Genomic DNA, 72,089 nt, shown 5'->3' with positions numbered 1-72,089 from the left:
TAGAATCCTTGAGACATCTCAGGCTGCTCCTGCCGAGGAGGGGGAACTGGCTCCTAAGGTGGTGCTCGGCCAAGCTCCTTGGCATACTTCATACCCCTCTGAGTGATCGGCCTCTCAATGTCAATAGGGGTATCTCCATCAAAGCAAACTAGGGCGGCCTCACAGAAGCGGAAGATGAGGTGGGGGAAGGCTAATCTAGCAGAGGTAGAGGCCTTCGCAACTATGCTATATAACTCCTGAAGAATCACCTGATGTAACTCCACCTCATTACTGAGCATGATGCAGTGAATCATCACGACTCGGTCAATGGTAACCTCAAAACGGTTACTTTTAAGGATGATGGAGCGCTAAATAAACTCTAGCCATCCCTGAGAAACTAGCCTCAGGTCATGCCTGCCCAACTGGTATGGCTGTTCTCTAGCATCTCGCCTCCACTGTGCTCTGGAGAGGCATATATCTGTGAGGAGCTGGTCCAGTCTCTGATTAGTATTGACCCTTTGAGTGTAAGAGTGAAGGTCGCCTCTGGATGGTGGCCACTACAGTACATCCCTCACCCTCTCTGGATCGAACTCCAAGATCCTCCCTCGGACCATAGTGCGCCAGTTATTCGGGTCTAGGTTCACGCCCTTGACATGTTTGTAAGTCACCCGAGCATTGGCATAGAACTCTCTGACCATCAGTACACCCACATCAGTCATGGGGTTGCATAGAACTTGATGCCCTCCCTGGCTTAATGCCAGCTTCTACTTGCCAACTTAGGCGCTAAACACCTAGCTTGGTATTTAGTGCCCCAATCGACATAAACCCATGAAATCATGTGCTTTCTGGTGCTAAATGCCCAACCTGGCATTTAACGCCAGAGCAGTCGAGTGGACTGTGCTCTAGGGTGTTCTATTTCTCCTCTAGAGTCCTCTGTTCCTGTTCTAAATACATTGAATGATCACAAACACTATTAAACCAAGGAAAACTATAAGTAAAAATAAAAAATAAATGAAAATCAAATTGAAAAAAAAATCAAAGGATACTCAGGGTCGGGTTGCCTCCCAGTAGGCGCTTCTTTACCGTCACTAGCTTGACGGTCAGCTCTGCTAAAGAGAGGGATGGTCATAGGCCCTTAGCTCCTCACCTCTCATCGTGAATCTTTTTCCTGTGCTCTCATGGATTAACTCAATATGCTCAAGAGATAGGATTTTATTCACCGTATGAGGCAAGATTGGACTTTTGGTAAGCACCACCTTCATTCCTGGTGAGAAATCATCAATGGGAATCTTCTTATTCCTCCAACCCTTAGGCACCTTCTTCTTGGGACCTCTCTCCTTGGTGGATGATGCACACCCAATACCAAACTTCAGTTTGATGTCAGGGAGAATTGTATTAGTTCTAACCAAAGGAGGTTTGAGCTGTGACCTCTGCTTTGCTTCAGTCAGGGATCCTTGGAGACTCGGATTAGTGAGCTCACTCTTCTTGCAACTGCCTCCTTCACCAGAGTGATGTAAGGGTTTAAAAACCTTGAATACCAAGTAATCTCCATGCATCCGTAGAACCAATTCACCTTTTTCACATCAATCAGAACTCTCCCTGTAGCCAGGAATAGTCTTCCGATGATTATAGAGTCATTTTCACCCTCTCCTATGTCAAGGATCACAAAATCTGTAGGGAGAAAGAATTCTCCAACCTTGACTAATACATTCTCCACTATTTCATGTGCCTATTTCAGAGATTTGTCTGTCATTTGTAGTGCTATCCTTGTTGGTTGTGCCTCTTGGATTTGTAGCTTTTTCCTCACAGACAAGGGCATTAGATTAATAATTTCACCAAGATCACATACGAATTTGTCAAAAGTTATGTTCCCAATAGTACAGGAAAGCTAAAAGCTCCCTGGACCAAGCATCTTCCTTGGCAACTTGCTCTGAATTATTGCACTGCATTCCTTAGTCAGAATCACTATCTCATCTCCCTTTAAGGTCTTCTTCTTAGAAAGTAAGCTTTTCATGAACTTATAGGGAGGCATTTGCTCCAGAATCTCAACAAAAAGAATATTGATTTACAACTTTCTAAAAACTCCAAGAACTATGAGAATTGCTCCTACTTGGTTCCCTTTTAGAGCTTCTGGGCGTGGACTTTGGTGCCCTCAGTCTCTTCTAGTTTTTTTGATCCTTCAGCAACTTATACTTCCTTCTCTGCCACTGGTTCACTGACCAATGTGATAGTCTTGCACTCTTCTCTTGGATTAGGCACTATGTCACTAGAAAGAGTGTTAGGAGGTCTCTCAGGTATTTGCTTATTCAACTGACCCACTTGTATCTCTAAATTCTGAAGTAAAACTCTGGTCTCCTGCTTAAAACTGTGAGTGTTCTTGGAGAGTTCTGCAATTATAGAGGCCAAGTCAGGAGTACCCTAAGACTGAGTGGATGCCTGTTGTGGCTGAGAGGCTTGAAACTGACGGTTGTTGAAATTATTCTGATTAAAACTGCCCTGAGAATTATTAAAATTTGGTTGCCTCTGAGATTGGTCTCTCCACCCAAAATTAGGGTGATTCCTCCATCCCTGATTGAATGTCTTAAAATAGGGATCATTATTGGGATTTTTGGAGGAGTTGCCCATGAAATTAACCTGCTCAGGAGTAAATTGGCTATAGTCATAAGTCTAACTTTGAGGGAAGCCACCACGCACATCATAAGAGGCGTCTTGAGTACTGAGGGCTAAGACCTGCATTCCACTTAAGTGTTGTGTAATAGCATTGATTTGCTAAGACATAGCCTTATTTTGGGTAAGAATAGCATCCAATGTATCCAACTCCATGACTCCCTTCTTCTCAGAGGTCCTCTTAGAAGAGTATATATATTGGTTATTAGCAACCACTTCGATCAGCTCCATGGCCTCATCAGGGGTCTTTTTCATGTGGAGTTACCCTCCTGCAGAATTATCTAGAGACATCTTGGCGGTCTGAGAGACTCTATCATAGAATATCTGCACTTAAATCTAATTTGAGAACATATCAGGAGGACACTTCCTAAGCATCTGCTTGTACCTTTTCCAAGCTTTATAAAAATGAGATAGTAATAAGGAGAAATAGAGAGGCACAACAAAGGAGTACGAAGGCAACAACGACTATGATGGCATAGGTATAAGTGTTAAGAAAGGAGGGAGAGGCAGAGGTAGAGGTGGAGGAGAATCTAGAGTAGAAAGGCAAGAGTGAAGCAAGTAGCAAAACAAAATAGAATGACAATGCGAAGTAGATTCCAGTGAATAGAAAGAAAGGACAGGGGTGTGTGGTTCGAAAAATTATAAATAATTCTTAAAAATTTTAAGATGAAAATATCATATTATCATATTTAGTTTAAAGTTTGAAAATTTATTTTTAAACAAGTTTAATTTCAGGAAACTAAAATACCATTATTTTAATTTTCATCTTTTTCTTGAGTATATTTAATTTCTATGAAAATGAAATCTGAATAACAAAATAATACTAAAACTACAGAAGTAATGATAAAGATAGATAAGTGGCAGAGCAAGGTGGTAGTTTAAAAAGTGAAAATAGACAATACCAAAGCGAAATAGAACATATGCAAGGTGGCAATGCAGCAGCAGCGACCTTAAGTCCACCAAGACTACCTAAAGTTTTTGTTTTAAAAAATAAGAGCAGTTACTTCAATTATTCAAATGAACTAAGATTATATTTGTATATTGAAAATTATGGATAACCACTTTTTGTATATGTCATTGAAGGACGGTATTATACGAAACACAAGAAGGAATCAAATAGGCATATTATACACTTGTGCACCAAAATACATAAGAAAAACACAAACATGAAATTTACAAACCTGAGGATACTACTGCCAAAAACAAAAGATCCATAATTGTATAATCCATTACCGTTATCTTTGGAAGTTAATAATCGCAAAAATGACAGAATTTGGATGGTTAAAATTAAAAAAGAAAATAATGTGTTTAGAAGAAGTAATTTAAAAACTGGAGTTGATAAGTAAGTTTTGAAAAAGGTTTGAGATATATTTATTGAAAAAAGTTAAACGATTTCTCGAGTTTCCTGTGGTTGAAGTTGCAAAAATAATGTATCATAATGAATTTGGATCCTCTAAAGTTTGAATTCGTTTCGTTTTAAACTTTTAATAGATCAGGTCATAATTTAAAATAAAAAAAAAATTTTAATTATTATTATTATTTTATTCATGAAAGACAATTAATTTTTTGAGATCATAGGATTCAAACGAAATCTACCTCTAAAAGATTTCTGTGTAAACATAATATATAATAGAGTTTAATAATATCGTTTTATCATGTAACTGATCTCATCTAGTGATAGAACTAAGGCTCTAGTCATCGGAGAACTAAGACTGTAGCATTAGGATTGGACTAGGATATACGCGACTGTCCCAACGCTAGAGGTTTGCCCTAGAACTGATAAACGAACTAACTGCTTTCCTTTTGTTAGTACTTTGTTGAGAACCGTTGGTTCTTACCCCTTCCCTTCAATATTCCTACAGATGGAGTCAACAGTGACGTTCGTTGATCGATGAAGCTGCTTTCTGCGGTGATCTAGACTTGGGAGTATGTTCGACTGGTTGAGCTGTGTATCCCTGTATATTCTACCTGACCGCCTTATCTTTCTCTACTTTTTGTTCGTTCTTTAACCTAAAAACTCCTTACGAAACTCCGCTTTCTGAGTTTTGTTCTGATGATCCTTTCCAGCCATCCAGCACTAGCCATGAGTATCCACAACCACATGTGATCAACGACAGAGCTCAGAAATACGTTTTGCATTTTGAAGATACCGGACGTCTTGTGATGTTTTAGAGATTAGAGTGCTTTTCCGTCTCTTTTGTTAGTATTTTTCTTTAGAGGTAGGACTTTATTGTTTTTCTTGTTAGTTTGAGTACCAAACTAGGGGTTATCTAAATAGGCCATGACTAATATATGTATATGTCGACTATGTACTACTTAACTGGGATAATTGTATCTGGGTTGGTATGACTGTTGTAGTGTCTCTTCTAACGTTTATATGAAAGCCCTCACGGCATTGTGGGATACATCTGTTTACACACGCACAAAAAAAGTATCAAATGAATCTTTGAAAAGTTGCAACATTGAACACATTTCATCTTTTTGTTTGCAAGTTTTCCATGCTATTATTCAAGGACTTATAAGTACAAGCCTAAAATTCTCGAGGGATATAGAATATAATAAAATTTAGTTGTGAAACAAAATGTTTGATGTAAAATTCTCTGAGTGTCTGATTGAGTATATCTTCTTATTAGTGGAAGTGTGGAACTCGTTAAAATTGCAAATATTTTCTTGTCTCCTTTTTTTTTTTTAGTCATGATTAAGTAGGCAGTATAGAAATCTGTTTATGAAACAAATATTTCATATAGTCTTACAAATTCAAGCCCTTGTAGTATATGGATCCTTCTAATATTGAAGGGGCATTTCACCCCATTCAACAAGGTTTCACCTATTTTGACTCAGCAAAAGCCAAACAAGGCAAGAATTATAGTGTCTCTCAGGTTGCATGAATAGTAACTTAAAAATACACTGGACTCTATTTATAGGGACATACAAGATAAGTCAACTATGATGCATAAAACATGCAAAACAACTGTCTTTTATTGGTTATCTTTATGATAGGGGAGGGAAGAGAATGATACGAATACCTGTTTTACATGTAGTAACATAGATGTACAAAAATTACACCTGCCACATTTGCCGAAGCCACAATCTTGGAAGATATAAAAAAATGAACAATTATTTCTTCATTCAATGCCCTCCTGGGTTTCTATTCCATGACAAATATGAAGGGTCTCCAAGTTGCCTACACATACAGATATAGAAGGTTAGAGCCTAAAACTGCCTTGTTATTTATGAGAAAATTTAGTGATTCATTAAAAAATCATATGAAATAGAACCACAAAGCATGACATTTTTTTCCTTCTCTTATACAACTTCTAATCAAGCTACTAATCACCATCATCACAAGAGGATTTTCTCGTAGCACAAGATTTCATAAGTACAATACACTAAACATACGAGTCATAAAAATAATGCAGTTTCTAATTGGATTAATGAATAGAACCAATACTAATTCCAAGATTAAAAAGGGTGTAAAAAGTTTAAGCTAAATTCTTAGATTTGACTAATAGCAAGATTTGCTTAATGTGTCACAAGTCTTAAAGAAAGGCCAGCCAGTGCACAAGCATCTCCTGTTTCACACCCAAATAGTGTAATGTAAGCCGTCTAACTTAATAAAATGCATCAGTGGCTATTTATACGATTTAAACTCCTGACCTTAAGGTTACACGGAGACAACTCAACTATTACTTCAAGACTCCCCTTATATATATCATAAGTCATAGAACTAAGAATTTAGGTTCCGCGTGCTATTGCAGAGAATGAATAATTGCATGCAAAATTTTTCAATATGGTAAAGCTGAAAATACTTGGAAAAAAATACAGCAACAAAATAAGAAAGCATATTTAAGCTACCAAAAGAATGACCCTGCATCTAATCAAATTTTAAACTCAGCTGAAAATTTTAGTGTACCTTGGCTTAACAAAATATACAATGGTAAAAGCCAAAGCCAAAAAGAAGCACAATCCTCCAACAGTAAGGTAGGCGATTCCAAGGAAGTCATTCTTCCCACCAAGCCAGGTAGTAGTCGACAACACAAGCTTCTTCTTGCCATTGAAACTGTATGTGTTATAGTTGTTGTTCAATGTTACATTTATGAGTTCACCTTCTTTCAGATCCTCCTCTATTTTTCCGTACAACTTCCTAAAAGTTGGTAGTGCAGCAGTTCGCATCCAGACAATAAGATCCTCCTGCTCTCTCAGCTGATCAATAAATAAAAAACACAAAAAAAGTGAGCAATGCACCTCATTGGTAGACGTATTTAGTGAGAATAGCAAAGTAATCTAATACGAACAGTATAGTATGTTGGAAGTAATTGAAATGAAAAAGAAGTTTGTTGAACAGACTAGAAGAATACAAATATATAGCAGTACAATAGATTCTCTTTCCAAGCATTATTCTACCAGATTATACATTTATACCATAGTATCTAGTCGTAGACAATGTTTATAGACGATTGATTAAAATCCTTTTTTCTTAATGATTTTACCAATAATTTTTCATGGCATCTCCATAGTGACAGGAAATATGCTAATAATAAGAATAATGGTAATAGTAATAAGTAAAGCAAATGATGCAAGCTTAACAAAATAGCACATGAACGGGTGAACAGCAAAACTTACATTGCAGTCAAAGATAAAGCTTCCAATTACATTGACAATTAAACATAAAATTAGATGGTTAATTCAATCAAAATACATGTCCATGTAAATACTTACTGGTATGGATTCATTCAGATGTGCACCACCTATAATAGAACTATTCTGGAAGTTTTTAGGGAAAACATCTTTTCCAAATTTGTGATTCCTATCACTCTTCCAAGAAATGCCTTTCTTGTTCACCGTCAAATTCCTTTTGTTGACAGAGAAGCTGTATGTGTCATTGAATAGACTCCAAGCTATAAGACCACAAGGTACAATTGCCCTTCCATTGACCATATCTTCAGGCTTACAAGTACTTGTTTCGTTCTCTTCACCACGCTTCCTCAACTGCTCATCACTTCGGCTTTTTACATACCTAAATTATAGAAAATTATCTAATTATTAGAGTACAAACACTCATACAGAACGAATTATATGCATCTAAACCATGGCAATACTTGATTGTAAAAATAATTAAGGCACTGCTGCAGAACAAAAACATCAACTTTTAGGAAGATTGAAAAAATAATAATTATATATGAAAGTAACGAAAAACAGACCACAAAGAACCTTGTTTCTTACAATTTTCTGCTCGCTTAGTACATCTTAAAAATAAAATTGAAATAGATGAAAAGAATGTGTAATGCTTGAGAAAAAAAAGGGCTACTACATACCGGCGATGATTCTGGTAGAAGTTGTCAAGCTGATAGTAAATGTAAACAGGTGACTTCATATGCTTGGTCACCTTCACAAGAGTAAAGTTTAGGAAGAGAAAAGTTAAGAGAATTTCAACCAAAACTATTAAATATCAAACATAATTACTGAAAACTGAGAAAAATTACCAATAACCAATATTCAGCAAACTAAATAATGTGGCACCAAGAGGACTTACATTGAGTGTTATGCTACATGCTTTATCAGCAGAACTTTGAATATAAGCTACCTTGTTCGTAACATTCTTTGGTATGCACTTTGAATCATACCTATAAACAATTTCAACAACCTGATATATCCAAGAAAAAATAAATAAAGCTAAGAAATAAAAAAGATAAAACTTTGGCATACACTCCAACACATTATATCTCTCAAGCAGACCTTTCGTGAAGCGAGTAATGAAGCAACACCAACTGGGACGAATACAACACTAACAAGCAAGAATGCCGAAATAACCTGCAAGGAAGACATTAAATTAAGTTCAAGTTCTACATAAACAACAACTTGAACACGAATGCTATGTTAAAAATAGTTACAAACAACTTCTTCAAACAGGCAATGTTACCGCTCGTGGCGTAAGAATTGGCTTGCACGCTGGAAGTTCTTGCTGTGTAAACTTTGAATCTGAATGTCATTAAGTTATTAAACAGAACTATTATCAAATTAAAAATATACAAAAATAAATGACACAAAGGCAATTGTTGATATAAATTAAATCACGCTATCATCTCCTTGGACCTTGGATCAAATTCTTTTCTCAACCAAACACAGTGAATTTGTCATATGATATCTTCATGAAATAAAAATATAGCAACATAAACCTCTGCAGAGTAAAATATCAACCTGTACCCGAAATATTTCCACGCCTATAAAAACTAATAGTCAAATAGTACCGAGCCTTTTCGGTTTAACATAACGGAACTATTGACAGTTGGTTACTTTTGCCGTTTAAGAATAACAGATCACTGAAAAGAAAATTGATGAAAGGAAAAAGAGTGTTATTACACTTAGGCCGCTTGGTGTTTCTTCTTGCAGCTGTGGAATCGGTTGATCCAGCACCAGCAGCACCAGAAGATGACATTTCCCGAATCAGAATCTATCGAAGACTTCGTCTTTGAAGGGGATTCAATGGGAACTGAAACCGCCGAACAGAAATTGAAGGAAAAAGCGTGTGATCGCGGAAGAAACAGAGGAATTTTGAGAGAAAAAAACACAGATAAGAAGAAGGGGGAGGAGGAGGCGGAAAGTGAAACTAGCAAAGACGAAGAATGAAAGTCAAAAGAAATGCAAATTTAACAAAGACGTTATGATGGTACTAATTATACTAGGAGAGTCAAACAAATACAAAAAGCTCAGCCTGCAACTTTCTTTTAGGGTAAAAAACACAAATAAACCAATGGAGGATAATTATTACATGAATAAGTAAAATTGAAGATTGATTTACGAATGAGCCAAAACATACTTATATGTAATCGAACCTATTTGGTTCGAACTAGACACACATAATTCGAACCTAATTGGTTTGAATTACACACAAATTGAGCTATCACATAATTCGAACCTAATTGGTTCGAATTACTAAAGAATAAATGTGAATATGTTACGTATATGAGATTGTAATTGAAATGAAACAAATTTAAAATGTTGTATAACTGAAAATTGGAATTAAATTAAAAATACACTTTATATATGCAACTTGAGGATTATTTAATTTTATTCTTAAATTTTATTTTATTTAACTTTATTTTATTTTAATTTTATTTTATTAGGATTTAATTTTCTTTAATTAAATTGAAATAAGGATAAAATTAACACAAAATAAAATGTTGAAAGTAAATCTAAACGAAATAAAATTTAACATTAAAAAATTAAGACAATTAAAGATATAAAGTATATTTTTCTCTTACAAAATTTGTAAACCAATTATTAAAAAAAAGTTAAAAAGGATTTGATTTTAGAAACATTTTTTAACAACGCAGAAAATTAAAACTAAACAGAGACTAATATATTTAAAAAAAAGCCTAATTTTTTATTACAATAAGTGATAAATAAAGTACAAGTTATATTAGAAATTAGAAGAGTACATTAACTATAATATAGAGAAGTTTAGAATTGGTCTTAAAGATATTTTTTATAAACTTTATATAATAAATAATTTTTTCATATATATTACACCATTTTAAATTTGTTCCATTTCAATGAATATATAATTTATTACAAATATTTTTTAATGTCAATAAAAAATTTGATTTTTATCTTTTACGTGTATATTTCTTTAGCTCATCGCTGTTTCTAGAGATTATACAGTTAAATATTGGAATTAAATTAAAAATACACTTTATATATGCAATTTGAAGATTATTTTAATTTTATTCTTAAATTTTATTTTATTTAACTTTATTTAATTTTAATTTTATTTTATTAGGATTTAATGTTCTTTAATTAAATTGAAGTAAGGATAAAATTAACACAAAATAAAATGTAAAAGTAAATTGAAATGAAATGAAATTTAAGATTAAAAAACTAAGATAATTAAAGATATAAAGTATATTTTTTTCTTAAAAAATTTGTAATCAAATTATTAAAAAAAAATAAAAAGGATTTGATTTTAGAAGCATTTTTTAACGACGCATACAATTAAACCCAAGCAGATATTAATATATTAAAAAAAAACTTATTTTTTTATAATAAATAATAAGTAAAATATAAGTAATCTTAGAAATTAAAAGAGTACATTAATTATAATTTAAAAAAATTTAGAATTAATTTTAAAGATATTTTTTATAAACTTTATATAATAAATAATTTTTCTGTATATGTTACAACATTTTAAATTTGTTTCGTTTCAATTACAACATTTTAAAAGAGTACATATTCACACTTATTCCTTAGTAATTCGAACCAATTAGGTTCGAATTATGTGATAGCCCAATTCGTGTGTAATTTAAATCAATTAGATTCGAATTATGTGTGTCTAGTTCGAACCAAATAGGTTCGATTTATATGCAATTGGAGTTCGAACCAAATAGATTCGAATTACATATAAGTATGTTTTGGCTCGTTCGTGAATCAATCTTCAATTTGGCTTATTCATGTAATAACTATCCTCCATTGGTTTATTTGTGTTTTTTACCCTTTCTTTTATTTTTGGGACAATTTTGTTTGAAAAATAAAAATAATTAAATATTTAAATTGGTTTAAAAAAATTGTAGACTGAATAATTCAATAGGTTAAATTTTCAATAAATTTTTATTATCCTGAAATTTTCTAATACAAATTGGTCTTTTAAGAGGACTAATTTTTTTATATAAAAATATTTTTTAAACACTTATATTTTAATAAAATTTGTTTACTATATTTATCTAATACAAATTAAAAATGAGAAATTCTCCCCATCCAAACAATTTTGGCATTCAAACTCATCCAAGTAATTTTAGTTCTATGCGTTTTTTTAGTTCTTCTTCTTCTTCTTCTTCTTCTTCTTCTTCTTCTTCTTCTTCTTTTCACGCTCGTTTACGCAAGGAGCGTCTTCTTCGTCTTTGCCTTCTTCTTCGCATTTTTCCTCCTCCTCATTCTCCTCATTTTTTTTGTATTTCTTCTTCTTCATGTGTTTTCTCCTTATCGTCATTCTTTTGTTGTTGTTGCTGCTGTAATTTGGGGCTTTTTCCTCCTTCTCTCCTTGGTGAAGAAGCAATAGAAGGTGAGGAGAAAGAGTTTTGAATTATGCAGAACATAAATAAATCGAACATATTATTATGGTGAAACAACTGTATAATACTAAATGAATGGAACATTATCCATTATATAAATTCAAATTCGAACAGCTTTCTACATAATGAATCGAACACGTACTCATGGTGAAATAATTGTATAATAATGAGTGAACGAAACATAATTCATTATATAAAATCAAATTCAAATAGCTTTCTGCATAATGAACCAAACACAGTACTCATGGTGAAACAATTGTATAGTGCTTAGTGAACGAAACATAATCCATTATATAAAATCAAATTCGAAACACCTCCGTCTCCAATTTAGAGATTATCAATTCAATTCAATTCAGATTCAGAACACCTGTCTCCATTCAATTCAATTGAAAAAAAATAAAGTTTGTGTTGGTGATGACGATAACGAAAGAGGAGGAGAAGAGAAGGAGGATGAGGAGAAGTAGAAGAAGAATCTGTGTGCGCGAAGAAGAATGAGGAGGAGGAGGAGGAGGAGGAGGTATACGTGAATTTGAAATAAGAAGAAGAAGAAGCGCAGGGAGAAGAAGAAGAAGCGCGGGAAAGAGAAGAAGATAAAGCGCGGGGAGGAAAAGAAGATAAAGCGCGTGTAATAAACGCTCTTTTAATGAGAGTGATTTTCGTTGGTGTTGGACCTACTTGTATAAAACTTGGATCGAAAAATGCTTTGATGTGTTTAAGGCTAGAAGTGAGTCAAGCAAGCTCAAACTCGACTCGTTAATAGCTCGATAAGAGCTCGATAAGCTGAACTCGTGAGCTGGTGAGCCGAGTTTGAGCTTGAAATTGAGCTTATAAATTAAATGAGTCGAGGTTGAGTTTTGATAAGCTCAGCTCATTAACTCGTGAGGTGACTCGATTATATATATATATAATATTAAAAATATAGATTAAATGCATATAAGATATGTGTATTAATTTAATATATATATATATATATATATAAAATAGTAATATATAATGTCACATATATATTAATATTTTTAATTATTTAAAATTTTATAGTCATTTTTTATATATAATTTTGATGTAGGATATAAATAAAAAATTTATAATTAATAAATAGACAATATATAAAATTTATTTTTTTAAATATTTTTTAATATATATATAAAAGTTATAACTTATTGATATAGAATTATGGATTATATTTTTATTATTTGAGTCAGCCCGTGAGCTCGAGTCAGCTCGTGAGCTTTCATTGAGTCGAGCTTGAGCTTACGAAATAGGCTCGATTGTTAATGAGTTGAACCGTGAACCAAACTTAATTTTCGTGACTTGAGCTTAAGTTTAGTCTAACTCGACTCAACTCGACTCATTTCCAGCCCTATGTGTAGCATAACCATTAAAAATTTAATAAAATCAAAACATCTCATCTAGAATTCATTACAAATCAATTTGATTATTTACTAAAAGATAGAAAATTTTAATTTATTAAATATATTGGAAACATTAAAAAATTATTTGTTAGACGAAATTTTATCACTTCAGGTGTTCTCGTTACTATTTAATAAATTAAAAATGTTATTTGTACACTAAAATTAGTCACTAAAATCAGTTATTAATATATCTGTGTATAAATATATGTGTGATTTAATTTATTTTTAATTTTATTTATATTTCAACATATATTTTAAACTAAGTAGTTGACTTTAATAAATAATTTTAGTGTATACGTGACATACCTCTTTAATATTATTCTTTTGGTCGATGTAGTAATGTACTTAATAGTTACTAGTTACCAATTTTTGCTTTTTTTTTCGGGTGACTTGCACTTTTTTATTTAAAAATAAATAAATAAATAGTGATCGTCCAAATCAAATTTCCATTATCATGACAGAGCTAGCTAGCTAATGTGACCAAATTGCAATTGAGATTCAATTCAGTCTCTCCTTTTTATGTAACTAATTCTTTTCCATTAATTCAAAATGTTATCTTCTTTTTCTTTAGCTTCTTCTTTTTCATATTGTCGGCCATGAAGAACATGAAAAAAATAAAAAAGAGAAATTGCTTGTATTTGGTGTTAAATATTGCATTTTTTGTCATTGAAAATGCAATCTCAAAAAATTAAAAAAGGAATAAAAAAGAAGTAAAAGATTAAAAATTAATCTTTTTTCTGAATTATTACAAACTGTTAATACTTTCTATTCTTGTATGAATACTTTGAGGAGAGCTCAGTTCTTGGTGGTGATGTCGAACTATAGTTTTTAACATCGAACTTGTGAGTTCTAAGAGTCCGAACTTATAATACACTTGTGAAGAGAGCGAGTAAAGATGAGGGAGTGTACCTGCAAAGGCACTCCGATATTTAAGTTAGTATTGTGAATTCAATTTATATTTTCAAGATAGAATACCATACCTTTATAGCTGAAGTAAGGAAGGTCGGCTACATTCGTCTGAATTAAGGCCATTCAATTGGGTCATAATAAGCATTGATGTCTGATCGGACGTTTTGATTCGAGGATGTACTCTGTTAACGTGCGATGCCGAGTTATAATGGTAACTGCCGAATTATGGTGTGTGATGCAGATTTATAATTGTCAGTTTGTAACGGTCCGGATCATAGCCCCCAAGCTTAGCCTAGGAGTATGTTTGATGAAGCAGGTTGAGCTTTTAATGAATCATAAGTCAGCCATTTAGTGTGTTAGTAACTCGGCGAGTTTGGTTTGGCCTGTAGCCCCCAATTCAAGTTGCTTTATTAAATAGTAATTAAATTGATATGAGCAGGCGAGAGAAAGTGAACTGAATGCTCATTAATGACGTGCGTGTTTCCAATGCACATCATTTTACCTAGGGCAACTGAAGTGATGGGTTAGAAACTAAAAGGTTTGCTATTTGCGCGCAAGGTTTTTAAGCTTATAAGAGGTATTCGAAGGGAAACTGAGCAAGAGAGGTACTATCTTATTTTTCTATATAGCTTTTTGCGACCTCTCATTCTCTGTTTTTCTGTGTGTTGTCTTTCTTATTTTCTTTGTCAATGGGGTTTGAGAAGGAGAGAAAGGAGAAAATTCACTGGTCCTATGATTGGGTAAATGAGGATGTGAAGAAGTGTTCGTCTTTGTTTCTAGATGAGAATGCTATGAAGGAGATAGATAAGAGTAAGATTGTGAGGGTTGGTTCTGGAGTTCGATTGGAGTTGCTTCCGTGTTTCGAGAGTGATCGGGTGTTTCACAGGGGGAGGATTTCGAATACTTTTACATTTATAATTGTGTGTTGGAAGAACTGAGGGTGAAACTTCCTTTTAGTGAGTTTCAGTGTCAGGTGCTTAAGCAATTGAACTGTGTACCATCTCAACTGCATCCTAATGGCTGGGACTTCCTTTGTGGCTTTGAGATTCTGATGGAGTTTCTGGAGGAAACACCTTCTGTGCAATTGTTTTTCTCTTTGTTCCAACCGAAGGGTGTTTGGAAAGGCAGCTGGGAGAACTTGAATAGTTTGCCGAGGTTTGCCATCTTTAAGCTTTATAAGTCGTCTGATGAGCGGATAATTTATACGCTTTTTGGCATTGTTTTTAGTATGTTTTTAGTATGATTTAGTTAGTTTTTATTATATTTTTATTGGTTTTTAATTAAAAATCACATTTCTGGACTTTACTATGAGTTTGTGTGTTTTTCTGTGATTTCAGATATTTTCTGGCTGAAATTGAGGGACCTGAGCAAAAATCAGATTCAGAGGTTGACAAAGGACTGCTGATGCTGTTGGATTCTGACCTCCCTACACTCAAAGTAGATTTTCTGGAGCTACAGAACTCCAAATGGTGCGCTCTCAATTGCGTTGGAAACTAAACATCCAGGGCTTTCCGGAAATATATAATAGTCCATACTTTGCCTGAGTTTAGATGATGCAAACTGGTGTTGAACGCCAGCTCTCTGTCCAATTCTGGAGTCAAACGCTAGAAACAGGTTACAAAGAAGAGTTAAACGCCCAAACTGGCACCAAAACTGGCGTTTAACTCCAAGAAGGACCTCTCCACGTGAAAGCTTCAAGCTCAGCCCAAGCACACACCAAAGTGGGTCCCGGAAGTGGATTTATGCATCATTTACTATTTTCTGTAAACCTAGTAACTAGTCTGATATAAATAGAACCCTTTACTATTGTATTAGACATCTTATGATCTTTAGTTCATTTTGGGATCATATTGATCACGTTTAGGAGGCTGGCCTATCGGCCTTGTCTGGACCTTGTTCTTATGTATTTTCAATGGTAGAGTTTCTACACACCATAGATTAAGGTGTGGAGCTCTGCTGTTCCTCATGAATTAATGCAAAGTACTACTGTTTTTCTATTCAATTCAACTTATTCCGCTTCTAAGATATTCATTCGCACTTCAACATAAATGTGATGATCGTGACACTCATCATCATTCCCTATGAACGTGTGCCTGACAACCACTTCCGTTCTACCTTCGATTGAATGAGTATCTCTTGGATCTCTTAAGCAGAATCTTCGTGGTATAAGTTAGAACCCATGGATGGCCATTCTTGAGATCCGGAAAGTCTAAACCTTGTCTGTGGTATTCCGAGTAGGATCTGGGAAGGGGTGGCTGTGACGAGCTTCAAACTCGCGAGTGCTGGGCGTAGTGACAGATGCAAAAGGATGGTTGGTACGCGGAATCGTGATTACACTTTAATTATGTAAAATTCATTGCTCTTTCTTTCCCTGGAAATGGCGCCAAAAACATGATGCCAAGACCATGGTTCACAACTCCGTGTAACTAACCAGCAAGTGCACTGGGTCGTCCAAGTAATACCTTACGTGAGTAAGGGTCGAATCCCACGGAGATTGTCGGTATGAAGCAAGCTATGGTCACCTTGCAAATCTCAGTTAGGCAGATATAAATTGATAATGATGTTTTCGAATAATAAATAATAGAATAGGGATAGAGGTACTTATGTAAATCATTGGTAGGAATTTTAGATAAGTGAATGGAGATGCTTTTCGTTCCTCTGAACCTCTGCTTTCCTGCTATCTTCATCCAATCAGTCTTACTCCTTTCCATGGCTGGCTTTATGTGATACATCACCATTGTCAACGGCTACTTTCGGTCATCTCTCGGGAAAATGATCCAATGCCCTGTCACGGCACGGCTAATTGTCTGGAGGCATCACCCTTGTCAATGGTTTCATCTTATCCTCTCAGTGAAAATGGTCAACGCACCCTGTCACGGCACGGCTATTCATCTGTCGGTTCTCGATCATGCTGGAATAGGATTTACTATCCTTTTGCGTCTGTCACTAACGCCCTGCAATCGCAAGTTAGGAGCTCGTCACAGTCATTCATTCATTGAATCCTACTCGAAATACCACAGACAAGGTTTAGACTTTCCAGATTCTCTTGAATGCCGCCATTATTCTAGCTTACACCACGAAGATTCTGGTTAGGAGATCTAAGAGATACTCATTCAGTCGAAGGTAGAACGGAAGTGGTTGTCAGGCACGCGTTCATAGGGAATGATGATGATTGTCACGTTCATCACATTCAAGTTGAAGAGCGAATGAATATCTTAGAAGCGAAATAAGATGAATTGAATAGAAAACAGTAGTACTTTGCATTAATCTTTGAGGAACAGCAGAGCTCCACACCTTAATCTATGGGGTGTAGAAACTCTACCGTTAAAAATACATAAGTGAAAGGTCTAGGCATGGCCGAATGGCCAGCCCCTCTGATCTAAGAACCAGGTGTCCAAAGATTCAAAGATGGTCAAAAAGACTAGTAAAATGTCCTATTTATAATAAACTAGCTACTAGGGTTTACATGAGTAAGTAATTGATGCATAAATCCACTTCCGGGACCCACTTGGTGTGTGCTTGGGCTGAGCTTGAGTTTTGCACGTGTAGAGGTCCTTCTTGGAGTTGAACGCCAGTTTTTGTGCCAGTTTGGGCGTTCAACTCTGGTTTTGGCTCCTTTTCTGGCGCTGGACGCCAGATTTGGGCAGAAAGCTGGCGTTGAATGCCAGTTTACGTCGTCTATTCTTGGCCAAAGTATGAACTATTATATATTGCTGGAAAGCCCTGGATGTCTACTTTCCAACGCAATTGGAAGAGCGCCATTTCGAGTTTTTTAGCTCCAGAAAATCCATTTTGAGTGCAGGGAGGTCAGAATCCAACAGCATCAGTAGTCCTTCTTCAACCTCTGAATCTGATTTCTGCTCAAGTCCCTCAATTTCAGCCAGAAAATACCTAAAATCACAGAAAAACACACAAACTCATAGTAAAGTCCAGAAATGTGAATTTAACATAAAAACTAATGAAAACATCCCTAAAAGTAACTAGATCCTACTAAAAACATACTAAAAACAATGTCAAAAAGCGTATAAATTATCTGCTCATCACAACACCAAACTTAAATTGTTGTTTGTCCCCAAGCAACTGAAAATTAAATAGGATAAAAAGAAGAGAATATACTATAAATTCCAAACTATAAATGAAACATAGCTTCAATCAAATGAGCGGAACTTATAGCTTTTTGCCTCTTGAATAGTTTTGGCATCTCACTTTATTCATTGAGGTTCAGAATGATTGGCATCTATAGGAACTCAGAGTTCAGATAGTGTTATTGATTCTCCTAGTTCAATATGATGATTCTTGAACACAGCTATTTTATGAGTCTTGGCCGTGGCCCTAAGCACTTTGTTTTCCAGTATTACCACCGGATATATAAATGCCACAGACACATAATTGGGTGAACCTTTTCAGATTGTGACTCAGCTTTGCTAAAGTCCCCAATTAGAGGTGTCCAGGGTTCTTAAGCACACTCTTCTTTTGCTTTGGACCTTGACTTTAACTGCTCAGTCTCAAGTTTTCACTTGACACCTACACGCCACAAGCACATGGTTAGGGACAGCTTGGTTTAGCCGCTTAGACCAGGATTTTATTCCGTTAGGCCCTCCTATCCACTGATGCTCAAAGCCTTGGGATCTTTTTTATTTGCCCTTGCCTTTTGGTTTTAAGGGTTATTGGCTTTTTGCTCTTGCCTCTTGGTTTTAAGAGCTTTTGGCTTTTTCTGCTTGCTTTTTCTTTTTCTTTCTATTTTTTTTCGCCTATTTTTTTTTTCTGCAAGCTTTGTTCTTTGCTGCTTTTTCTTGCTTCAAGAATCATTTTTATGATTTTTCAGATTATCAAATAACATGTCTCCTAGTCATCATTCTTTCAAGAGCCAACATATTTAACATTCATGAACAACAACTTCAAAAGACATATGCATTGTTCAAGCATACATTCAGAAAACAAGAAGCATTGTCACCACATCAATATAATTAAGCTAAGTTCAAGGATAAATTCGAAACTCATGTACTTCTTGTTCTTTTGAATTAAAATATTTTTCATTTAAGAGAGGTGATGGATTCATAGGATATTTATAACTTTAAGACACAGTTACTAACTACTAATGATCATGTAATGAAGACACAAACACAGATAAGCACATAACATAGAAACGAAAAACAGAAGAAACAAGAACAAGGAATGAATCCACCTTAGTGATGGTGGCGTTTCCTTCTTGAGGAACTAATGATGTCCTTGAGCTCTTCTATGTCTCTTCCTTGTCTTTGTTGCTCCTCCCTCATTGCTTTTTGATCTTCTCTTATTTCATGAAGCATGATGGAGTGCTCTTGATGTTCCACCCTTAGTTGTCCCATATTGGAACTCAATTCTCCTAGGGAGGTGTTGATTTGCTCCCAATAGTTTTGTGGAGGAAAGTGCATTTGAGGCATCTCCGGGATCTCATGGTGATGAGCTTCATACGCCTCTTGAGCTCCATGAATGGGCTCTCTTGCTTGCTCCATCTTCTTCTTAGTGATGGGCTTGTCCTCTTTAATGAGGATATCTCCCTCTATGTCAATCCCAGCCGAATTGCATAGGTGGCAAATGAGGTGAGGAAAGGCTAACCTTGCCATAGTGGAGGACTTGTCAGCCACCTTGTAGAGTTCTTGAGGTATAATCTCATGAACTTCCACCTCTTCTCCAATCATGATGCTATGGATCATGATGGCCCGGTCTATAGTAACTTCAGACCGGTTGCTAGTGGGAATGATTGAGCATTGAATGAACTCCAACCATCCTCTAGCTACAGGCTTGAGGTCCAATCTTCTTAGTTGAACTGGCTTGCCTTTGGAGTCAATCTTCCATTGAGCTCCTTCTACACATATGTCCATAAGGACTTGGTCCAACCTTTGATTAAAGTTGACCCTTCTAGTGTAGGGGTGTTCATCTCCTTGCATCATGGGCAAGTTAAATGCCAACCTCACATTTTCTGGACTAAAATCCAAGTATTTCCCCCGAACCATTGTAACATAGTTCTTTGGATCCGGGTTCTTACTTTGATCATGGTTCTTGGTGATCCATGCATTGGCATAGAACTCTTGAACCATTAGGATGCCGACTTGTTGGATGGGATTTGTTAGAACTTCCCAACCTCTTCTTTGAATTTCATGTCGGATCTCCAGATACTCATTTCTTTTGAGTTTGAAAGGGACCTCGGGGATCACCTTCTTCTTGGCCACAACATCATAGAAGTGGTCTTGATGGGCTTTGGAGATGAACCTTTCCATCTCCCATGACTCGGAGGTGGAAGCTTTTGTCTTTCCCTTCCCCTTTCTAGAGGATTCTCCGGTCTTAGGTGCCATCAATGGTAATGGAAAAACAAAAAGCTTATGCTTTTACCACACCAAACTTAGAATTTTGCTCGCCCTCGAGCAATAAAAGAAAGAATAGATGAAGAAGAAGAAGAAATGGAGGAGAGGGAGAGTGGGAAGTGTTTTCGACTAAGAGGGGTGTGTTGTGTGAATTTGATGAAGAATGGAGGGCTTTATATAGGGAAGGGAGGGGGGTTAAGGTTCGGCCATATGGGTGGGTTTGGGTGGGAAATTGGTTTTGAATTTTGAAGGTAGATGGAGTTTATGAGGTAGGTTTATGGGGAAGAGTGGATGGATGTAAGTGGTGAAGAGGTGATGGGGAAGAGAGATTAAGGTGATTGGTGAAGGGTTTTTGGGGAAGAGTGTGTATGGGGTTGTGTGAAAGAGAGTGGTGAGAAGAAGTGAGTGGAGGTAGGTGGGGATCCTGTGGGGTCCACAGATCCTGAGTGGATCCTGTGGGGTCCACAGATCCTAAGGTGTTTAAGGATTTACATCCCTGCACCCATTAGGCATGTAAAAATGCCTTTGCACACAACTCTGGGCGTTCAGCGCCAGGTTGGTGGCCATTTGGGCGTTCAATGCCCATTTGTGTGCCATTTATGGCGTTGAACACCAGAACCATTCCTGTTCTGGCGTTCAGCGCCCAGAAGCTGCCCATTTTGGGCGTTCAGCGCCAGAACCATGCTCTGTTCTGGCGCTGAACGCCAGACAGATGCTCCTCCAGGGTGTGATTTTTCTTCTGCTGTTTTTGATTCCGTTTTTAATTTTTATATTTATTTTGTGACTCCACATGATCATGAACCTACAAAGACATATAACTAAGAAAAATATAGTTAGATAAATAAAAATTGGGTTGCCTCCCAACAAGCGCTTCTTTAATGTCAATAGCTTGACAGTGGGCTCTCATGGAGCCTCATAGATGTTCAGAGCATTGTTGAGACTCTCCAACACTAAACTTAGAGTTTGGATATGGGAGTTCAACACCAAACTTAGAGTTTGGTTGTGGCCTCCCAACACCAAACTTAGAGTTTGACTGTGGGGGCTTGGGTTGACTCTGCTTTGAGAGAAGCTTTTCATGCTTCCTCTCCATGGTTGCAGAGGGAGATCCTTGAGTTTTAAACACAAGGGAGTCCTCATTCCATTGAAGGACTAGTTCACCTCTGTCAATATCAATCACAGCTCTTGCTGTGGCCAGGAAAGGTCTTCCTAGGATGATGGATTCATCCTCTTCCTTTCCAGTATCCAGGACTATGAAATCAGCAGGGATGTAAAGGCCTTCAACCTTTAATAACACGTCCTCTACTTGTCCATATGCCTGTTTTCTTGAATTGTCTGCCATCTCTAATGAGATTTTAGCAGCTTGCACCCCATAGATTTCCAGTTTCTCTATTACAGAGAGGGGCATGAGGTTTATTCCTGAACCAAGGTCACACAGAGCCTTAAAGATCATGGTGCCTATGGTGCAGGGTATTATGAACTTTCCAGGATCCTGTCTCTTCTGAGGCAATGTCAGTTGATCCAGATCACTTAGTTCATTGATGAACAAGGGAGGTTCAACTTCCCAAGTATCAATGCCAAATAATTTGGCATTCAGCTTCATGATTGCACCAAGAAACTTGGCAGTTTGCTCTTCAGTAACATCCTCATTCTCTTCAGAAGAGGAATACTCATCAGAGCTCATGAAGGGCATAAGGAGGTTCAATGGAATCTCTATGGTCTCTAGATGAGCCTCAGAGTCCTTTGGTTCCTCAGAGGGAAGCTCCTTATTGGTCACTAGACGTCCCAGGAGGTCTTCCTCCTTGGGATTCACGTCCTCCTCTCCCTCATTGGGTTCGGCCATTTTGCTTATGTCAATAGCCTTGCACTCTCCTTTTGGATTCTCTTCTGTATTGCTTGGGAGAGTACTGGGAGGGATTTCAGTGATCCTTTTACTCAGCTGGCCCACTTGTGCTTCCAAATTTCTATTGGAAGACCTTGTTTCATTCATGAAACTCACAGTGGCCTTGGACAGATCAGAGACTAAGTTTGCCAAATTAGAAGTATTTTGTTCAGAGTTCTCTGTCTGTTGCTGAGTGGAAGGTGGAAAAGGTTTATTATTGTTAAACCTATTTCTTCCACCATTATTAAAGCCTTGTTGAGGCTTTTGATCCTTCCATGAGAATTTTGGATGATTTCTCCATGACGAGTTATAGGTGTTTCCATAAGGTTCACCTAAGTAATTCACCTCTGCTATTGCAGGGTTCTCAAGATCATAAGCTTCTTCTTCATAAGAAGCCTCTTGAGTACTGTTGGATGCAACTTGCATTCCATTCAGACTCTGAGAGATCATATTGACTTGCTGAGTCAATATTTTATTCTGAGCCAATATGGCATTCAGAGTATCAACTTCAAGAACTCCCTTCTTCATAGGCGTCCCATTGTTCACAGGATTCCTTTCAGAAGTGTACATGAACTGGTTATTAGCAACCATGTTAATGAGTTCTTGCGCTTCTGCAGGCGTTTTCTTTAGGTGAATGGATCCACCTACAGAGGTATCTAATGACATATTTGATAACTCAGATAAACCATCATAGAATATATCCAGGATGGTCCATTCTGAAAGCATGTCAGAAGGACACTTTTTGGTCAACTGTTTGTATCTTTCCCAAGCTTCATACAGGGATTCACCTTCTTTCTATCTGAAGGTTTGAACATCAGCTCTAAGCTTGCTCAGCTTTTGAGGAGGAAAGTACTTGGCTAAGAAAGCCGTGACCAGCTTATCCCAAGAGTTCAGGCTGTCTTTGGGTTGAGAATCCAACCATAATCTAGCTCTGTCTCTTGCAGCAAAAGGGAAAAGCATGAGCCTGTAGACTTCAGGATCTACTCCATTAGTCTTAACAGTATCACATATCTGCAAGAACTCAGTTAAGAACTGAAAAGGATCTTCAGATGGAAGTCCATGAAACTTGCAGTTCTGCTGCATCAGAGAAACTAATTGAGGTTTCAGCTCAAAGTTGTTTGCTCCAATAGCAGGAATAGAGATGCTTCTTCCATGTAAATTGGAATTAGGTGCAGTAAAGTCACCAAGCATTCTCCTTGCATTATTATTATTTTCGGCTGCCATCTCCTCTTCCTGTTCGAAAATTTATGAAAGGTTATCTCTGGATTGTTGTAATTTAGCTTCTCTTAATTATCTCTTCAGAGTCCTTTCAGGTTCCGAATCTGCTTCAACAAGAATATTCTTGTCCTTGCTCCTGCTCATATGACAAAGAAGAGGGCACAGAAAAAATAATAATAATAGAGTTCCTTTATACCACAGTATAGGGATCCCTTTGTGAGTGGAAGAAAAGAGGGAGATAAAGAATGTAATGTAATGGAAGAAACACAACTGTGAGGAGGGTTGAGATGTGAGATGAGATGTTAGTAAATGAATAAATAAATAGAATAAGATGGGAGAGGGAGAATTTTCGAAAAATATTTTTGAAAAAGAGTTAGTGATTTTCGAAAATGGTTTTTGAAAAATGTTAGTATTTTTCGAAAAATTTTAAAATCAAAAATAAAAATAAGAATAATTAGTTAATTAAAAAGAAATTTTTGAAAAAGAGGGAAGATATTTTCGAAAATTAGAGAGAGAGAGTTAGTTAGGTAGTTTTGAAAAAGTTAAGAAACAAACAAAAAGTTAGTTAGTTAGTTAAAATAAATTTTGAAAAGATAAGAAGTTAGGAAGTTAGAAAAGATATTTTGAAACCAACTTTTTGAAAAAGGTAAGATAAGAAGATATTTTAGAAATTAGTTTTGAAAAAGATTTGATTTTTAAAATCTCAATTAATGACTTGATTCATAAGAAATCACAAGATATGATTCTAAAACTTAAAGTTTGAATCTTTCTTAACAAGCAAGTAACAAACTTCAAATTTTTGAATCAAAACATTAATTGATTATGTTATTTTCGAAAATTTGATATAAAAATAAGAAAAATATTTTTGAAAAATATTTTTGAAATTTTCGAAAATAACTAAGAATTTTAAAAAAGATTTGATTTTTGAAAAAGATTTTGAAAAAGATAAGATTTTCAAATTGAAAATTTGATTTGACTCATAAGAAACAACTTGATTTTAAAAATTTTTGAAAAAGTCAACTCAAATTTTCGAATTTGATGAGAGAAAAAGGGAAAGATATTTTTTTTGTTTTTTTTTTGAATTTTTATGATGAGAGAGGAAAACAGGAAAAATGATGCAATGCATGAAAGTTATGGATCAAAACAATGAATGCATGCAAGAATGCTATGAATGTCAAGATGAACACCAAGAACACTTTGAATGTCAAGATGAACATCATAGACACAATTTTGAAAAATTTTTAATGCAAAGAAAACATGCAAGACACCAAACTTAGAATTCTTTAATGCTTACGCACTAAGAATTCAAGAATGCATATGAAAAACACCATACAACACAAAACAAAAAATCATCAAGATCAAACAAGAAGACTTACCAAGAACAACTTGAAAATCATGAAGAACACTATGAATGCATGAAATTTTCGAAAAATGCAAGATGCACATGCAAATGACACCAAACTTATGACATGACTCATGACTCAAACAAGAAACACAAAAAATGTTTTTGATTTTTATGATTTTCTAATTTTTTTGGATTTTTTCGAAAATTATATGAGAAAGAAAAAATAAGGATTCCAAAATTTTTAACATGAATTCTAGGAATCTTGCATTCTTAGTCTAAAGCTTCAGTCCAGAAATTAGACATGGCTCACTAGCCAGCCAAGCTTTCAATGAAAGCTCCGGTCCAAAACACTAGACATGGCCAATGGCCAGCCAAGCTTCAGCAGGTGAATCAGGAACAGCAGCAGGTGGATTAGCAACAACTAGCTTGCTCTTGATAACAAATTGCTACCTCAGTCCAAATAAATTTAGACATGGCTTTACAGCCAGCCAGGCTTCACATGCTTCATGAAACACTAGAATTCATTCTTAAAAATTTGAATAAAATTTTTGAAAACATTTTTTTTAAAAGAAAACAAAAAGAAAATTACCTAATCTGAGCAACAAGATGAACCGTTAGTTGTCCAAACTCGAACAATCCCCGGCAACGGCACCAAAAACTTGGTATGCGGAATCGTGATTACACTTTAATTATGTAAAATTCATTGCTCTTTCTTTCCCTGGAAATGGCGCCAAAAACATGATGCCAAGACCATGGTTCACAACTCCGTGTAACTAACCAGCAAGTGCACTGGGTCGTCCAAGTAATACCTTACGTGAGTAAGGGTCGAATCCCACGGAGATTGTCGGTATGAAGCAAGCTATGGTCACCTTGCAAATCTCAGTTAGGCAGATATAAATTGATAATGATGTTTTCGAATAATAAATAATAGAATAGGGATAGAGGTACTTATGTAAATCATTGGTAGGAATTTTAGATAAGTGAATGGAGATGCTTTTCGTTCCTCTGAACCTCTACTTTCCTGCTATCTTCATCCAATCAGTCTTACTCCTTTCCATGGCTGGCTTTATGTGATACATCACCATTGTCAACGGCTACTTTCGGTCATCTCTCGGGAAAATGATCCAATGCCCTGTCACGGCACGGCTAATCGTCTGGAGGCATCACCCTTGTCAATGGTTTCATCTTATCCTCTCAGTGAAAATGGTCAACGCACCCTGTCACGGCACGGCTATTCATCTGTCGGTTCTCGATCATGCTGGAATAGGATTTACTATCCTTTTGCGTCTGTCACTAACGCCCTGCAATCGCAAGTTAGGAGCTCGTCACAGTCATTCATTCATTGAATCCTACTCGAAATACCACAGACAAGGTTTAGACTTTCCAGATTCTCTTGAATGCCGCCATTATTCTAGCTTACACCACGAAGATTCTGGTTAGGAGATCTAAGAGATACTCATTTAGTCGAAGGTAGAACGGAAGTGGTTGTCAGGCACGCGTTCATAGGGAATGATGATGATTGTCACGTTCATCACATTCAGGTTGAAGAGCGAATGAATATCTTAGAAGCGAAATAAGATGAATTGAATAGAAAACAGTAGTACTTTGCATTAATCTTTGAGGAACAGCAGAGCTCCACACCTTAATCTATGGGGTGTAGAAACTCTACCGTTAAAAATACATAAGTGAAAGGTCTAGGCATGGACGAATGGCCAGCCCCTCTGATCTAAGAACCAGGCATCCAAAGATTCAAAGATGGTCAAAAGTACTAGTAAAATGTCCTATTTATAATAAACTAGCTACTAGGGTTTACATGAGTAAGTAATTGATGCATAAATCTACTTCCGGGGCCCACTTGGTGTGTGCTTGGGCTGAGCTTGAGTGTTGCACGTGTAGAGGTCCTTCTTGGAGTTGAACGCCAGTTTTTGTGCCAGTTTGGGCGTTCAACTCTGGTTTTGGCCCCTTTTCTGGCGCTGGACGCCAGATTTGGGCAGAAAGCTGGCGTTGAACGCCAGTTTACGTCGTCTATTCTTGGCCAAAGTATGAACTATTATATATTTCTGGAAAGCCCTGGATGTCTACTTTCCAACGCAATTAAAAGTGCGCCATTTCGAGTTCTGTAGCTCCAGAAAATCCACTTTGAGTGCAGGGAGGTCAAAATCCAACAGCATCTGCAGTCCTTCTTCAGCCTCTGAATCAGATTTTTGCTCAAGTCCCTCAATTTCAGCCAGAAAATACCTGAAATCACAGAAAAACACACAAACTCATAGTAAAGTCCAGAAATGTGAATTTAACATAAAAACTAATGAAAACATCCCTAAAAGTAACTAGATCCTACTAAAAACATACTAAAAACAATGTCAAAAAGCGTATAAATTATCCGCTCATCAATGGTGAATCCTATTCCAGTATGATCGAGAACCTCCAGATGATTAGCCATGCAGTGACAGCGCATCAGACCATTTTCACAGAGAGGACGGGATGTAGCCACTGACAATGGTGATGCCCAACATACAGCTTGCCATAGAAAGGAGTAAGACTGATTGGATGAAGACAGCAGTAAAGCAGAGGTTCAGGAGGAACGAAAGCATCTCTATACACTTATCTGAAATTCTCACCAATGAATTACATAAGTACCTCTATCTTTATTTTACGTTTTGTTTATCTTTTTATTATTAAATATCTATAACCATTTGAATCCGCCTGACTGAGATTTACAAGGTGACCATAGCTTGCTTCAAGCCGACAATCTCCGTGGGATCGACCCTTACTCACGTAAGGTTTATTACTTGGACGACCCAGTACACTTGCTGGTTAGTTGTGCGAAGTTGTGAAGAAAGTGCTGAGATTATGAACGCGCATACCAAGTTGAGCGCCATTGTTAGAGATCACAATTTCGTGCACCAACTTTTTGGCGCCGTTGTCGGGGATTGTTCGAGTTTGGACAACTGACGGTTCATCTTGTTGCTCAGATTGGGTAAATTTATTTTAATTTTAAGATTTTTATTTTTATTATTATTAATTTTGAAAAAAAAATCTATTTTCAAAAATATATTTTTCTTCAGAATTTTTAAGAATGAATTCTAGAGTTTCATGAAGCACGTTGAAGCCTGGCTGGCTGTATAGCCATGTCTAATTCTTTTGGACTGAGGCTTTCACTCATCAGCATAGAGGCAAGTTAATTGAAGTATCAGCTGTTATATGCCTGATTTGTATCTGCTGAAGCTTGGCTGCCATTGGCCATGTCTAGTGTTTTGGACTGGAGCTTTCACTGAAAGCTTGGCTGGCTAGTGAGCCATGTCTAATTCCTGGACCGGAGCTTTAGACTAACATTGCAAGATTCTTGGAATTCATATTAAAAATTTTGAAATCCTTGTTTTTCTTTTTCCAATTGATTTTCGAAAATCCAAAAAAATATATAAAATCATAAAATCAAAAATATTTTGTGTTTCTTGTTTGAGTCTTAAGTCAAGTTTTAAGTTTGGTGTCAATTGCATGTTTATCTCTTTCTTTAAAATTTCGAAAAACTCATGCATATGTTCTTCATGATCTTCAAGTTGTTCTTGACAAGTCTTCTTGTTTGATCTTCATATTTTCTTGTTTTTGTGTCTTTTGTTGTTTTTCATATGCATTTTTGCATTCATAGTGTCTAAACATGAAAAATCTCTAAGTTTGGTGTTGTTACGGCCTGGCCCAAACCCTCTACGGATTGGGCCGACCCGAGCACCACCCGACCCGGACGGTCAGGGGCAGGACGCCTCGCAGCCGACCCAGACACGCGTCCCTAACAGCTCACCTACAGCTGTGAGGAGAACGCCTCGAAGAAAGTAGGCCTGTCCTTGCAGGGCCCACCTCTGACACAGTATATAAGGGGAAGGTTTTACCCTTCCCCCGAGGTACGTCACACATCACTCCATCCCCTTTTCGCCTGCACATTTACTGACTAGAGCGTCGGAGTGTCTTTGCAGGTGACACCCCCCCCTTTTTCGCACGAAGTGCTCGGGGCCTCGCCTACACCTAACCGGCAGTCCACGACCAGACGAGACCCCATCACCAACCAAGATACCAACCCGAGTCGTCCGGTACCTGACTTACCGAACATTGGCGCCGTCTGTGGGGATCGTCCATGGACTTCGTACTGACCCAAGGTGGAGAAGGCCGTGAGCCCGAACCCGTAGGGGACCCCGTCGCGACTGCTTCACGGCAGCGCACAGGATCCCCCCAAGACACACGACACAATCTCACGAGAGATGCCCCTTCGGAAGAACTGGCGATAACCACGCCAGAATAATGCAAGAGCTACGCCACAGAATGCAAGACTTGGAACGTCGATTGGCAGAAAAAGATCACGATCAGCACACCCCAGAACAAATCCACTCTCGCTCCTACTCCAGGAGCCACTCCAGACGCACGCCCAGCCCCCAAGCTGAGTTCGAGAGCGCTGGGGAAGAGGGCGCATGAGGAGATGCCACGACCCCATCATCTATGCCAGACATGAGAGGCAGCGTACAACGGATCGCGAACACGAAGACGCTCATCGGGAAGACGACGAAGGAAGAACGGCGAGAACCCGGGGACCCGTGATAATGGGAGCGACCCCATTCTATCGTTCCATACTCGAGGTCCGGCTGCCAAAACATTTTGACAAGCCAACGGACATGAGGTATGATGGAACACAAGACCCGCTGGAACACCTCACGGCCTTTGAGGCCAGGATGAACTTAGAAGGAGTGGGAGACGAGGTAAGGTGCCGAGCTTTCCCGGTCACTTTGGCGGGACCTGCAATACGGTGGTTTAATAACCTCCCGCAAGGCTCAGTGACCGGTTTCGCAGACATCAGTCATGCTTTCTTAGCCCAATTCACGACCAGGATCGCCAAAGCAAAGCACCCAATCAATCTGCTGGGGGTACTCAAAGACCCGACGAGTCAACCAGGAAGTACCTGGATCGGTTCAACGATGAATGCTTGGAGATTGACGGGCTGACGGACTCGGTAGCAAGTTTGTGCTTGACAAACAGACTCCTGAACGAGGACTTCAGAAAGCATCTTACTACGAAACCAGTCTAGACAATGCAGGAGATCCAGTGTGTGGCGAGGGAGTACATTAATGATGAAGAAGTCAGCCGGGTCGTGGCTGCCAACAAACGGCAGCCCCCTCACAACCAAACCCGGCACCATGAGAGCAGAGAAAGACCAAGGGAACACGCCAGAGACGGCGGTGTGAACAAGACGCCAAAGCCATTCTCCCGAGTCAGAAAATTCACGAATTACACTCTCCTCACGGCACCGATCATGGAAGTCTACCAACAGAAAGCCGAGAAGGGAATACTGTCGAAACCCCGACCTCTAAAGGATCAAACAGGGGGAAACAAAAGCCTTTATTACGAATATCACAAGGGATATGGACACAAGATCCAAGACTGTTTCGACCTAAAGGATGCACTAGAGCAAGCAATCAGGGACGGGAAGCTAACCGAATTCTCCCACCTCATTAGAGAGCCAAGGAGACGGAATCGCGACCACGAGGGCGAGGACGGGTCTCAGGCGACAAGGCGACGCCAAGAGCCGGAGGGAGACGACCATGGCCTCACGGTGGTGAACGTAGTAACGGCGAGAAGTTCGGCCCTGAGGTCGAAGTCGGCACAGAAAAAAGACGCCAAAATCCTGGCAGTCTCCTCTTCGTCTACGTCAAGTCCCCAGAGGCTCCCATCCATCTCCTTTGGTCCAGAAGACCAATGGTTTGACGAGGTCCTGGAGAGCCCGCCCATGGTCATCACGGCCAGAATCGGAACCGGTCTCATCAAACGGATCCTCGTGGATACAGGAGCAGACTCAAACATCATGTTCCGCAACGTATTCGATGCCCTGGGACTACGTGACGCCGACCTAGCGACCCACCAACACGGTGTGGTAGGGTTGGGCGATCACTTTATCAAGCCCGATGGGATTATCTCCCTCCCGACCTCCATGGGACAAGGACAGAGGCGAAGGACAATAATGGCCGATTTCGTAATTTTGCGCAATTCCACAGCCTACAACATCATCCTGGGGAGAAAAACCATCAACGATCTTGGAGCAGCGATCAGTACGAAGCTGCTCGTGATGAAGTTTGTTACGGACGACAGATCCGTAGGATCCATTAGAGGAGACCTAGAAACGGCAGTCGCCTGCGACCATGCCAGCCTCTCATTGAGGAAAAAATCCAAAGAAGCATCAGGGGTGTTCCTTGCTGACCTGGATGCCAAAATAGACGACAATCCCAGGCCCGAGCCAGAGGGGGACCTGGAAAAATTCAGAGTTGGGGACGCGGAGGAGAAATTTACATTCATAAACAGAAATCTCCCCTATGAATTGAAAGAACCTTTGATGGAGATGATTAGTGCCAACGCTGACCTGTTTGCTTGGACACCGTCCGACATGCCGGGGATAGACCCCCAACTCATGTCACATAGCCTGGCCGTCAAACCGGAAGCCTAGCCGGTGGCCCAAAGGAGAAGGAAGATGTCACAAGAAAGGGCAGAAGAGGTGGCCAGACAGACGGCCGGCCTCCTTGAAGCAGGGTTCATCCGTGAACTAGACTACTCCACTTGGCTATCAAATATAGTTTTGGTAAAAAAGCACAATGGGAGGTGGAGAATGTATGTGAATTACTCCGACCTCAACAAAGCATGCCCCAAGGACTGCTATCCCCTTCCCAACATTGATGCACTCGTCGACGCGGCGGCGGGATATCGGTACCTGAGCTTCATGGACGCCTACTCCGGGTACAATCAGATACCGATGCACTGGCCCAACGAGGATAAGACGGCGTTCATAATGCCAGGGGGGATCTATTGTTATAAGGTGAAGCCTTTTGGCCTGAAAAACGCTGGCGCTACGTACCAGAGGCTGATGAACAAGATATTCAGCGAACTCATAGGCAAGACATTGGAAGTCTACGTGGATGACACCCTCGCGAAAACCACACGACCTGATGATCTCCTAAGCAACCTGGGGGGCGTGTTCGCATCCTTTCGACAACACGGCATGAGGCTCAACCTGATCAAATACGCCTTTGCCATGGAGGCCGGGAAGTTCCTAGGGTTCATGATAACCCAAAGAGGGGTAGAAGCCAATCCTGAGAAATGCCAAGCGATCCTCCAAATGAGGAGCCCGGGTTATATCAAAGACGTCCAGCGATTGGCAGGAAGGCTGACTGCGTTATCCCATTTTTTCGGTGCATCAGCAGCAAAAGCCCTGCCCTTCTTCAATTTGATGAAAAAGGCGATAGCATTTGAATGGACTCCTGCATGCGAGGAAGTATTCAACCACTTCAAAGAAATCCTAGCAACACCTCCAGTGCTCGAGAAGCCTAAGGCTGGAGAACCCCTCTACCTCTACCTAGCCGTAACGGAGGAAGCGCTTGCAGCAGTGCTAGTACGAGAAGAAGGGAAGACCCAGCAACCAATCTACTTTGTAAGCAGGGCGCTACAAGAAGCAGAGCTGAGGTACAGCAAACTAGAGAAACTGGCGCTGGCACTCCTAACCTCCTCCCGAAGGCTGAGGCAATACTTCCAGGGCCACTGTGTCGTCGTGAGAACGGACCAAGCAATTCGCCAAGTACTCCAAAAGCCTGATTTGGCAGGAAGGATGATGAATTGGGCCATCGAGCTCTCCCAATATGACTTGCAGTACGAGCCCCGACATGCAATCAAGGCACAGGCGATGGCAGAATTCCTAGTAGAGGTAACAAGTGATCCCCCTGAGGAAACAGGCACACGGTGGAGGCTCCATGTAGACGGGGCCTCCAACCAAATGTTCGGGGGTGCCAGGGTCATTTTAGAGAGCCCGGCTGGGGTCATATACGAGCAATCGACCAAGTTCGGATTTCCCGTATCAAACAACCAAGCGGAATACGAAGCCCTTTTGGGTGGATTAATCCTGGCCCGGGAAGTCGGGGCGACAAGGCTAGAAGTGTACAGCGACTCACAGGTCGTCACCTCACAGGTAAATGGAAGCTATCAAGCCAGAGACCCACTGCTGCAAAGGTATTTGGAAAAGGTTAGAGAATTGACCAGGCAGTTCCAGGAGGTCACAATCTAACACGTTCAGAGAGAGAGGAACACACGGACAGACCTCTTATCTTAACTAGCGAGCACGAAGCCGGGAGCGGGCAACCGGTCTCTCATCCAGGACATGGTAAAGGAGCCGACGGTCGCCCTCCATTTGGCAAAATCAAGCCCCTCCTGGTTGGATCCCATCACAAATTTCCTGGAACATGGCAAACTACCTGACGATGAGAGAGCAGCCAAAATGTTGAGGAGAGAGGCAGCCAAATATGCAATCATACAGGGACAAGTGTTCAGAAAGGGGCTCAGCCAACCCCTATTGAAGTGCTTGCACCCCGACCAGACGGACTACGTACTTAAGGAAGTCCATGAGGGATGCTGCGGCCACCACATCGGGGGCAAAGCCCTAGCAAGGAAGCTCATCCAAGCTGGATATTACTGGCCATCAATGATGAAAGACTCTAGCGAATTCGTGAGAAAATGTGTCAGGTGCCAAGAGAACGCCAACTTCCACAGAGCGCCGGCCTCCGAGCTGAGTCTACTGATGTCCTCCCGACCTTTGGCACAATGGGGGGTCGACCTACTGGGACCCTTTCCAATCGGCCCGGGGCAAGTCAAATACCTCATAGTTGCCATTGACTACTACACAAAATGGATAGAGGCTGAACCCCTGGCCAGTATATCATCAGCCAACTGTAGAAAGTTCATGTGGAGGCAGGTGATAACACGATTCGGCATCCCAGAAGTCGTTATCTTGGATAACGAAACGCAATTCGCCGACAGAAAATTCACATAATTCCTCACCGGCCTAGGCATAAAGCAGAAGTTCTCCTCGGTAGAGCATCCTCAGACAAATGGACAAGTAGAGTCCGCAAACAAAGTCATTTTGCTAGGCCTCAAAAGACGGCTAGACAACGAAAAGGGGGCATGGGCCGACGAACTTGCCTCCGTTCTATGGTCCTACCGCACAACCGAGCAAAGCTCCACAGGCAAAACCACCTTTCGCCTGACATACGGAGTTGATACAGTGATACCAGTGGAGGTTGGCGAGCTGAGTCCACGGTTACTTCTGAAAGGGGTAGAAGAGGCGGTTGAGAAGGACTTAGTGGATGAGGCCAGGGAAAGTGCTCACTTGTCGGAAGTAGCACTGAAACAAAGGATGGCGCTGCGCTACAACACTAAAGTGCTCAGAAGGGAGTTTGAAGAGAATGACCTCGTCTTGCAACACAACGACATTGGACTACCGACACCAGGTGAAGGAAAGCTGGCAGCAAACTGGGAAGGCCCCTACAGGGTCAAAGAAGTGCTTGGCAAAGGCGCCTACAAGTTGGAGAGACTCGACGACAAAGAAATTCCAAGAACATGGAATGCAGGTAACCTAAGGAGGTTCTATTCATAGCTTGGGCACACCGGCCAAACGGCCTGACGAGCTAGATAGATGTTTACCTTTGTCATGTTAATTTCTAATGATTTACTCTGTCAAGTACCCACCGTGTTCATGAATTTGTTTAGCTAACGATTAATTTCTACTTTTCTGAATTCTTCCATCTACTATTCTCCAATACATACCCTACGCAATCGCATTCTTTAACGGCAACCCGGGACTGATCACCCCGGGAGCCAGTCGGATCATAGCCATAACTAACGGCCGCGATGATATGACCAAGACGGTCTCGACCATGTTGTCAACGTAGATGGCAAAACGGACACAAGCAATAAGTCCATACCGGAAAAACGGTAACAAAAAATGTAATACTAAACAAACAAGTTAAATGCGATAATTAGAGGCCGACCATGCGACCATTAAAGCGTAACAAATGTCATAACAGTTGCAACAAAGTATTTTACAAAGCCATACAGAAGCAGAGTTACAAGAGGTCACTTTCGACGTGTCGAATTCTGGAACCACGATCTTCACCTAAGCCTTAAGAGCCTCCTCAGTCATGAAGATCGCATTCTTCCCTTGCAGTTTAGTCGCCTTGTGCTTCTTCTTGAGCTCCTCGACTTCGGCCCGGGCAGCCTTAGCTGACGAAACGGCCTGGTCACGCTCCTTCTCAATAGCGACCACCCGACCTTATGCGGCACTAAGCTGGCTTTCCAAAGTCATCTCCCATTCGGTTAAACGGGAGACGGCGGCATCGGAGACCTTCAGTTTTTCCTCAAAAGACGTGGCCTTCTCCTCGGCACCCTTGCGCCCCTTCTCCGCCACGAACAACTGCTCTTGGAGCTTCTCAACCTGGACCTTGAATTCATTATTGGCTTTGGCAACAGTATCAAGTTTCCTCCGCAACACCTGCATGCCTGAAAACTCAAACTCGGCTTTCCGGGCTATCACCGCTCCGCGAAGAAGAGTGCGGTACATCCACCTCGCTTGGCCCGTGAGCTCGGTTCCAAGAAAGTGGTCCTCCGTACCAGGAATCAGCTGATTGTCAATAAAGGCACCGGCATCAAAGTTCCTCTCCATAACAGTGAGAGTCCCTTCTGGGCTGGAAGAGGCCATCTGCCTCTTGGGAGTATGAACAAGCTGGAAATCATCGTGCTCCTGTTGGGTGAAGGACGACTGCCCGACGCCGGTCGTCTCCTCAGGAATAGGAGAGGCCCGCACCCCGTCCGAATTCTTTTCGGACATTGCGGTGTCTTGGGGAGAGGACACAGCCTGATCCTTCTTCTCCTCGGCAGGACCTTCTGACTTCCCGTCGGCCTTCTCGTTCGTTTTCTCCTCGTCGCTATCCTCCGAAAAGGTCTTGACCAAACCCTCGAGCCCTGTCACTGAAGCAGACATCTCCACTACAACAAAGAAACAAATGCGTCAGTCGTGAAGTCGGTAAAAGCAAATTAAATAAGCAACACAAAAACACAAGGCAAAACAGCTCACAAATATAACTCCGGGCGACCTCCCGGTCACCCATAAGGAGGTGGGGATTCACGTGGTTTTTTCCAAAAACCGCGAACAGCACGTCGGCAATCCTCTTATTTTCAGGGGACATCCCCTTGTAGTTCACCTTGATGAAAGTGTTATACCCCGCCCCGAAGCTCCAATACGACGGGATGAGGCGTTCCCCCTCTAGCGACAACCAAAAAGGATGACGACCTTTGGCGGGACGAACCTTGAAATACTTGTCTTTGAACCCATGGTAGGAGTCCTCGAACAAGCCAAATATCCTCCGACCTTGGGCAGATCGGAAGGACAGGAACCCTTTCCTTGCTTTCCCCTCCTTGGAAGGGTTAGTAATATTGAAGAAGAACAGAAAGACATCCACTGACACCGGCAGCTCGAGATATTCACAAACCATCTCGAAACAACGGATAGAGGCCCAGCTGTTCGGATGAAGCTGCGATGGCGACACGGATATCCGATTAAGAAGCGACATCTGGAAGTCGGAAAACGGTATGCGAACGCCCACCTGGGTGAACATGGATTTGTAAAACCAACACCAGTCGACAACCCGGGGGGAATGAAAATTAATCTCGTACAGCCGCTCATGGGGGGCAGGAATGAAGACGTCATAGTTGGCCTCTTCGTCTGTCCCGCCGCAGAGATACTCGGCTTGTCAGAATTCAGTCAACTCACCCTCGTCCATCTGGTTTGGGGAGTCCTTCAAATCGGAAACAACCCAAGCATAGGGGTCGTAACCCGCAGCAGAGACGGAAGCCCGTGAAACGACGCGAGGCATATCTACAGTGGGGGTACCACTCCGTTAGTCTATGAGGTCGAAAATCCAGGAAAAACCCAGAAACTACGTCCATTCTATTCAGCAGTTAAGATCAAGCATTGCTACGGATATCTATCATGCAAGCTACCTAAAAGCCTACCTTGGAATGGTACCCCTCCCCTAACGCATCTATCTGATACTAGAACACCATCTACCAACAAAAATCAAAGACCAACAACAGCAAAAACGCAGAACAAATACAAGCAACAAACATACAGCAGTAAAGCACAAGAAAGCAGGAATTAAGAGTTACCTGAATTGATTGCAGGAACTTAGGAGGGAAAGAAGAGGCACAGGAATGCTCGAACGAAGTTTTGGATATCAGGGAGAGAAGAAAATGGGAGTAGCAAGAATGGGAGAGAGAGAAAGAAGAAACTGTTTAAAAACCACTACAAAAAGCGTGAAAGGGCCAAGGGAAAAATGGTCTTTGCACGCGGGGTTTTGCAACCAATTATGAGCATTTAATGCTCAGCACAAAGAACGAAGTGACAAATGGTTGCCTCAGCAACCAAGAGACACGCGCGCAGGGGGCACGTCCCTCCCACGGGCGGCCGACCTGACGACAACGCATGGAACAAGAAGTAACATGCCACTAATAGCTCTCACGACTATTACTAACGCGTGGGGGCACTGTTACGGCCTGGCCCAAACCCTCTACAGATTGGGCCGACCCGAGCACCACCCGACCCGGACGGTCAGGGGCAGGACGCCTCGCAGCCGACCTGGACACGCGTCCCTAACAGCTCACCTACAGCTGTGAGGAGAACGCCTCGAAGAAAGTGGGCCTGTCCTTGCAGGGCCCACCTCTGACACAGTATATAAGGGGAAGGTTTTACCCTTCCCCCGAGGTACGTCACACATCACTCCATCCCCTTTTTGCCTGCACATTTACTGACTAGAGCATCGGAGTGTCTTTGCAGGTGACACCCCCCTTTTTCGCACGAAGTGCTCGGGGCCTCGCCTACACCTGACCGGCAGTCCACAACCTGACGAGACCCCATCACCAACCAGGATACCAACCCGAGTCGTCCGGTATCCGACTTACCGAACAGGTAACTTGCAGGTTTTTCTTTTCTTAAAAATTTTCAAAAATAAATTTTTGGTGTTCATCTTGACATTCAAAGTGTTCTTGGTGTTCATCTTGACATTCATAGTGTCCTTGCATGCATCATTTGTTTTGATCCAAAATCTTAATGTTTTGGGTCATATTTTGTGTTTTTTCTTTATCTTCATTAAAAATAAAAAAAAAATATCTTTCCCTTTTTCTCTCATAAATTTTCGAAAATTCGAGTTGACTTTTTCAAAACTTTTTAAAATCTAGTTGTTTCTTATAAGTCAAATCAAATTTTCAATTTAAAAATCCTATCTTTTTCAAATCTTTTTCAAAAATCAAATCTTTTTCATTTTTCTTTCATATTTTCGAAAATTTTAAATTAATTTTCAAAATCTTTTTCTTATTTTTAGTTCATATTTTTGAATTCAATGCTAACAATTAATGTGATTGATTCAAAAATATTAAGTTTGTTATTTGCCTAATAAGAAAGGTTCAATCTTTAAATCTTAAAAATCAAATCTTTTTGTTTCTTGTTAGTCAAGTAATCAACTTTAATTTTCAAAATCAAATCTTTTTAAAATTCTTTTTCAAATATTTTTCAAAATAAATTTCAATCACATCTTTTTCAAAATTTGATTTCAAAATCTTTTCTAACTTCTTATCTTTTCAAATTTGATTTTCAAATCTTTTTCAATTAACCACTTTACTTTTTGTTTGATTCTTATCTTTTTCAAAACTACCTAACTAAATCTCTCTCTAATTTTCGAAAATCCCTTCCCCTTTTTCAAATTTCCTTTTTAATTAACTAATTGTTTTAATTTTAATTTAATTTGATTTTCGAATTTTAACTTTAAATTTTAAATTTTATTTTATTTAAATTTTCGAATTCTTCTCTTTCTCATCTCCTTCTATTTATTTATTCATTTACTAACACTTCTCTTCCACCCAAAATTCGAACCCTATCTCCCTCTCTGTGTTTGAATTTTCCTCTTCTCCTTCTTATATTTTTCTCTTCTTATACTTGCATAAGGAATCTCTATACTGTGACATAGAGGATTCCATATTTTCTTTTGTGTTCTCTTCTTTTTCATATGAGCAGGAATAAGGATAAGAACATTCTTGTTGAAGCCGATCCTGAACCTGAAAGGACTCTGAAGAGGAAGCTAAGGGAAGCTAAAGCTCAACTCTCTAGAGAAAATCTGACAGAAATTTTCGAAAAAGAAGAAGACATGGCCGAAAATAACAACAATGCAAGGAAGATGCTTGGTGACTTTACTGCACCAAATTCCAACTTACATGAAAGAAGCATCTCCATCCCTACCATTGGAGCAAACAATTTTGAGCTTAAACCTCAACTAGTTTCTCTGATGCAACAAAACTGCAAGTTTTATGGACTTCCATCTGAAGATCCTTTTCAGTTCTTAACTGAATTCTTATAGATCTGTGATACTGTTAAGACTAATGGGGTTAATCCCGAGGTCTACAGGCTCATGCTTTTCCCGTTTGCTGTGAGAGACAGAGCTAGAATATGGTTGGATTCTCAACCTAAAGACAGCCTGAACTCTTGGGATAAGCTGGTCACGGCTTTCTTAGCCAAGTTCTTTCCTCCTCAAAAGCTTAGTAAGCTTAGAGTGGATGTTCAAATCTTCAGACAGAAAGAAGGTGAATCCCTCTATGAAGCTTGGGAGAGATATAAGCAACTGACCAAAAAGTGTCCATCTGACATGCTTTCAGAATGGACCATTCTGGATATATTCTATGATGGTTTGTCTGAGTTGTCAAAGATGTCACTGGATCATTCTGCAGGTGGATCCATTCACCTAAAGAAAATGCCTACAGAAGCTCAGGAACTCATTGACATGGTTGCTAACAACCAGTTTATGTACACTTCTGAGAGGAATCCTGTAAGTAATGGGACGCCTCAGAGGAAGGGAGTTCTTGAAATTGATGCTCTGAATGCCATATTGGCTCAGAACAAAATATTGACTCAGCAATTCAATATAATTTCTCAGAGTCTGAATGAAATGCAAGCTGCATCCAACAGTACTCAAGAGGCATCTTCTGAAGAAGAAGCTTATGATCCTGAGAACCCTGCAATAGCAGAGGTGAATTACATGGGTGAACCTTATGGGAACACCTATAACCCCTCATGGAGAAATCATCCAAATTTCTCATGGAAGGATCAACAAAAGCCTCAACAAAGCTTTAATAATGGTAGAAGAAACATGTTTAACAATAGTAAACCTTTTCCATTATCCACTCAGCAAAAAACAGAGAATTCTGAGCAGAATCTATCTAGCTTGGCAAATATAGTCTCTGATCTATCTAAGGCCACTTTAAGTTTCATGAATGAAACACGGTCCTCCATTAGAAATTTGGAGGCATAAGTAGGCCAATTGAGTAAAAAGGTCACTGAAACTCCTCCTAGTACTCTCCCAAGCAATACAGAACAGAATCCAAAGAGAGAGTGCAAGGCCATTGATATAACCAAAATGGCCGAACCCACAAGAGAGGAGGAGGACGTGAATCCTAGTGAGGAGAACCTCCTGGGATGTTCAGTGAACAATAAGGAGTTTCCCTTAGAGGAACCAAAGGAATCTGAGGCTCATCTAGAGACCATAGAGATTCCAATTAACCTCCTTCTGCCCTTCATGAGCTCTGATGAGTATTCTTCTTCTGAAGAAAATGAAGATGTTACTGACGAGCAAGTTGCCAAGTACCTTGGTGCAATCATAAAGTTGAATGCCAAATTATTTGGTAATGAGACTTGGGAAGATGAACCTCCCTTGCTAACCAATGAACTGAATGCATTGGATAGGCAAAAATTACCTCAAAAGAAACAGGATCCTGGTAAATTATTAATACCCTATAACATAGGCACCATGACCTTTGAAAAGGCTCTGTGTGACCTGGGGTCAGGAATAAACTTAATGCCACTCTCTGTAATGGAGAAACTTGGGATCTTTGAGGTGCAAGCTGCCAGAATCTTATTAGAGATGGCAGACAATTCAATAAAAGAGGCTTATAGACAGGTAGAGGACATGTTAGTAAAGGTTGAAGGCCTTTACATCCCTGCTGATTTCATAATCCTAGACACTGGGAATGATGAGGATGAATCCATCATCCTTGGAAGACCCTTCCTAGCCACGGCAAATGCTGTGATTGATGTGGACAGAGGAGAGTTGGTCCTTCAACTGAATGAAGACTACCTTGTGTTCAAAACTCAAGGTTCTCCTTCTGTAACCATGGAGAGGAAGCATGAAAAGCTTCTCTCACTGCAGAGTCAACCAAAGCCCCCACTGTCAAACTCTAAGTTTGGTGCTGGGAGGCCACAACCAAACTCTAAGTTTAGTGTTGAACTCCCATATCCAAACTCTAAGTTTGGTGTTGAGAGGTCTCAACAATGCTCTGAACATCTGTGAGGCTCCATGAGAGCTCACTGTCAAGCTATTGACATTAAAGAAGCGCTTGTTGGGAGGCAACCCAATGTTAATTAATTATTTTTATTTTCATGTTTATTTCGTGTTTCTTTAGGTTGATGATCATGTGGAGTCACAAAAACTACAAAAAAATCAAAAACAGAATGAAAAATAGCTCACCCTGGAGGAAAAGCTTACTGGCGTTTAAACGCCAGTAAGGCTAGCAGAATGGGCGTTCAACGCCCAATCTGGCACCATTCTGGGCGTTTAACGCCAGAAATGGGCACCAGACTGGCGTTTAATGCCAGAACAGAGCATCAAGCTGGCGTTAAACGCCAGAAACAAGCTACATCTGGGCGTTTAACGCCAGAAACAAGTAAGGAAGTGGCGTTAAACGCCAGGATTGCCTATAAAGGGCGTTTTACACGCCTAAAAGGTGCAGGGATGTGAAATTCTTGACACCTCAGGATTTGTGGACCCTACAGGATCACCTCAGGATCTGTGGACCCCACAGGATCCCCACCTACCTCAACTCACCTTCTCCCTCTTCTTCACACAATCCAATAACCCTCTTCCCCAAACACCCTTCACTAATCAAATCAACCACTCTTCCCCATTACCCTTTCACCAATCACCTCCACCACACTTTCCCATAAATCCCACCTACCTTCAAATTCAAAATCTCTTTTCCACCCAAACCCACCCTAAATGGCCGAATACACATATCTCTCCCCTTCCTCCATCTCTTCTTCTTCTCCTTCTTTCTCTCTTCTTTTACTCGAGGACGAGCAACATTCTAAGTTTGGTGTGGTAAAAAGCATAGCTTTTTGTTTTTTCCATAACCATCAATGGCACCTAAGGCCAGAGAATCATCAAGAAAGAGGAAAGGAAAGTCAATTGCTTTCACCTTTGAGTCATGGGAGATGGAGAGATTCATCTCAAAAGCCCATCAAGACCACTTCTATGAAGTTGTGGCCAAGAAGAAATTGATCTCTGAGGTTCCTTTCAAGCTCAAGAAGAATGAGTATCCGGAGATCCGACTTGAGATCCAAAGAAGAGGTTGGGAAGTCCTCACCAACCCCATTCAAGAAGTCGGGATCCTAATGGTTCAAGAGTTCTATGCAAATGCATGGATCACTAAGAACCATGATCAAAGTGTGAACCTGAATCCAAAGCATTGGCTTACCATGGTTCGGGGGAAATACTTAGATTTCAGTCCGAAAAATGTAAGGCTGGCGTTCAACTTGCCGATGATGGAAGAAAATGCATGCCCCTACACAAGAAGGGTCAACTTTGACCAAAGGTTGGACCAAGTCCTCATGGACATATGTGTGGAAGGAGCTCAATGAAAGATTGACTCAAAAGGCAAACCGGTTCAACTGAGAAGACTGGACCTTAAACCTATAGCTAGAAGATGGTTGGAGTTCATTCAACGCTCAATCATTCCCACTAGCAACCGGTCTGAAGTCACTGTAGACCGAGCCATCATGATCCATAGTATCATGATTGGAGAGGAAGTGGAAGTTCATGAGATTATACCTCAAGAACTCTACAAGGTGGCTGACAAGTCCTCCACTTTGGCAAGGTTAGCCTTTCCTCACCTCATTTGCCATCTATGCAATTTGGCTGGGATTGACATAGAGGGAGATATCCTCATTAATGAGGACAAGCCCATCACTAAGAAGAGGATGAAGCAAATAAGAGAGCCTATTCATGGATCTCAAGAGACGCATGAGGAAGCTCATCACCATGAAATCCCTGAGATGCCTCAGATGCACTTCCCTCCACAGAATTTTTGGGAGCAAATCAACACCTCCCTAGGAGAATTAAGTTCCAACATGGGACAACTAAGGATGGAGCACCAAGAGCACTCCATCATCCTCCATGAAATTAAAGAAGATCAAAGAGCTATGAGGGAGGAACAACAAAGACAAGGAAGAGACATAGAGGAGCTCAAGAGCACCATTGGTTCTTCAAGAAGAGGAAGACGCCATCCTCACTAAGGTGAACTCCTTCCTTAATCTACTTGTTCTTATTTTCCTATTTTTCGTTTACTATGCTTTATGTTTGTGTCTTATTTCATGATCGTTAGTATTTAAGTGTCTATGTCTTAAAGTTATGAATGTCCTATGAATCCATCACGTCTCTTAAATGAAAAATATTTTAATTACAAAAGAACAAGAAGTACATAGTTTCAAATTCATCCTTGAAACTAGTTTAGTTATTTTGATGTGGTGACAATACTTTTTGTTTTCTGAATGAATGTCTGAATAGTGCATATGTCTTTTGAAATTGTGGTTTATGAATGTTAAATATGTTGGCTCTTGAAAGAATGATGAAAAGGAGACATGTTATTTGATGATCTGAAAAATCATAAAAATAATTCTTGAAGCAAGAAAAAGCAGTGAATACAAAGCTTGCAAAAAAAAAAAAAAAAAAGAGAATGGCGAAAAAAAAGAGAAGAAAGAAAAAGAAAAAAAAAAGCAAGCAGAAAAAGCCAATAGCCCTTAAAACCAAAAGGCAAGGGTAATAAAAAGGATCCAAGGCTTTGAGCATCAGTGGATAGGAGGGCCTAAAGGAATAAAATCCTGGCCTAAGCGGCTAAACCAAGCTGTCCCTAACCATGTGCTTGTGGCGTGAAGGTGTCAAGTGAAAACTTGAGACTGAGTGGTTAAAGTCGAGGTCCAAAGCAAAAAAAAAGAGTGTGCTTAAGAACCCTGGACACCTCTAATTGGGGACTTTAGCAAAGCTGAGTCACAATCTGAAAAGGTTCACCCAGTTATGTGTCTGTGGCATGTATGTATCCGGTGGTAATATTGGAAAACAGAGTGCTTAGGGCCACGGCCAAGACTCATAAAGTAGCTGTGTTCAAGAATCAACATACTGAACTAGGAGAATCAATAACACTATCTGAACTCTGAGTTCCTATAGATGCCAATCATTCTGAACTTCAATGGATAAAGTGAGATGCCAAAACTATTCAAGAGGCAAAAAGCTACTAGTCCCGCTCATCTGATTGGAGCTAAGTTTCATTGATAGTTTGGAATTTATAGTATATTCTCTTCTTTTTATTCTATTTGATTTTCAATTGCTTGGGGATAAGCAACAATTTAAGTTTGGTATTGTGATGAGCGGATAATTTATACGCTTTTTGGCATTATTTTTAGTATGTTTTTAGTATGATTGAGTTAGTTTTTATTATATTTTTATTAATTTTTAATTAAAAATCACATTTCTGGACTTTACTATGAGTTTGTGTGTTTTTCTATGATTTCAGGTATTTTCTGGCTGAAATTGAGAGACCTGAGCAAAAATCAGATTCAGAGGTTAACAAAGGACTGCTGATGCTGTTGGATTCTGACCTCCCTACACTCAAAGTGGATTTTCTGGAGCTACAGAACTCCAAATGGTGCGCTCTCAATTGCGTTGGAAACTAGACATCCAGGGCTATCCAGCAATATATAATAGTCCATACTTTGCCCGAGTTTAGATGACTCAAACTGGCATTGAACGCCAGCTCTCTGCCCAATTCTGGAGTCAAACGCCAGAAACAGGTTGCAAAGCAGAGTTAAACGCCCAAACTGGCACCAAAACTGCCGTTTAACTCCAAGAAGGACCTCTCCACGTGAAAGCTTCAAGCTTAGCCCAAGCACACACCAAAGTGGGCCCCGGAAGTGGATTTATGTATCATTTACTATTTTCTGTAAACCTAGTAACTAGTCTGATATAAATAGGACCCTTTACGACTGTATTAGACATCTTATGATCTTTAGTTCATTTTGGGATCATATTGATCACGTTTAGGAGGCTGGCCTCTCGGCCATGCCTGGACATTGTTCTTATGTATTTTCAACGGTAGAGTTTCTACACACCATAGATTAAGGTGTGGAGCTCTGATGTTCCTCATGAATTAATGCAAAGTACTACTGTTTTTCTATTCAATTCAGCTTATTCCGCTTCTAAGATATTCATTCGCACTTCAACATGAATGTGATGATCGTGACACTCATCATCATTCCCTATGAACGTGTGCCTGACAACCACTTCCGTTCTACCTTCGATTGAATGAGTATCTCTTGGATCTCTTAATCAGAATCTTCGTGGTATAAGTTAGAACCCATGGATGGCCATTCTTGAGATCTGGAAAGTCTAAACCTTGTCTGTGGTATTCCGAGTAGGATCTGGGAAGGGGTGGCTGTGACGAGCTTCAAACTCGCGAGTGCTGGGCGTAGTGACAGACACAAAAAGATGGTGAATCCTATTCCAGTATGATCGAGAACCTCCAGATGATTAGCCATGCAGTGACAGCGCATCGGACCATTTTTATAGAGAGGACGGGATATAGCCACTGACAACGGTGATGCCCAAAATACAGCTTGCCATAGAAAGGAGTAAGACTGATTAGATGAAGACAGCAGGAAAGCCGAGGTTCAGGAGGAACGAAAGCATCTCTATACGCTTATCTGAAATTCTCACCAATGAATTACATAAGTACCTCTATCTTTATTTTACGTTTTGTTTATCTTTTTATTATTAAATCTCTATAACCATTTGAATCCGCCTGATTGAGATTTACAAGGTGACCATAGCTTGCTTCAAGCTGACAATTTTCGTAGGATCGACCCTTACTCACGTAAGGTTTATTACTTGGACGACTCAGTGCACTTGCTGGTTAGTTGTGCGAAGTTGTGAAGAAAGTGCTGAGATTATGAACGTGCATACCAAGTTGAGCGCCATTGTTAGAGATCACAATTTCGTGCACCATCGTCGTTTAAAAACTTTAAGGAGATGTATGTGAAAGTCAGTAATTCAGAGGGGGACTTTCCTTTTTATGTTGATGAACATTTGGGGGAAAAATTTCCCTTTTGGTGGTGCTTGGAGCTTCAGAATATTCTGGGGCTGGAGACCATAAGCGGAAAAGATGAATTGATAATCGAGTACTTAGTTGAGGTTGTTGATCGGAAGGAATTGATTTTTGTGTTTGACCTGCTATAATGGGATGAGAATAGGTAAGCAATAATAGATTATTTGGGTAAGATTTTGAATTGATGTGGTGTGACTAAGGCCGAGATATGTGTTAACTTGTTTGATGTTACGTGTTTTCAGGAGGAAAATATCCCAGTATATCTGCGGCAACTTTGAAGGATGGTGCATGAAATTGTGATCACACTTTTCACAACTCCACACAACTAACCAGCAAGTGCACTGGGTCGTCCAAGTGATACCTTACATGAGTAAGGGTCGATCCCACGGAGATTGCCGGCTTGAAGCAAGCTATGGTTATCTTGTAAATCTTAGTCAGGAGATTAATGATAAAAATGATTTTGTTATGAAAAGTAAATAACATGAATTAAATGGTACTTGTGATTCAGTAATGAGGAACAGGTTGAGGTTCCGGAGATGCTCTGTCATCTGAATCTTTACTTTCCTACTGTCTTCTTCTCCAAACACGCATGGCTTCCTTCAACGGCAAGCTGTATGATCCTCTCGGATGAAAAATACCAGGCACGGTCTCTGCACGGCTAATCAACTATCAGATTTCTCATCTCAGATGAAAAATACCAGGTACAGCTACCGCACGGCTAATCATCTGTCGGTTATCACTAGCATCGGAATAGGATCTCTCTATCCTTTTGCACACCGTCACTACGCCCAACATTCATGAGTTTGAAGCTCGTCACAATCATCCCTTCCTAGATCCTACTCGGAATACCACAGACAAGGTTGAGACTTTCTGGATCCCAGGAATGCTGCCAATTGGTTCTAACCTCTACCACGAAGGTTCTGATCTCACGGACTCGGTCCGTGGATCAGAGACCCAAGAGATACGCACTAAAGCTGTCGCCCAGTGATCACGTTGAGCTCATGTAGAATGGGAGTGGTTGTCAGGCATGCATTCATAGATGTGAGAATGATTATGAGTGTCACGAATCATCATCTTCTCTAGATTTAAGTACGAGTGAGTATCTTAGAACGGAATCAAGCGTGATTGAATAGAAAACAGTAGTAATTGCATTAATCCATTGAGACACAGTAGAGCTCCTCACCCCCACCTATGGGGTTTAGAGACCCATGCCGTCAGAGATACAATATGAAATGTAAAAATGTCATGAGTTGTAAAATAAATCTCTAAAAGTAGTTTTTATACTAGACTAGTAACTTAGGTTTACAGAAATTGAGTAACTAAGTGCAGATAGTGCAAAAATCCACTTTCGAGACCCACTTGGTGAGTGTTTGGGCCAAGCTTTCAATCTTACACGTGCATATACTTCAAGTTGGAGTAAAATGCCACCCTGGGTGCCAAAATGGGCGTTTAACGCCAAGAATTATGCCAGTTCTGGCGTTTTACGCCAGAAAGTTTTTGGCTGGCTTATAACGCCAGTTTGGGTCATTAAATCTCAGACAAAGTATGGACTATTATATATTGATGGAAAGCCCAAGATGTCTACTTTTCAAATCAATTGAGAGCGTGCCAATTGGGCTTCTGTAGCTCCAGAAAATTTACTTCGAGTGCAGGAGGGTCAGAATCCAACAGCATCTGCAGTCCTTTCTCAGCCTCTGAATAAGATTTTTGCTCAGGTCCCTCAATTTCAGCCACAAAATACCTGAAATTACAAAAAAACACACAAACTCATAGTAAAGTCCAGAAATGTGATTTTTACATAAAAACTAATTAAAATATAATGAAAAGTAACTAAATCATACTAAAAACTATGTAACATCAATGCCAAAAAGGGTATAAATTATCCACTCATCACAACACCAAACTTAAATTGTTGCTTGTCTCTAAGCAACTAAAAACAAAATAGGATAAAAAGAAGAGAATATACAATAAGTTTCAAAAATATCAATGAAGATTAGTTTCAATTAGATGAGCGGAACTAGTAGCTTTTTGCTTCTGAACAGTTTTGGCATCTCACTTTATCCTTTGAAGTTCAGAATGAATGGCATCCATAGGAACTCAGAATTCATATAGTGTTATTGATTCTACTAGTTTAGTATGTTGATTCTTGAACACAGCTACTTTCTGAGTCTTGGCCGTGACCCTAAGCATTTTGTTTTCCAGTATTACCACCAGATACATAAATGCCACAGACACATAACTAGGTGAACCTTTTCAGATTGTGACTCAACTTTGCTAGAGTCCCTAGTTAGAGGTGTCCAGAGCTCTTAAGCACACTCTTTTTGCTTTGGACCACGACTTTAACCGCTCAGTCTCAAGCTTTTCACTTGACACATTCACGCCACAAGCACATGGTTAGGGACAGCTTGATTTAGCTGCTTAGGCCAGGATTTTATTCCTTTGGGTCCTCCTATCCATTAATGCTCAAAGCCTTGGATCCTTTTTACCCTTGCCTTTTAGTTTAAAGGGTTATTGGCTTTTTCTGCTTGCTTATTCTTTTTCTTTATTTTGTTTATTATTTTTTTGCAAGCTTTTGTTTTTCACTGCTTTTTCTTACTTCAAGAATCAATTTTATGATTTTTCAGATTATCAATAACATTTCTCTTTTTCATTATTCTTTCAAGAGCCAACAATTTTAACATTCATAAACTTCACTATAAAAAATATTGCCACCACATCAAAATAATTAAGCTAACTTCAAGATAATTTTCGAAATTCATGTACTTCTTGTTCTTTTGCAATTAAAAATATTTTTCATTTAAGAGAAGTGAAGGATTCATGGAACCATTCATAGCTTTAAGACATAGACTCTAAACTTTAATAAACATGTAATAAAAATAAACATAAAATAAACATAAAAGCAAACAAATAATAATAAAAGAAAGGAAATTAAAGACATAAAAATAAACGACTCTAATACTAATGCTCATGTAATTCTTAAAATATGTTTCTAATAATAAAAGTTATCACAGAGTTAGGACTCAACAATCTTAATTTTGAGGGGTAGGTGCTCATTCAATTTGTGGGACATCTGGCTCTCTAAGGGACAGCTTCTGGCGCTTTAGCTCCTATATCTCACGCCCTTGTTTCTCTTGTTATATGAGTAGTTTGCAAAGCATGCTGTTTTGATTCTGTTGTTCTTCATTGAGTTAATTCACAGCTTCTTGCAGCTTGGTGACAGATGCTTCTAAGCGAGCCTAATAGTCAAATTGAGGAATTTCTGGGAGGAGTTCATGCGCCCCCCTCTTGATGATGTTATCTTGAATTTGAGGTCCATCCATCACTTTTTTAGTGATTTGGCATTCAACTGGGATAAATTCATCCACACCCATCTTTACCCCCGCATCTTTACATAGTAGACTAATCAAGCTTGGGTAGGCCAATTTGGCCTCAGTGGATTCCTTGTTTGCAAACATGTAGATTTCAACAGGGATCAGTTGATGAATCTCTACCTCCTTCCCTAGCATAATACAGTGAATCATCACTGCCCTCTTGACAGTGACTTCAGATCAGTTGCTGGTTGGGAGTATAGAACGCCCAATGAAATTCAGCCAACCTCTAGCAACTGGTTTGGGATCTCCTCTCTTTAGCTGGTTTGGGACACCTTTTGAATTGGTAATCCACTTGGTTCCATGGAGGCATATGTCCTCTAGAACTTGATCTAGCCTTTCATCTTTGGCCATTCTCCTGTTAAAGGACTCTGGATCATCTTGTAGTTGAGGAAGTTTGAGAACTTCTCTTACTTTGTCAAAGTGGAAGTAAATAATCTTCCCTCTGACCATAGTCCGAAAGGAGTAGAAAGCAGTTCCCTCTAATATTTGCTTCTCTGTCATCCATAGATTTGCATAGAATTCCTGGACCATATTTCTTCCAACATGTATCTCAGGATTAGCCAGGACTTCCCAGCCCCTGTTTTAAATCTGCTCTTGGATCTCTGGGTATTCATCTTCTTTCAGATTGAATCTAACTTCCGGGATCACTGATCTTCTGCACACAATTTTAAAGTAACGATCTGCATGTTCTTTGGTGCAGAAATTCTCATGCATCCAAAGTGGCTTTGGGTTGCTTTTTTTCTTGCCTCTTGAAGTGGTTTGTCTTCCTTTGGGAGCCATGAGATTCGTTTGTTTTGGATCAGGGATCATAGAAATCACACCAAACTTAAAGATTTACTTGTCCTCAAGCAAAAATAAACAAAAAGAAGATAAAGAGAAGGAGAGAAGGATTCGAATGATGGGTTAGAGGGGATGGCCGAATGTATATTTAAAAGGGAGGGAGGGAATGGGGTCGAATTCTTAGAAAAAGATATGATTGAAAGATATGATTGGTAAAAGATAAATATGATATGAAAAAGATAAGATTTTTTCAAAATTTAAAAGATATGAAAAAGATACGAGGAAGTTAAATCTGAAATTTTGTTTATGCATCTAAGAAATAAAAGATAATATGAATGAGTTAAAAAGATTTGAAAAGAAATTGGAAAGATGAATGAGTTTTGAAAAAGAATTGAAAAGAATTGAAAAAGAATTTATAAGATTATTGATTTTTGGTAATGGAAATTAAAAAATGAATGTTTGTAATATTTTGATGCAGAAAATTTTGAATTAAAACATGAAAATTCGAAAAAAATTGAATTGGAAACGAAATTACCTCCCCCTTGCTGTTCTGGCATTAAACGCCCAAAATGATACCCATTCTGGCGTTTAACGCCTATCTGGTGGCCATTTTGGGCATTTAACACCTGGCTGGCGTTAAATTCCAGAAATCCTTCTTTACTGGGCGTTTTTCTAAACGCCAGGATGTTGCCAATTTTGGCGTTAAACGCCCAGAATGCTGCCCATTCTGGCGTTTAATGCCCAAATTGCCTCTTTACTGGCGTTTTAACGCCAGTGAGCCTGTTTTCTCTGTGATTCTTCTACTTTATGTTCTGAACCCTCAATTTCCCTGACTTGTTTACTGAAAAGCATTAATAAACATGAGCAACACAATTAAATGGACTTATATAATTGTTATAAACATCTAATTTTTTATAATGGCTGGGTTGCCTTCCAATAAGCGCTTCTTTACTGTCTTTAGCTGGACTTTACTGAGCTTTTAATTTAGTCTCAGTTTTGAGCATTCTTGCTCAACATTGCCTTCAAAATAATGTTTGTTTCTCTGTCCATTAACAATGAACTTTTTGTCAGAATCAATATCTTGAAGCTCTACATAACCATATGGTGGCACACTTGTAATCACATATGGTCCCCTCCACTAGGATTTCAATTTCCCAGGGAACAATCTTAGCCTAGAGTTAAACAGCAGGACCTTCTGTCCTGGCTCAAAGACTCTAGATGACAGCCTTTTGTCATGCCATCTTTTTGCTTTCTCTTTATAAATTTTAGCATTTTCAAAAGCATTGAGTCTGAACTCCTCCAGCTCATTCAACTGGAGTAATCTTTTCTCTCCAGCTACCTTAGCATCAAGGTTTAGGAACCTGGTTGCCCAGTAGGCCTTGTGTTCCAGTTCTACTAGCAAATGACAGGATTTTTCATACACCAGCTGGTATGGAGAGGTTCCTATAGGAGTTTTGAATGCTGTTCTATATGCCCACAGAGCATCATCCAGACCTCTTGCCCAATCCTTTTTATGGGTACTTACAGTCCATTCCAGAATTCATTTTAGTTCTCTATTCAAGACTTCAGCCTGCCCATTTGTCTGTAGATGATATGGAGTTACCAATTTATGGTTAATTTCATATCGGACCAGAGCAGAGTCAAGCTGTTTATTACAGAAATAAGTGCCTCCATCACTGATCAGTATCCTAGGGACACCAAACCTGCTGAAGATATGTTTCTGGAGGAACTTCATCACTGTCTTAGTATTATTAGTGGGTGTTGCAATTGCCTCTACCCATTTAGATACATAGTCTACTGCCACCAGAATATAAGTGTTTGAGTATGATGGTGGGAAAGGCCCCATAAAGTCAATACCCCATACATCAAACAACTCAATCTCTAAGATCCCTTGCTAAGACATGGCATAACCGTGAGGCAGATTACCAGCTCTCTGACAACTGTCACAGTTACGTACAAACTCTCGGGAGTCTCTATAGAGGGTAGGCCAGTAGAAGCCACATTGGAGAACCTTGGTGGCTGTTCGCTCACCTCCAAAATGTCCTCCATACTGTGATCCATGGCAATGCCATAGGATCTTCTGTGCCTCTTCTCTAGGCACACATCTACGGATCATTCCGTCTACACACCTCTTAAAGAGATATGGTTCATCCCACAAGTAGTACTTTGCATCAGAAATCAATTTTTTTGTTTGCTGCTTAGTGTACTCTTTGAGTATGAATCTCACAGCTTTATAGTTTGCAATCTCCGGCAACGGCACCAAAAACTTGGTGCACAAAATTGTGATCACACTTTTCACAACTCCGCACAACTAACCAGCAAGTGCACTGGGTCGTCAGAGTAATACCTTACGTGAGTAAGGGTCGATCCCACGGAAATTGCCAGCTTGAAGCAAGCTATGGTTATCTTGTAAATCTTAGTCAAGAGATTAATGATAAAAATGATTTTGTTATGAAAAGTAAATAACATAAATTAAATGGTACTTGTGATTCAGTAATGAGGAACATGTTGAGTTCCGGAGATGCTCTGTCATCTGAATCTCTGCTTTCCTACTGTCTTCTTCTCCAAACACGCATGGCTTCCTTCATTGGCAAGCTGTATGATTCTCTCGGATGAAAAATACCAGGCACGGTCTCTGCACGACTAATCAACTATCGGATTTCTCGTCTTGGATGAAAAATACCAGGTACAGCTGCCGCACAGCTAATCATCTGTCGGTTCTCACTAGCGTCGGAATAGGATCTCTCTATCCTTTTGCACACTGTCACTGCGCCCAACATTCATGAGTTTAAAGCTCGTCACAGTAATCTCTTGCCAGATCCTACTCAGAATACCACAGACAAGGTTTAGACTTTCCGGATCCCACGAATGTTGCCAATTGGTTCTAACCTCTACCACGAAGGTTCTGATCTTACAGACTCGGTCCGTGGATCAGAGATCCAAGAGATACGCACTAAAGTTGTCGCCCAGTGATTACATTGAGCTCATGTAGAATGGGAGTGGTTGTCAGGCACGCGTTCATAGATGTGAGAATGATGATGAGTGTCACGGATCATCATCTTCTCCAGATTTAAGTACGAGTGAGTATCTTACAACAGAATCAAGCGTGATCGAATAGAAAATAGTAGTAATTGCATTAATCCATTGAGACACAGCAGAGCTCCTTACCCCCACCTATGGGGTTTAGAGACTCATGCCGTCAGATATACAATATGAAATGTAAAAATGTCATGAGTTGTAAAATGAATCTCTAAAAGTAGCTTTTATACTAGACTAGTAACTTAGGTTTACAGAAATTGAGTAACTAAGTGCAGATAATGCAGAAATCCACTTCTTGGACCCACTTGGTGAGTGTTTGGGCTGAGCTTTCAATCTTACAGGTGCATATACTTCAAGTTGGAGTAAAACTCCACCCCGGGTGCCAAAATGGGCGTTTAACACCAAGAATTATGCCAGTTCTGGCGTTTTACGCCAGAAAGTTTTTGGCTGGCTTTTAATGCCAGTTTGGGCCATCAAATCTCGGGTAGAGTATGGACTATTATATATTGCTGAAAAGCCCAAGATGTCTACTTTCTAACGAATTGAGAGCGCGCCAATTGGGCTTCTGTAGCTCCAGAAAATCCACTTCGAGTGCAAGAGGGTCAGAATCCAACAACATCTATAGTCCTTTCTCAGCCTCTGAATCAGATTTTTGCCCAGGTCCCTCAATTTCAGCCAGAAAATACCTGAAATTACAGAAAAATACACAAACTCATAGTAAAGTCCAGAAATGTGATTTTTGCATGAAAACTAATTAAAATATAATGAAAAGTAACTAAATCATACTAAAAACTATGTAAAATCAATGCCAAAAAGGGTATAAATTATCCGCCCATCAAAGGCTCGGGTGAAAAGTAAAAACTTGGAGAAAGAGGGGTCGTCTTTAGAAGCTAATAAAGCCGCCGGGGTTGGCGAGGTGAATCAACCCAATCCTAGGAGAAGAAAGGTGATTTTGAAGAAAAGAAAACATGATGTGGTGGATTTATATAATGAGTCCGAGGATGTCAGGGACGAGGTCCCTATGGAAGAGGTTCAGGAGTTTTTTAGAAGAAATTACATGACGTTGCCGATCAAAGTGATGGCTCGTCACTGTGGGGGAAGGATTTTCCCTATATGGTCATTGCCGACGAGGTTTGTCAGACACCGGCGGATGTGATTCAGGCGGACGAAGCTAGTGATGTCGCAATTAATCAGTATATGCAGGTATTTGTATGTTGTATTTTGGAAGTTGTGCTTTGAATTAGTATTTATACATGTATATATCTTTTGTTATTTCTGTTTTGAAGGTGGTTGGATTTTGGTTGGCGAGCTTAGGTCGCTGCCAAGAGAAAAAACATCGGAAGGTGGCCGAACAAAAACAAGAATTGAAATGGAAACAGGAGTTGGACCTGAAGAATGTTAGGGTGGCTGAATTGGAAACCAGTTTATCCAAGGTTGGGAAAGAGTTAAAGTTGACCAAGGAAAACTATGCAAAGGAAGTGGAGGATGTGAAGAAGAAAGAAGCTGACCTTTCGAGTATGAGTGTTCGGATAGTTGAGGTTACAGCAAAATTAAAGGAGATGGAGAAAAACAGGCAGCGGTAGATTCAAGATTCATTTATGGAAGGTTTTGGAAGGACTTCTCTTCAGGCAAAGTTTGTAGCCCCTGAAGTGGACTTCTCCCAGATGGATCCTGGGAAGATAGTCCAAGATAGGGTCATGGTGGAGGATGATGGTGTTGCTGAGCAAGGAGACGAGAATGTTAAACAGTAGTTTGTATATTTGTTTTGAATGTGTTATTTTTTTAGGTGTTAATGGTAGTGTTTTGGTGAACTGATTTGCTCCTGAAGTGATCTTATGACTGTTTTGAATGTTTCTACTTCTGATTTAAATGTTGTTTTGCATGTTTTGTTATTTGCTTAATTGGTTGTTTGCTATATGAGGTATTTTGCTAGAGATACGTGATAGGAAATGATAGAGATATATCTTTTATAGTAATTAGTTTGTTGTGATCGTGTATGATAGATGAAATTTAGTTGATAGTAAGTATGACTTGGTGCCATCTTTTATTGAGTGTTTGAGTTGATCGGTTGCCGAAGCAAATTGTTCGATTACTGTTAGGGGATACCCTCTTGTATTGCAGTTTGTGTCACCGTAATGGTGATTTGATGCTTATATCTGATGAAGATATAATGGATATGATAAGATTGTCTGGTTTAGATCGGCCGTTTGTGTGTTTGATCGGTAAAGGTTGAGTAGTCGAATGGAGATCGACTATGTGTTGTTTGATCAGTGAAGTCCGATTAGTTGGATTCGGATAGAGATCGGCAGAATTAACAGTTCATATTGCAAAAGAAACTAAAGGTGTTGATAGTGAGATAAAATAACTTAAAAATGTATTGATAGACCTTTGATTACAAAGGTGCAGGTAGGCAAGCCTCGTTAAAACCTCTCCGAGCAAAACCCTTGTGGGAAAAATCTCATGAGTAGGAAAAAGATTACTCGCCTGTCCCTAACTTTTAACTGTAATACAACTTCAAAGAGGATACATTCCAAGTATTAGGCATAGTATTACCATCTAGGGTTTGCAATCGGTAGGCCCCGTTGCCGATGACCTCAATAATTCGAAAAGGGCCTTCCCAGTTAGCAGCGAGTTTGCCATGGCTTGGTGATTTTCTAGCCTGTTCGGTTCTTCTCAGTACCAAGTCGTTTACTTGAAAGGACCTTGGGTGAAGTTTTTTATTGTAGCACCGAGCTATATGCTGTTGCATAGCTCGGTGTGTGATTATTGATGAAGATCGGATTTCTTCAACGAGGTCCAGATCGGATTGCCAAGCTTTATCTGTGGTACTGTGGTAGGCCAATTGAGTGCGTAATGAAGCCTGAGAGATCTCGACAGGTATCATTGCATCCGACCCGTATACTAGGCGGAAAAGGGTTTCCTTTATTGTTGAGTGGATAGTGGTGTTGTAACCCCATATGACTTCTGGGATGAGTTCGGCCCAAAGACCTTTGGCATCATCAAGTTTCTTTCGCAATGCATGTAAGATAACTTTGTTTGCAGCCTCGGCTAACCCATTTGTCTGCGGGTGTTCTACCGATGAAAAGTGTTGTTTGATCTTTAAGTCCTACAAAAAGAAAGTGAATTTATGATCGGCAAACTGGCGACCATTATCTGTGATAATGTGCCAAGGTATGCCGAATCTACAGATAATATGTTTTCATACAAAGGAAACCATTTGTTGCGAAGAGATTTTTGATAAAGGTTGTGCCTCTATCCATTTGGAAAAATAGTTGACTGCTACTACCAAGAATTTTACCTGCCCGGGCTGCTAAGGGGAATGGACTGAGTATATCTAGCCCCATTGGTTGAAGGGCCAGCTTACGTCGGAATTGTGCAATAGCTTGGCTGGGAGGTGTGTGATGGGGCTATGTTTCTGACAATTGTAGCAGCTTTTTACCTTTGGTTTGCAGTCTTACTGTAATGTCGGCCAAAAGAAGCCAGCACAGAGGATCTTTGACGATAGACTTCGGGCTCCGTGGTGTGTGCCACAGATTCCTTCATGTGCCTCAGCTAGCGCAAGTTCGGCTTCCAATCTGGAGAGACACTTGAGCAAAGGACGAGAAAATCCTCGCCTATATAGGTAGTTGTTGTATATTGTAAAAAAATGAAGCTTGTCGACGAAAGTGCCGAGCATTTTTAATATCGTCTGGCAATATTCCAATTCTGAGATAATTTATATAAGGTCCTCTCCAATCTGCATCTTGTGAAACACTTAGAATCTCTGGGAGATCGATGCTTGGTTCAAGTAGTGTTGATTGATAAAGTGATGCTTTGGTCGTTTGAGTAATAGCTAGCTTAGATAGGATATCAGCTCGGCCATTACTCTCCCGAGGTATATGTTGAATTTCACATTTAGATAATTTGGAAATTAAGTTTTGAACAATGGCAAGGTATTTGGATAACAAAGTATCTTTTACCTGGTACAAGTCGTTCACCTGCTGTACGACGAGCAAAGAATCACAATATACCTTGAGTTCGACAATATTGAGGTCGACGGCAAGTTTAAGACCGGCAATAAGAGCTTCGTACTCACTTTGATTGTTGCTTGCTTTGAAGGAAAAGTGTAGAGATTGTTCAAGGACATTACTCAACTTATGGATTGGAAGAACCGTCTACGTATAAGGACCATTTGGTTGAGTCTTCGGTTGTGTTTAGGACTGTGAATTCGGCAATAAAATTGGCCAAATATTGAGATTTGATAGGTCCTCAGCCCTGGTATCTGATATCAAACTCGGAGAGTTCTACCGACCATTTTACTAGTCGGCCAGCTAATTCTAGCTTGTGAAGGACTTGTCGCAAGGGTTGATCTATTCGAACATAGATGACATGACTTTGGAAATATAGCCGAAGTCTTCGTGCCGAGAAAACCAGAGCTAAGGCCAGCTTTTCAATGTTCGAATAACGAAGTTCTGCATTTTGGAGGGTCTTGCTGATGAAATAGATCGACAGCTGCTGCTTTTGCCTTTCTGCAATAAGAACATAGCTTATGGCCCAGTCAGTTATAGATAAATATAGATAAAGCGGTTCCTCTTGAAGGGGTGTTTGTAAAACAGGTGGTTTTGATATAGTTTCTTTTATGGTTGTGAAAACTTGTTCACATTCATCGGTCCAATGAAAAGGATTTTCTTTTTTAATGTTTGGAAAAAATAAAAAGACTTGGAAGCTAGACAAGGGAGGAATCTCGAGAGCGCGGCAAGTCTCTCGGTCAGTTGCTGGACGTCTTTGATAGTTTGTGGGCTTGCCATCTCCAAGACAGCTCGACACTTTTCTGGATTGGCCTCGATTCCACGGTTAGTGAGCACGAAGCCGAGGAATTTGCCTCCTTGTACACCAAAGACACATTTCTCAGGATTAAGCCGCATATTATATTTTTGGATTTGGTGGAATATTTTCTTAAGGTCATCAAGGTGATTGTCGCCGAGTTTTGTTTTGGCGACCATGTCATCGCATAAACTTCGATGTTTTTGCCGCTCTGTTCTGTGAATACCTTGTCCATAAGGCGTTGGTATGCTGCACCTGCATTCTTAAGACCAAATGGCATGACTTTGCAGCAATAATTTCCATAGTCGGTAATAAAAGCGATCTTACTTTGATCGGATGGATGCATTAGGATCTAGTTGTAACCAGAGTATACATCCATAAAGATCAGTTTTTCATAACCTGAAGCATTGTCGACTAAACAATCAATAGATGGTAAGGGATAAGAGTCTTTTGGGCATGCTTTGTTGAGATCGGTGAAATCAACACACATGCGTCATTTACCGTTATGTTTTTTAACCATGACAACATTTGCCAACTATGTCGTGAATCTAATTTCTTGGATGAAGCCGGCATTGATGAGCTTCCTGTTTTCTTCCAGAGAGGCTTGTTTTCGTTCTTGACCGAGGTTTCTCTTCTTCTGTGCTATAGGTCAGAAAGACGGGTCCAATGCCAGCTTATGGGATATGATGGACGGGTCAATACCGGGTATGTCTGCTGGGGTCCAGGCGAATAAGTCGGCATTTTATTGTAGGAATGCTTGGAATAAGGTCTTATCCTCCAAGCCTAGTGTGGAGCCCACATAAGTGAATTTGTCCGAGCTATCTGAAAAATAGATTTTTTGTAAGTCTTCCATTGGGGTTGATCGCTCAAGAACGTCTGCCCTTGGATCAAGGTCGCCCAAGACTGGGAGTTCTTCTTGATTGCCGATGTTTTGTACATGTGCTTGGACACTTCGGTTAGGTCTTTTAAAGTTGTTGTTGTAATTGTCTAGCTTCACGAGCATCGCTGTGAATCGTTGCAATTATATCATCCTGTAAAGGGAACTTTACACAGAGATGAATTGTGGAAACAATAGTGCCAAACTTATTTAAAAAGGTCGGCCAAGTGTCAAATTGTAAGGACTAAAACAGTCAACAATTAAGTATTGAAGTCGGAGGCCTGGAGTGTCATTTGAGGAAAACGTGAAGGTGTCTGAGGATTATCTTGATTGGCTTCTATTGACAACATAGCTCGGTAAGAGCGTTTTCTTGCTGAGCTTGTAGTGCCTTCACCTGCAAAACCTCCAGAAATACAGTTAATGATACCTCTTGGTTGGTATGGATGACTTATACTCGGTCGTTCTTTATCTCAGCTATGCTGTGCTGCTGAATTATGGTCAGTGGGAGGAGGGGCACGCCGTTGTATATGCCCGCCAATGTATTTGTCGAGATGGCCTTGCCGAGCTAGTCGCTCTAAAAGGTCCTAGGCGATGATACACTCGTTGGTGGTGTGTCTGTGCTTCTGGTGAAAAGTACAATATTTTGATCTGTCTACACCCTTGGAATCTGGGTAGTTGCTGGCCTTCCTTGGTGGCTTAATTAGTTTGGAATTCAGGATCTCTTTGACGATATCATCTTGCTTGGTGTTGAACTAAGTATAGGATTCATATCGGGGAAGAGGTTTAAAGTTCTTCTTACTTTCCCGAGGTTTGTCTTCGTCCTTGTACTGTGGTTTTTCTATCTTCTGAGCTTGTCGGAGTTCTTCAATGTCAATCTGGCCTTTTGCCTTTTCACAGAACTCGGCCATAGTTTTAGGTTTGGCTATAGCAATAGCTTCCTGGAATTTTCCTGGTCGGAGTCCACTTTTGATGGCGTACAATTGCACTTTAAGATGGAGGTCTGGTATACTCATGGCCACCTTTGTGGAACGCGTCATGTAGTCTTTGAGGCTTTCACTCTGACCTTGTTTGATTGTGCTCAAATAGTCAGAATCGTGCATTTAGATAGCTGATCCGGCAAAAATGTTCCTCGAACAACTTTGATAGATCCCTAAAATGAGAAATAGAATCTACAGGCAAAGAACAAAACCAATCAAGTACAGGACCGTCTAAATAAGATGGAAAATAACGATATAAAACTTTATCGGATGCACCATTACTATCATTATGGAGGTGAACTTTTTGATATATTTCTTTGGATCGCCGAACCCGTCGTATGGGGTTGAGGTAGTTGGTAAAGTAAACCTCATGGGCAGCACGAAGGTTATCACCTCGGCCGTGAATGGCCCAGGCGAGCTGTTTGGCTCACCATCTTTGTTTTTCGGATGAGCTTCTTCATTATGCTCAGGTTGGGCTTCTTCACGCCGAGCAGTTTCGGAGACGTGTGTCGGTCCAGATTGATGCTCGACTTCTTCTGTTCGCTCTTGTCAATCATTGTTATTTTCAATCCGAGCATTAGTTAACTCGGCAATCTGGTTTGCCATTCTCTGATTCTCCTCCTCCATGCACTGATTGGCTTGTTGTAACTTAGTTACCATCCGAAGGAGTTTGGATGGTGTGGGTGGAAGCTGGTCAGCCGTGGTTGGAGGTGAAGAACGTTGAGGCTGATGAAAATGAAAGGAATTATACTTTCGGCCCCACGGTGCGCGCCAACTGTTCTTGTATGGATACCTTGAGGAGAGCTCGGCTCCTAGTGGTGATGCCAAACTATAGTTTTCAACACCGAACTTGTGAGTTCTGAGAGTCTGAGCTTATAACACACTTGTGAAGAGAGCGAGCAAAGATGGGGGAGAATGTACCTGCAAAGGCACTCCAATTCTTAAGTTAGTATTGTGAATTCAATCTATATTTTCAAGATAGAATACCATACCTTTATAGGTGAAGTAAGAAAGGTCGGTTACATTTGTCTGAATTGAAGAGCAGTCAACTGGGTCATAATAAGCATTAATATCTGATTGGACGTTTTGATTCGAGAATGTACTCTGTTGAATCTGGTTGTAACGTGCGGTGCCGAGTTATAACGGTAACTGCCGAATTATGGTGTGTGATGCCAATTTATAATCGTCAGTTTGTAACGATCCGGATCACTTTATTATTAACTTTTTTTTACTAACAAACATATACCTATATATGTATTCTACTAACATTTCCCCTCAAGACAAACTGCAACTCACTATTATGACAGAAGTCAGACTAACTAGAGAACCCATAAGAAAATAAAAAAAAATGTGAAGACAGATTGTAATGACAGAATCAAGTAACATTCCCTCTCAAACTTAGAGTGTACGTACTATACAATCCAAGCTCGGAAAAACATGTTTGAAATGGTCCTGGAGATAACGATTTGGTGAGAATGTCAACGACTTGAGCCTTGGTGGAAATCGGAAGCTGTTTTACTAAACCAGAAATGACTCTCTCTCTCTCTAAAAATATGGCAGTCAACTTCAATATGTTTCGTCCTCTCATAAAATACTAGATTGGCAGCTTTGTAGAGTGCAATTGACTATCACAATAAAAGGGTATGGGCTTTGTAACTAGGAGGTGGAGATTGGCAATGATGAAGGAGATCCATTGAGCCTCACAAACAACCAGAGCAAGTGCACGATACTCTTCCTCAGGGGATGATCGAGCCAAGTGGGTTGCTTTTTGCTTTTTCATGATATGAGGGAGCTGCCAAGAAAGAAGCAGTAACCAGTTACAGACTACCTTGTATTGGGGTAGGCTGCCCAATCGGCATCTGAGAAGCCTGTTGGAGAGAGGTCTGAGCATATAGCAAACAATAAGCCAGTGGCTGGTGACTCTTTGAGATTCTTAAGCACATGTAAAGCCGCTGTGTAGTGAACTTGGGTTGGACAATTTAAACAATGACTTAACTTCCCCACACCAAAGTGATATCTGGCCTAGTTGTGGTCAAGTAAACAAACCTTTCAATTAATCGCCTATATTGGAGAACATTTAACTAAGTTAGAGAACCATCTTTCGCTAATTTTACTGAATAGTCCATCGGAGTAGAAGTTGATTTGCAATCTGTCATGCCAAATTCCTCAAGCAGATCAATGACATATTTCTTCTGATTCACAATGATACCCTTTGATCCTCTTGCAATCTCCAAACCTAAAAAGTATTTTAATTCTCCAATGTCTTTAATTTTAAAGGCATCATCCAGTTTCTGCTTTAGAAAATTGATCTCCGCCAAGTTAGAGCCGCTAAAATCAGATCATCTATATAAACCAAAATAATTGTGAGATGACCATCTTCAAGCTTAGTGAAGAGAGAGTAATCGTGTCTTGATTGAGTATATCCAAGGCCTAACAACATGCTTGTAAGCTTCACATTCCACTGTTGACTAGCTCGCTTCAACCTTATAAGGATTTCTAAAGCTTGCACACAAGATTGTTTTTCGGCACTATCAAGTCTTGAGGAATCTTCATGTAAACTTCTTCATCTAAGTCCCCATGTAGAAAAGGAGTACTGACATCCAGTTATCATACTGTATATGCTAGTTCAATGCTACTTCATCTAAATCCGGGTATTTATGTGTACCCATTTGCTACCAATTGAGCCTTGTGTCGTTCAATGCTCCCATTCGGTTTTAATTTTGTTTTTAACATTCATTTAGTTATTATATTTTCAAGTGAAAGAGAATTTTTTTTATTATAATTCTGTCAACATATAGTTATCCGGCACTATTGATATATTTTTCTACAGGACTATTGCTTTCATTTTCTTTTCAAAAATTCCTTTTAAAATATTTCTTTTTATATTAATATATAAATAAGAAGAAAGATATAGTGAGTGAGTGGAGGAAGGAGAAAGATAGAGAAGAAGAAAGAGAAAAAGAAAGAATTCAATTTTGGAGAAAAATATTTTATTTTAATTGTAATGAGAAAATATCATTTAATACATTTTGGTTGTCAAATTATTCTTAATTACTAATAATACATAAAAAAGATATAGCATATAGTGAGTGAAAGAAGAAGAGAGATAGAGAAAGAAAGATGGAGAAATAGATAATTTAATTATGGAAGAATAATTTATTCAATTATTAGGAATCTTATGTGATACATTTTGGTTGTAAAATTAGTAATATATATTTTAATTTTAATTTTATTTTAATGTTAATTACAATTAAAGAATGTCATGTTGTACACTTTGGTTGTCAAATTAATAATTAGTCATTAGTAATAATATATATGAGAGATAGAATGAGTGAAAAAAGGAAAGAGATAGAAAAAGGAAGAGGAAAGGAGAGAATTTCTTAGTTTTGGAGGAAAAAATTTTAATTTCAATTGCAATGAAAAAGTGGCATGTGACACATTTTATTTATAAAATTAGTAATATATAATAGAAATAGATATAACAGATATAATAGATTGTAATAATGGAATGTCTCATGACACATTTTGGTTTATCATATTAGTAATATAAAATATAAATAAATTATAAGTTATATAGAATGAAAAGAATAGAGAGAAATAGAGAATAGAAGAGAGGTAAATAAGAAGATATAGAAAGGAAGTTTATTAAAATTGGAAGAAAATATTTTCTCCCATTCTTAATGAGAGAGTGTTGTGTGACATATTTTGATTGTTAAATTAGTAATATAATATATAAAGCTATATTTTAGTTTCAATTTCAATTTTAATTTAATTTTAATTACATTAGAGAATGTGATGTTACACATTTTGATTTTTTCAAATTTATAATTATTCATTGATAATGATATATAAGAGAAATAGAGTAAGCGGAGGATTGAAAAAGATAGAGAAAGAGAGAGTGACGAGGAGAGAACTATTTAATTTTAGAGAGAAAAATTTGATTTCAATTGTAATAAGAGAGTGTATGTGACATATTTTCATTGTAAAATTAGTAATATATATAATAAAATATATAATAGATTACTAGTATTTTTGCTTGTATAACATTAGGGGAATATAAGTATTTTAAAACTACATCGACTTTATCTTGACATTATAGATTATGACACAAAAGATTTATAGAATCAAACAACTTTTACAAGGTCGTAGGGGGCAAAAGTCTCCGTCAGCTAAAAAGTCCAGGATCTCTGTAGATTAAAAAATCAAATAATAAGCTTTTTAGTTATTATTTTAATGTGAAAGAGTTTAATTTTTTATTAATAATTAATTTTAATATTTGTTCGGTAGGTCGTGTACCGGACAGTTCGGAATGATCTTCGGGTTGATTGGTGGGGTGTGGCCTGGATTCAAGTCACGAGGGGTAAACTGGAGTAGCCGACATCCCGAGCTCTTCGCGTGGAGTGGGTGTCACCTGCAAAGACCCTCCGACGCTCTAGTCAGTTGAGTGTGCAAGCGAAAAAGGGATAAAGTAATGTGTCGTACCTTGGGGGAGGGGTAGGACCCACCCTATATATACTGTGTCAGAGGCAGGTCCCACAAGGGCAGAACCCACCTTCCTCGAAGCTTCCCCATACAGCTGTAGTAGTGAGCTGTCTAGGACACGTGTCCGGGTCGGTACTTAAACGCCTCGCACCCAACCGTTCGGGTCGGGTGGTTCGTGGGTCGGGTCGACCCATGCGATGTTTGGGCCAGGCCGTAACAGTGCCCCCAACGCGCCAGCAATGATCGTGAGAGTCGTTGGTGGCGTGTTGTCTCTTCTTTCGTGCGTCGTCGCCAGGTCGGCCGCTCGTGGAGAGTACGTGCCTCTCGCGCGTGTGTCCGTTCGTTGCTGGGGATAACCGTTCGTCGCCTTGTTCCTCGAGCTGAGCTTTAAATGCTCATAATGGGTTATTTCAAATTCTCATGCGCAAAGACTATTTTGCCCCTTGGCCTTTCGCGCTTCTTGAGTCTTGGCAATTTTAACCAGTTTCGTCTTTTGTTTTCATCTCATTTCTTCAATCCTTCCATCTCCATCTTCTTCTCTCCTGAGTTTCCCAGAGCATCATTTCTGTATCCCTGTGCATTCGCTCCTTTCCCTTCTCTTTCGAATCTTCGCAACTAATGCAGGTAAACATTCATTTCTTTGCTTTCTGCTTCATGTTTATTTTACCTTCATCATTAGTCCTTCTGTGTGCATGCTGCTTGTTTGATTTGTATGCTAGATGGCCTTTGTGTTAAGTAGGTGCGTTAAGGGGGGTTACCATTCCAGGGCATTTACTTTTTAGGCTTTTGCTTGGGTTTTGCTTCAGCCATGCTTGATCTTAGTTATTGAATAGGCTAAGTGTAGTTTCTGGGCTTTTTCTGAGCTCCCGACCTTATAGACTAACCGAGTGGTACCCCCACTGTAGGTATGCCTCGCGTCGTTTCACGAGCTTCCACCTCCAACGCGGGTTACGACCCTTACGCTTGGGTGACTTCTGACGTAAAAGACTCCCCGAATCAGATGGGCGAGGAGGAGCTTACTGAGTTCCGCCAAGCCGAGTACTTGTGCGGCGGGACTGACGAGGAGGCCAACTACGACGTCTTTGTTCCTGCTCTCAGCGAACGACTATATGAACTCAACTTCCACTCCCCCCGGGTTGCCGATTCGATTTCGTTCTATAAGTCCATGTTCACCTAAGTGGGGGTTCGTATTCCGTTTTCTGCTTTTCAAATGGTGCTCCTTAACCGGATCTCCATGGCGCCGTCGCAGCTGCATCCGAACAGTTGGACTTCTATCCACTGTTTCGAGATGGTTTGTGAATATTTAGAGTTGCCGGTGTCCGTCGACATTTTCCTTTTTTTCTTCAACCACACGAATCCTTCCAAGGAGGGGAAAGTGAGGAAAGGGTTCATGTCCTTCCAATCTGCCCAGGGTCGGAGGATTTTTGGCTTGTTCGAGGACTCTTACCATGGGTTTAAGGACAAGTATTTTAAGGTGCGTCCAGTCAAAGGTCGCCATCCCTTCTGGTTGTCGTTAGAAGGGGAATGCCTTATCCCGACGTATTGTTCGGGGCGGAGTCCAACACCTTTATCAAGGTGACTTATAAGGGGATGTTCGCTGTGGACAAAAAGATTGCCGACATGTTGTTGGCCGTTTTTGGGAGGAATCAAGTGAATCCTCACCTCCTTATGGGCGACCGGGAGGTCGCTAGGAATTATATTTGTGAGTAGCTTTGACTTGTATTTCTTGCATGTTTGTTGCTTCGATTGGTTATGCCGATTTCACGACTAACTTGTCTACTTATTTGTTGCAGTGGAGATATCTGCTTCGGTGACAGGGCTGGAGGGCTTGTACAAGACTTTGTTGGCGGAAAGCGATGAGGAGAAGGCTGACAGGAAGCTGGAGAACCCTCCCGAGAACAAGGAGGATCAGGCGGTGCCTTCACCCCGTGACACCGAGATGTCAGACAAAAATTCTGACGGGACGCGCTTTTCTCCTATTCATGAGGAGACAGCCGGCATCGGGCATTCGTCCTCTGCTCAACAAGCCGACGATGATGACTTGAAGATTATTCTTACCCCCCAAAAGGCAGAGGGCATCCTACAACCCTGAAGGAGCTCTCACCATGATAGAGAGGAACTTCGACGCCGGGGCCTTCATAGACTCCCAGTTGCTTCCCGGCACGGAGGATCACTTCCTTGGCACCGAGCTTACGGGGCAGGCGAGGTGGATGTACCGTACCATCCTCCGCGGTGCTGCAATAGCTCGGAAGGTCGAGTTCGAGTTGTCGGCGATGCAGTCGCTGCGCAGGAAGCTCGAATCTGCTGCCAAGGCCAATAATGAATTCAAGACTCAAGTTGAAACGCTTCGGGAGTAGCTGTCCAGGACGGGGGAGAAGTTTAAGGCTGCCGAGGTGAAGGTCACGTTTGCTGAGGAAAAATTTAAGACCTCTGATGCCACCGTGTCCCGTCTGACCGAGCGGGAGATGACTTTGGAGGGCTAGCTCAATGCCGCGCAGGGTCGGGTGGTCGCTTTGGAGAAGGAACGTGATGCGGCCATCTCGTCGGCTAAGGGTGCCCAAGCTGAGGTCGAAGAGCTTAAGAAGAAGCATAAAGAGACCGTGAAATAGGGAAAGAACACGATCTTCATGACTGAAGAGGCTCTCAAAGCCCAGGTGAAGATCGTGGCTCCTGATTTCGACACGTCGGCAATTGGGGTTTTTAAAACAATCAAGGATGGCAAGATTGTCGATATGCCCAAGATGTGATCTCTTTGTACTTTTGTATGGATTTGTGATTTTGTTGTAGAACTTGTGGAACTTACTTTTTCCTATACTTTAATAGTCGCTTGGTCGGCTTGTGATTATCATCTTTCTCTGCTTATCTGGTAGCGTTTTCGTTTTGTTTTGTTGCCATTTTGTCGGTGTAGGCTTGTCGCTCGTGTTTGTTTACCGTTATGTTGGTAACTCGGAGAAGCCAAGTCGTGGCTTTGCTGTTGCTCTAGCTATTTGTTATGGCTTTAACTTAGTTGGCTCCCGGGGTGATCAGTCCCGGGGCGCCATATCGTTGTCCCGTTTACCATACGTTATAAGGAACATGTTATCGTGGGACGCATAAATGGGGAAAAGGTAAATGGGAAAGTAATCTTGACAAGTAAACATTAATCGATAGCTAAACAAGTCTATTTCCATGACAAGTATTTAAGAAAGTAAATCACCGAGCTCGTCAGATCGCCTAATCGGCGTGTTTGAGCTAATAATAAAACCTTCTCAGGTTACCTGCATTCCAGGTTCTCGGGATTTTCTTGCCATCGAGCTTCTCCAATTTGTAGGTGCCCTTGCCAATTACCTCTTTGACCCTGTAGGGGCCTTCCCAGTTTGCCGCCAGCTTACCTTCCCCTTGGGTCGGCAGCCCGATGTCGTTGCATCACAGGACGAGGTCGTTTTGTTTAAACTCTCCCCTGAGCACTTTGGTGTTGTAGCGCAGGGCCATTCTTTGCTTTAGTGTTACTTCTAACAAATGGGCCATCTCCCTAGCCTCATCTACTAAGTCCTTCTCTACAGCTTCTTCCACTCCCTTTAGAAGTAATCGTGGGCTCGGTTCGCCGATCTCTACGGGTATCATTGCGTCTACCCCGTACGTCAGGCGGAAATGGGTTTCCCCTGTGGAAGACTGCTCGGTTGTTCGGTAAGACCAAAGGACTGAGGCAAGTTTGTCGGCCCATACACCTTTTTTATTATCCAGCTGCTTCTTGAGCCCCAGCAAGACGACCTTATTTGCAGCCTCGACTTGCCCGTTTGTCTGGGGATGCTCTACCGAAGAGAATTTCTGCTTTATGCCCAGACCGGTGAGGAACTCCTCGAACTTCTTATCAGTGAACTGTGTCCCGTTATCTAAGATAACGACTTTCGGGATGCCGAATCGGGTTATCACCTGCCTCCACATGAACTTTCGACGATTGGATGAGGATATACTGGCTAGCAGTTCAGCCTCTATCCATTTGGTGTAGTAGTCGACGGCAACTATGAGATATTTGACTTGTCCTGGACCAACCGGGAAGGGTCCCAAGAGGTCGACTCCCTATTGTGCGAAAGGTCGGGAGGACGTCAGTAGGCTCAGCTCGGTAGCCGGTGCTTTGTGGAAGTTGGCATTCTCTAGGCACTTGACGCATTTCTTCACAAATTCTTTGGAGTCCTCTATCATTGATGGCCAGTAATATCCAGCTCGGATGAGCTTTCTTGCTAGGGCTTTGCCCCCGATGTGGTTACCACAGCACCCCTCGTGGACTTCTCTGAGTACGTAGTCCGTTTGGTCGGAATGCAGGCATTTCAGCAAGGGCTGGCTATGTCCCTTTTTGAACAGTTGACCTTGTATGATCGCATATTTGGCCGCCTCCCTTCTTAATGCTTTAGCTGCCTTCTCGTCGTCAGGGAGTTTGCCGTTTTCTTGGAAATCAGTGATGGGGTCCATCCAGGAGGAGCCTATCTTTGTCATGTGAAGGGAAACCGCTGGTTCTTTTATCATGCTTTGAATGAGAGACCGGTTGCCGACTCCTGGTTTCGTGCTTGCCAGCTTGGATAGGAGGTCTGCCCGTGTGTTCCTTTCCCTCGGAACGTGTTGGATCGTGACCTCCTCGAATTGTTTGCTCAACTCTTTGACCTTTTCCAAGTACTTCTGTAACAGCGAGTCTCATGCTTGGTAGCTTCCGTTCACTTGCGAGGTAACTACTTGTGAGTCACTACACACTTCTAGCCTCGCGGCCCCGACTTCCTGAGCTAGGGTTAAGCCGCCCAAGAGGGCCTCGTACTCCGCTTGGTTGTTTGATACAGGAAACTCGAACTTGATTGATTGTTCGTATATGACCCCGGCAGGGCTTTCTAAGATGATCCCGGCACCTCCGGACATCTGGTTGGAGGCCCCGTCCACATGGAGCTTCCACTGTATGCCTGCTTCCTCGGTTGGATCTCCTGTTACTTCCACCAGGAAGTCTGCCATTGCTTGCACCTTAATCGCATGTCGAGGCTCATATCTCAAATCATACTGAGATAGCTCAATGGCCCAAGTCATCATTCTTCCCGCTAAGTCAGGTTTTTGGAGCAGCTGATGAATTCCCTGGTCCGTTCTCACGACAACCTGGTGACCTTGGAAGTATTGCCGTAGTCTGCGGGAAGAGGTCAGGAGCGCCAGTGCCAGCTTCTCTAATTTGGTGTATCTCAATTTTTCTCCTTGCAGCGCTTTACTCACAAAGTAAATAGGCTGTTGAACTTTCCCTTCTTCCCGCACCAAAACCGCCACCAGCGCTTCTTCCGTTATGGCTAGGTACATGTAGAGCAGTTCCCCGACCTCGGGCTTACCGAGAACAGGTGGTGTTACAAAGATCTCTTTGAAATGGTTGAATGCTTCCTCGCATGCCGGGGTCCATTCAAATTCTATCCCCTTTCTCATCAAGTTGAAGAAAGGCAGGGCCTTCGCTGCCGACCCCCCAAGGAAGCGAGATAGCGCGATGAGCCTTCCTGCCAGTCTCTGAACGTCTTTGACACAGCCCACATTTCCCAGGTTGCTTAGGAGGTCCTCAGGCCGGGTGGTCTTGGCAAGGATATCGTCCACGTAGACTTCCACCGTCTTGCCTATGAGGTCGCTGAATATCTTGTTCATCAACCTTTGGTATGTGGTCCCCGCATTTTTCAGGCCAAAGGGCATTACCTTGTAACAATAGATTCTTCCCAGCGTTATGAACGCTGTTTTCTCTTCATCTGGCCGGCGCATCGGTATCTGATTGTAGCCGGAATAAGCATCCATAAAGCTCAGATACCGGTATCCCGCCGCTGCGTCGACGAGCGCATCAATGTTGAGTAGGGGGTAGCAGTCCTTGGGACATGCTTTGTTGAGATCGGAGTAATCCACGCACATCCTCTATTTCCCATTGTGCTTTCTTACCAAAACTACATTCGACAGCCAGGTCGAGTAGTCGAGTTCCCGGATAAACCCTGCTTCGAGGAGGCTGGCCGTCTGCCTGGCCACCTCCTCTGCTCTTTCCTGTGACATCTTTCTCCTTCTTTGAGCCACTGGTCTGGCCTCTGGCTTGACGGCCAAATGATGTGACATGAGTCGGGGGTCTATCCCTGGCATGTCGGCCGGTGTCCAAGCAAATAGGTCGCCATTGGCCCTGATCATTTCCACTATAGGTTCCTTCAGTTCGTGAGGGAGGTTTCTGTTCACGAAGGTGAACTTCTCCTCCATGTCGCCGACTCTAAACTTTTCTAGGTTCCCTTCTGGTTCGGGTCTGGGCTTGTCGCTGACTCTGGCATCCAGGTCGGCTGATGCTTCTTTAGATTTCTTTCTTAAGGAGAGACTGGCGTTGTCGCAAGCGACTGCCGTTTCCAAGTCTCCTTTTACGGATCCCACGGATCCGTCCTCAACGATGAACTTCATTACTAGCATCTTTGTGCTGATGACTGCCCCTAGGTCGTCAATGGTTTTCCTCCCTAGGATGACGTTGTAGGCCGTGGAGTCTCGTAGAACCACAAACTTTGCCATTATCGATCTTCTCCCTTGGCCTTGTCCCACGGAGATCGGCAGGGAGATTATCCCGTCCGGCTTGATGAAGTGGTCACCTAGCCCTACAACACCGTGTTGGTGAGTCTTTAAGTCGGCATCCCGTAGACCCAAGGCATCGAACACGTTGTGGAACATAATATTCGAATCTGCCCCAGTATCTACAAGGATCCGCATGATGAGGCCGATTCCCACTCTGGCCGTAATGACCATGGGAGGGCTTTTCGCGACCTCGTCGAACCATTGGTCCTCCGGGCCAAACGAAATGGATGGAAGTCTCTTGGATCCTCGCGCAGAGGATGAGGAAACCGCCAGGACTTTGGCGTCTTTCTTATGTGCCGACCTCAACCTTGGCACCGTCTTTCTTGCTGTTACTACATTCACTATGGTAAGGCCGTGGTCGTTGTCCTCCGACTCTTGACGTCGCTTTACTGCCCGGGTCTTGTCCTCCTCCTCGTGGTCGCAATTTCGTCTCCTCGGCTCCCTGATGAGGTGGGAAAATTCGGCTAGTTTTCCATCCCTGATCGCTTGTTCCAGCGCGTCCTTCAGGTCGAAGCAGTCCTGCGTCTTGTGTCCATAGCCCTTATGGTTATCACAATAGAGGCTCTTGTTCTCCCCGGTTCGATCCTTCAGAGGTCGGGGCTTCGACAAGATTCCCTTCTCGGCTATCTGCTGGTAAACTTCTATGATTGGTGCGGTGAGGGGGTGTAATTGGTGAACTTTCTGACCCGAGGAAACGGTCTGGGTGTCTTGCTTGGACCGTCGTCTCTGGCGTGCTCCTTCTGTTTCTCCCCACTACTGTGCTGCCTGGGTTGGTTGTAGGAGGGTTGCTGCTTGTTGGCAGCCACGACTTGACTGACTTCTTCATCATTAATATATTCCCTGGCTACACTTTAGATCTCCTGCAGTGTCCACACCGGCTTCGTGGTGAGGTGCTTTTTGAAGTCCTCGTTTTGGAGTCCGTTCGTCAAACACAGACTAGCTACCGAGTCGGTTAGTCCGTCGATCTCTAAGCATTCGTCATTAAACTGGTCCAGATATTTTCTGGTCGGCTCGCCGGACCTCTGAGTCACCCTGAGCAAATTGATTGGGTGTTTTGCTTTTGCGATTCTGGTTGTAAATTGGGCCAGGAAAGTGCGGCTGATGTCCGAAAACCTAGTCACCGAGCCCTGCGGGAGGCCGTTGAACCACCGTATCGCTGGCCCCGCCAAGGTGACCAGGAAAGCCGGCACCTCATCTCATCTCCAACACCCTCCAAGTTCATCCTGGCCTCGAAGGCCGTCAGGTGTTCCTGGGGGTCTTGGGTTCC

The 72,089-nt window shown here is 40.7% G+C and overlaps 1 protein-coding gene and 1 non-coding gene across 2 annotated transcripts; both read right to left on the bottom strand.

Annotated features, from left to right (window-relative positions):
* Positions 1 to 5,582: 5,582 nt before the first annotated feature.
* ALIS5 (ALA-interacting subunit 5) lies at positions 5,583 to 9,362 on the bottom strand. Its single transcript, XM_016315434.3, has 8 exons — positions 9,007 to 9,362; positions 8,567 to 8,625; positions 8,383 to 8,457; positions 8,180 to 8,290; positions 7,962 to 8,032; positions 7,366 to 7,663; positions 6,560 to 6,849; positions 5,583 to 5,830 (listed from the first exon to the last, which is right to left on the bottom strand). The coding sequence occupies exons 1-8, from the start codon at positions 9,080 to 9,082 to the stop codon at positions 5,776 to 5,778; spliced, it is 1,035 nt and encodes a 344-aa protein (XP_016170920.1). The 5' UTR covers positions 9,083 to 9,362; the 3' UTR covers positions 5,583 to 5,775.
* A 29,894-nt stretch (positions 9,363 to 39,256) lies between these two features.
* LOC148549120 (small nucleolar RNA R71) lies at positions 39,257 to 39,360 on the bottom strand. Its single transcript, XR_015897875.1, has one exon. It is a non-coding gene; the product is annotated as a small nucleolar RNA R71 (small nucleolar RNA).
* Positions 39,361 to 72,089: the final 32,729 nt, after the last annotated feature.

Source organism: Arachis ipaensis, chromosome B8 (assembly GCF_059453495.1).
Source record: "Arachis ipaensis isolate K30076 ecotype BB chromosome B8, ASM5945349v1, whole genome shotgun sequence".
Taxonomy (NCBI): Eukaryota; Viridiplantae; Streptophyta; class Magnoliopsida; order Fabales; family Fabaceae; genus Arachis; species Arachis ipaensis.
Note: the sequence above shows the minus strand (reverse complement) of the source record. Positions and strands in the feature narration are given on the sequence as shown.

Bases quoted from the DNA above. Each gene is read 5' to 3' on its own strand.
- ALIS5 (XM_016315434.3), bottom strand. From the start codon at position 9,082: ATGTCATCTTCTGGTGCTGCTGGTGCTGGATCAACCGATTCCACAGCT. The intron at 8,291-8,382 runs GTCTGCTTGAGA...TGGATATATCAG, and splicing joins CATTACTCGCTTCACGAAAG to GTTGTTGAAATTGTTTATAG. The intron at 8,033-8,179 runs GTAAGTCCTCTT...ACTCTTGTGAAG, and splicing joins CATGTAGCATAACACTCAAT to GTGACCAAGCATATGAAGTC.